Genomic DNA, 72,089 nt, shown 5'->3' with positions numbered 1-72,089 from the left:
CCATACAGGCCAATAGAATTTGGTAGAAAATTTAATTTCTTATACAGTCAGTCTTGCAAAACAAAACCAAAATCCAGATATCTGCCTACACAGCTACCAGCTTTCTGTATTGTTTGAGTATCTGAAAGTGATTTGTTTTAGATTTTTAGGATCCTGGAGAACAGAGCAAAGATGGTTTTTTCTCCTCCATCTTCCTTAACGCTCAGAAAGACCAAGGCATCCTAAAGCATATAATTACACTGGTCCACACTACAAGATATATCAACTAGTAGTATATTTTGGAATACTTTCCTCAACAAAACAGTACGTTTAGGCAAATGAAGGCTGTTACTCTTCTTGGGTGGCACACTGCTTTCATTGCATAATTGACTGTCTATGACTATATTTGGCAACTGTATTTCAATTGTCTTTTTTGACCTTTGACTTTATTTTTAATTTTTAATTCTGGATATGAGCTGACAGAAAGGTCAAGTTCGCCTTCTGGTGTATGTAATTTAGAAACATTATTAAGAAAAAGTTAACAGTGAAAATTCCTATGGCAATAACATAATAGAGGTTAACAATCATAGCACTGAATTGTCACACTTTAAAACTTTCATAACACATGACATCATTTATATAAATGGAAAAAATTCTTTGTAACAATTGGTGCTGAAAAGTTGGAAGTGGATACTCACAGATGTGGCACACAACTTCATGAAAACACACCAAAAAAGCAATAAAAATACCAATTCAATCAATATGCTCTCTCGACTATTATTTAGCTTTTGAAATAAAGAACAAAACAAAGATTAAATTGTAATGGAATTTTTTTTTACAGTATTCACACACTGCTTATGACATGAATATAGTACCTGAACAGTTTATCAACAGAAGATCACAATACTCTAAACAGGCTGAATCAAGACAATCAGACAGGTAAATCTCAGTTAACGTCAGTAAAGTTATGTCAATTTACTCCAAATGAGCATTTGCTCTTTTTAAAGGTATAGTGGGACTCTGAAAATTCAAAACCAGGATGAACTGATTAAGAAGTCTAGATATTCTGTTAAAACCACTGAAATTTTCCTTCAATATGCAATCTCTCAAAATTAAGCACAGTCAGAACGTTAATAGATCAATGCAAAACAATAAATGAAAACTCAGAAAACATGACCATTTTATAGCATTTATAACCGCAAAATCTTCAATAGGGAGTAACAAACACCACTCATCTCCATCACTTCAATCAAAAAACTTTTTGAATACCCGCATTACCTCTGGGTTTTTTTGAAGGAGTTTCCTAGTGTTAGTACTTCAACCTTTAATAGCATACATGCCTTACCTTCCTTCCCTTTTTGGTAAGCTGACTTGTTTTTTTTAAAACGTGTTAATAGACACTGGGAGGTGCTACAGACTATAAAAAGAAGCTGCTCAGACTTGTCCTTGGCCATTTTGATACCTCAGAATTTTGATATTTGTCTAAATAGAAGGTAATGTATTTCAAAACAGAAAAAAAACATGTGCTAACAAGAAGCATGTTTTCATTAATAATCTCTAGAAATTTTATAAGTTTTTATATTTGACATTTAAATTCCAAGAGGGATTTGATATTTCAATCAGATGTAATTATTTACAGAAAAAAAAAAAAAAGTAAATAATGAACTTTATGATTGTTAGAGACAGAAATCATTACATTACCTAGAGCTGAAGAGATAAAGGGGGGAAAAATAATCACAATCAACATCAACTTTTGAAAAGGTTGCAGGTGAATCTGTGTCGAAGTCCCAGAGCTGCTCAGGTGAACTGGCACCACAGTTCTGTGGGCTGTTTATACTCACAGCTGTAATCAATGTAGTGGCAAATGTGATGATTTAGATGCTTGTCAGGTGTGGAAATGCTCATTACATGATCTTTCTGAATTCTTGCATAACACATGCACAACATTGCATTATGATGATAGAGTTGCCATTTGGTGGGTCTACATGAACTCTAAGGGTGGCAACGTTCAGGATCTCCAGCTTGCAACTAAGCAGATGGATTTGGGAGAAAACATGGATCTAGCTAAATCAAGGGAAGAAGGCAGCACAGAGTAGGGAATGAACTGATTGCATGCAGTGCTTGCATAGCTTCTGCAGCAAAGACCTTGTGAAAACAAGAGTTGTACTCCCTGACAGAAACTCTGAAGTAAAATAGAAAGGACGACTGAATCCTAGAGGGTGCAACCAGTATTAGTACAACTGAAAAGTGCAACTTTCACTGGCAAAAGCAACTTCAATTCCACCATGCTTATTTATTTCCTTTGGAATAGCCGATGCAGCTTAAGGATTTCACATTATATGCAAGATAAGACAAAGAAATCCAGGCAGTTACTGAGTGCTTATTGGTGAAATTTCACAAGGATTTAAGGAACTAGCTATGTAAATCCAGCACATAATAGCTCAAATAACAAGACTTGCTTGTTAAGGCCACCTTGCAACAAGAGACAGATTTATACTGTGAGAAAGGCAGGTACAAGATCTTCTTCAGCAATGGTCATTTATGTTTGCTTACCTGGGAAAACTGAAGCTGAGAAGCCTTGAAGTCATCACATCATCACTTTCCAATGCTACAGAAAAAAATTGGAATACTACTTTTACATAAGGACAGTAACAAATTCATCCCAATTGAATTCCCCACCAAGCACTGTTGCATGTATTAGCTTAACACCATCTAAACAATACCATGCTATAACATAGTACAAAACTAAATTTCTGCCAACATATGAACTGCAAGCATGACAAATACTTAAATAGTACTCTGCCTACAAATGTTGTTACTAATAAAAAAATAAATTAGACACAACTTCAAGAGACTATTTTCAAACTAAGTGGTGACAAAAAGTCATCATTCCAATTAAGAGAAGCTCCGTTCTTCTAATAAACCTTTTACATTTTTTATTGAACATAGAGGTCCTGGTCAGTATTTCCAACAAAGACTGAAAACCAAAACCAAAGAAAAAGGTACATCATTTCCAGGGCAAACAAGTTCTTGTTTAGAGCCATCTAAAGCACTGTATACAAGTCAGAAACAAGAAAGAAACTTTCTTATAACTTAAATCCAACTTATGATTACAAAAAGACCATTTACCCACTCAGAAAACAAATACTACCACCTACCTAATCAGGGAAGACACAACATAAGAAACGTGTAGAAAACCACAGTGGGAAGCACACGGAGAGCCTGTAAAGAACCCTCCTTTCTCGTTGCTGGCCAGCTACAAGGGCCTGGCTGGGCCCTCCTTCCTCCTGCTTACTAATGTAATCAACTACACAGGTGTTTTGAGCCTCTTGCTCTCTTTTACATCCTGCCACTCCTCCAGTGCTGGTACTATGTTTCAGAGTGCTAAGCATTCTGTCTGAGCATCTGTTCCAGTGGTTCTGATTGAGGATGTAAAAGACACACAGTCTAGCATGTTTTTCTACCTTACTAACAGTGTAACAGCCATATATTTGGGTGAATTGGTATCGGAGTTTGTAGCTAATATTTATTAGTTCAAAGGAAAGCAAATGTTACATTTATTTTGAGAGTAGCTTTAGGAGAGTCTGCTCAAATTATAAAGTAAATGGCAAGAGTCCAATCCTAGGCCATTTATACTTGTCCCTTCAAATGCCTCTTAAGTTGAGCAATGAAAATAATACACCTATTAATATAAACATTCTTTTAAATTATTATACACTAATTTCAACCAGGACATTCAAATTAGAAAACTGGTGCTCAGGCTACTTTATTATAAATACTACACTAATATTAAGATGCCTTCATTTCTGACTGCATCTTTGTGTGACTTGGGAAATTCAATCTATATTAGTGAACATAACTGTCCTGCAACAAAATTAAAGGAAAAGAAAAAGATTACTACATCTTTCTAGGAAACTATTACCACATATTTCAAGGAAATCATGCTCTGTTAATTTTTTTTAGCTAAATACTCCAGTGTTTTTAATTTGGATTCATCTATTTTAATCTTATCCAACCAGATTATTTAAGAGAATGTGAAGAGAATGTGATATATTATTTAAACAGAAAATGATCTAGTGATAGAAGATATATTTATCACAATTATTGTGAGAAATTATTGGAGAAATTATTCACAACTGTTTAACATTTGGACTGTAATAAATACTTAGCTTTGCCAAGATAACACTAAATATAATCCCACTTTTTCTTCTTATATAACAAAATATTTCATAAACATGAATAGGTATTCTGTACATTGTCCTTTTCAGATAGGCTCTGTAGACATTCTAGAGACAATTTTCTAAAATTTCTGACAAGCACTCAAGGGACATTTCAAGTTACATTTCAAAAAGTAATACTTAAGCCTAAAGTCCATAGCATATATATGGGACTTACATTTCTAAATCACTTTGGATGATATTTTCAAAAATGTGGAAATAGCCACTGTTATGAAACTGTGTGAGACAAAATAAATAACAGAACCATATTTCCTGTCTCTCTCCTAATCACTTGCAAGTGATTATCTTGTATCCATAAGATACACAAATTTTTTTCCCTGCTATGGCTAAATTAAAACATATTACTGCCATTACAAAACTTTCTTTTCCTTTTCTCCTTCTTTGCATTAACTGTTCACTTTTTTCTGTCTCTGATATCATTTTGCTTGGGGTAATCTTATCCATACATGACAGAATTTAACAAATATTAGTTTTATAAAAATTGGACATGAAAGTAATCATGTTTCTTTCCCCAAACAATTAACGACATAAATTCCAAAACTAGAATGTAGTATGAACAGCCCATTGAGGTGGTGCAGGAAAATGCAGGATATTTCTACCTGTATACAGCACTGCAAATATTGGAGATTTTGGATCACAACTTATTATATTGTCTTCTCGTTCATAGTTCAACAATGTAGTTATGGATACTTTCAGTTGAACTCAGCAAATTAAAATTGCTAGTTATAGCTCACGTTTCATGAGTTTACCCTTTTCTGGCTCCAGACCCATCAGAGCGAGATGGGTTTTTTTTCTTTGTTTTCCTCTTATGAGCTATCTGGTAGTTGCATCCCAAACTAGCCTCTGTTAGTGGATCCCTAAAGAATTATATATACATCATCTACTGTAATCACATGTGCTGCAATTTACCTCACAGCTGGCATTGTACAAAAAAGTCTGATTTGAATTCTGTCAGATTATGTCATATTTATTTCATTAATAGATTTCTACATGAAAAAAATATTTCCTTCTCTGTGCGCATGGTATTTGATTGAAATACATTCTCAACCACAGAGAGATGTAATCAACATAAGAAAGTAATCATCGAGAAGTACAGCATTATCTCTCTTTTCAATATACAGTCAAAATATGGCTGTTCTATTCATATTGACTTTCTGATGAACTATAGAGAACTATCGTTGTCTAAATAGTTGTTGTTGAAAGTAAAAAATATTGCACAGCTGTGCAGGAGTTAAGTTACTGACTAGTGGAAAAGCTATCTAACCCTGTGATTCATTAGGAAAAGTTTGCTCAAGAGTTGAAAGACCCATATTAGGAAAGAAATAAATATATGTCATTTGTAAAAGCCTGGCTCTGCTGAAATCAGTAAGAGTTTTGTTACGGATGCCTATCGGAGGCTTGAGGAGTTAATTTAAAAAGATGCCAAATAATAACTATTGCTTCTGCAAATCCATGTGCTTTTACTTTAAGATATAGTTTCATAACATGGGTAATACAGACTAGGCATAAAGAAAAATGAAATTCCTGTTCCACCATTAATCTCTTCCTGACTTTAAAATCAGAGTGACTTATCTGTACTGTATCAGCATCTCTCTAGGAGTAATGTTGCTATCTCTATTTATTCTACTCAAGGTATGGGCTTAAGAGCACAATACACCAGAACATATCAAAGTAGGATATTCAACTTGAAAAATAGTTAGCTATTACTTTTAAAATATATGTACAAATCTATCTTTCTGCATAAAAGATATAAGTGGGAGTTTATTGTATGGTTTTTTGAGCTGTATTAAAACTATAGATCCACATTTCTATACTGAGTAGAAAGTTATTGCATTATTTGTACTGAATAGATATTTAATAGTAGTAATACAATCTATTTTTGTAAAATTTTTATTGCCATATAACATTTGCATTCCCATATGAATCAAGAATACATTGATAGTCATGGAGGAATTAAGGTGGCACAAGATGACCAAGTTAAAAACAGCAGAAGCACTTTGTTTCATTCTGTATTGTAAAAAACAATCATCTTCTCAGTCAACTTTGGTACTTTTTCTCCACCTCCTTGTTGCAATACAGCTGAAATATTTTACACAAAGAACTAAAAGGTTCCATCACCAATTTAAGTGCTTGGAATAGTCATAACTGTTTCAGTCAGAGCAAAAAGCATAGTAAATTATTTACCAAGAACAGGAGTTTTTTATGTATGTTAGAACATTCCACTATGTGTACAGCCAAGCTCTGTGATGTTATAACTTCATGGTCTTCAAGTCAGTTCTAAAATTTCCTGCTGAGTTCAATGTTACACAGTAACTTTTCTTTTATGTTACAAACACTAAGAAAGAACAGTAACATAAGGAGTAGAAATGATCATAAATGCAAAGCAGAATCAAAAAAGACCTGCAAACTGAGTCTGCAAATCACAAAATTATACAAGATTAATGCAAATCCTCTACAAAATAAAAATGTAAGAGCTGCAAACCCTTTATTTGCACATACATCTTCTGCTACCTAGCCCATAGTCTAATATTAAACACCCACTAACTTTTATCTGAGTTTTCTAGTTCTATGAACCTATGGAAGAAATCTCTACCATGTTACTCTGCTTCCTTACAGGGAACATTTTACTTGAACAAGGTCCTTGTGTAAGCCCATTAGCTGAAATGCATGTTTTCAAACATCTACAAATCATAGACCAGCTGTTTTCCAGATTTTAAAGGGAACCATATATTCTGCTACAGATTGCTTATGTATTACTTCTATGGAGCTCATCAAAACTTCATGACACCAATACGTATAAAAGCAAAATAAGAATTATGTGAATCGTTGCAGAGAAATCAAAAAGTGAAGCATTCCCAAAGGCCTCTATCTGAAGCTGTTATCAAATGCTTGAGGGGTATGAAATCTTCCATTTGTCTCAAGATCAAGAGAAAAGTACATTTTTATGCTTATGTCAGTGCACTGCGCTGTAGTCTATCAAACAGGTTGTTTGATTATTGTCAGAGATGTAAATCTGGAATTCTGCCAATATAATAGTACAGCTGCCAGGATAGATCTGAATTTAAGATATTAAATCCTTTAACAGACTGGTCCCAGATAACTTTATTATAAACAGTCACCATATAGTGATATAGTAGTACCTGTGCGCTCTGAGAGCCAAGAAAACAAACCACTGCAGTTTACAGGCACAGGAGAGCTCACATCCTTCCTTATGCAGTTCAGGACCACAGGAAACTTTCCTTAGTTGGTAAAGAAAGTAAACTAGTTTCTATCACATTTTAAATTCTTTCCTCTGGTTAACTGAGACACATCTTTTATGACATACTGATTTTACTAATATATTAATTTAACTGGTTTAGGGCAATTTCTGTCAAAATGTTTACAGAATATATTTAAGAGACTTGCTCTTCTAAGTCACTAAGGGCTAGGTTTTTAGCAATGTTTCAGCAAATAAAGGGGGTGTTAAGCAACATTAGAAAATATTCCTTTTAAACTGGCCCGTAGCTGGAGTTATTGGTGACAATGCAAAGGAATAGTGGATAACAACCCAATGCAGCTTTCTAACTTCATAGTTTCCCTTTTATATGTCCCCTTTATATATCTTTAGCTGATATAAGCAATGATAATTTAATTGAAATGAACATAACTGCACTGATTTACACCTGGGGATATAAAAATGAGAACAAAAGCAATGGAAAACTGGGTTGTGTACAAACCAATAACACATAATAAAAATGTGTTAAAGGTAATGAAAAAGTTAAAAAAACTTTTCATATGATTTGGCTAATCCTATGCTCTGTTAACTGTTCAACACTGTTATCTTTATTCCATGACTTTTTACCTCTTAGCTATGACTGATAACTTCCCCTCAGAAGATAACATCATACTATTCTATCACAACACACTGGAATGTGTGCAGCCCTTAGTTCTAGAGCCCTTTCTACTTTTAGGGTACAAGTAACTTTCACTAAAAAGCTAGAACACTATTTCTATGTAACAAGATAACAAGATAAAAAAGATCAATGACTAATTGACACACATTTTCATCCATACACCGAGCAAGACAGGAGAAACATCAGGTGCAAAAATACTAATTTATTTATCAGAATTTGATTAAATTATTGTTTCTTATTTTGAGGGGTCTTTAATTTTCTCCTTCTATTAATTTATTTTTCAGTGTTTGGTCTAATATAGATTTTGAAAGTTCAACTAAATCTAAATTATTCGTCAGCAGCTAACCTGAACAATTTGAGAGACCATATCATATAAATACATGTCCAGTAGTGTTTTGAAGGCAGAAAGAGTGAGCCAGATGGTTTCTGTCAATTCCCACTCTGTGGTGCAGCAAGGGGTTAGTACGATTTTCTTAGCAACTTCTTGCATTTTGCACCTTGAAAGGAATTACGTACTGCCTGATTGTGTTTTTATAGATGCTGTAGTTGATATATGTAGATGTCTGACTTCAGCTGTTCCTGCACCAAGTAGCAGATCTGATTTGGAAATCCACCTAAAACTTATTCAGTTGGGTAGTGCTTGCCCCACATTTTACATAACTACTTAGAGTGGGAAAAGATGTCTATCTCTTGCAATAGGGATTGCAGTGTTTATTAATAAAATGCTCTCTTAACTCTGTAAAACAAAATTTTACTGTCCAAAATTTCAAACAATTTAAAACTATTTCCTCCTCTGCCAGGGCCCCCCAAATATAGATTTGAACTCTGGAATAGTGCAGCCACCTTCTTTCTTATACATCCACTTTCTGAATTTTACTTCAAATAATTCAGTTAGTAGCTACATCTGGGAACATTTTCACTATTAAAAACACATTTTACTTTATATTTAAACTGATAATACAGTTTTCAGCACCAAGAATGTCATTACGATCATTCTGTGAGCATTTAGTAATAGCTTTTAGTAATGTTTGTCAACAAAGTATAATTCTAAATTATCCTGAAAGAACGGGAAGGCAGTTCTTAGATTCAGTTTGTCCCCAGAAAACAGCTCTGCTATCCCTTCTGGCAAGCCTGTTTCTGGGACCAGAAAAGCTGCCACAGGAATGGCTGGAGACAGTACAACATGCAGAACAAAACTGCTAGACCTTGAGGGTGAGGGAATACTTCATATAAAAAAAGAACAGGTTCTGTCTTAGATGTATTTTTGCCCCCTTCAACTGAGTAAGTCCAGCATACAGTGCCATGATACATTTATGTCATCTTCGCAACTGTCTGCAGGCAGCTTATACAGGTGATAAGCCATAACAGCATGTGAAATGCACCTGGAATTGAAGCTCTTCAGAACACAGTTCAGGTAATGAATCATTCAATTTCTTATACACAGAAAAGGTATGTGAATACGCAGTCTTGTTTTCCTTAGAAAAACAGAAGAAAAAGTCTTCCACAGAAATGACATGACTAATCTTATGTCAACTATGATCACTAAATCTACCCAGGAAAGGGGGAAGGAAATTTAATCAGCAAGGATGCTGGGGCAAGACACCAAAACACCAGCTCTTTACTAGATGAAAATACAAAAAAAGCATAGTAACAAATACCAAAGAACAGATCTTTTAAGTAAAGTAACAGCATTTCTGAACAGTCATTTTAGTTCCCTGTTGTATCATCTCACTTCTGTTTGGTTCTCATCTCCCATTTTTTATACTACCTCCACAGTTATCAAGTCAGCAGTTTCTTACAGAAACCTTTACATGGCTCAAATTCCATAACTAACTTATCTGTCAACTGTTGAATGCCACCAGGAAAATGGTTTATAATAACGTTGTTCTATCTAGCAACACATGTATTAATAAGTTTGTAGGACTGGCAAACAGTGGAGAAATTTATGGATAATGTAATGTCAAGTAAGGAATCTTTAAAATGATCAATAAATTAAAATCCACCAAAGTACAAAAATACTTCGATGAACTTATGTTTAGCAATTAGTTGATTTTTTGTTAATACACCATGCCTACTGGTTTTGTGCCTAATGAATTGCAAAATGTAATTAAACATCAGCTACTTATGCTTAATCAAACGTGCACATGAACTAAATCTTATCAGCAAATTCTGGTAGTTGAGGATGCTTGAACTATAATATGCTGCATCAAGACCTCAAGGAATCTCTCTCTCCCTATCATTATTCATGTTTCCTCAGACAGCTACAATTTTTCCTGATTGGAAATTACACATGGGACAAAACCAGGAGTTTTGAGTGCTTTGAATATTTGTCCATGATATCCAGATGTCTGGCACCTCACTGAAGCAGTAGCTTCAACTGTTCTACTGAAAATCCTTGACAGATCCATTGTTTATGTACAGATCATTTTTACAGTCATATTCATATCTGGAGTGCTTCAGATAGTCTACACATGCACAGCAAACGCACGCATGGATACAGCATAAAGCCACTAAATAAAAGCTTTTTTTTAGCCTTTCATATTGGACTATTATTTTATATGTGTTTATGCCATAAATCCAAATTCTGAGTATCACAAGGAGAAGCAAGTATATGACAGTTAAAGAAAGTGATAGTGAACGTATGTACCAGCTTGCTTTCTGTTACCATAATTAATTGTTTACTAAAGTCATATCCATAGACAGCAAATTCCTGGTGTGGAGACAATCTCATCTCTGCTTTGAAAACCATTACAACGTACACTTGTAGATCTATTTCTACTTACAAAGCTTACAAACGTAAGTTCTATGAGGTGCCACCTGGGAAACTCTTTCACTCTCTTGCTAAGGAAAGTACAAAATACAAATGCAAATTCTACTTTCTATCAATTGTCATATAATAATGGGAAGGGTAAAAAAAAAATCATATTACAATATCTCTTAAACTAATACGTTTAATTGCAGTAAATTTTTTACCATTAGATTTTATATTTGAAAGAAAGAGCACACAAAGTGCTCTACCTAAAAAAGAACTCTAAGATGCATCCATTTAAAAACATTATTAAGAACCAAAATAACTTAAGCACTAATTCACAATATACAGACTATTTCTTAAACAGAGATAGAAAGGGGTAATGTTTCCTTAAACCAATGACTTCTAAAACTATCCAATGAAAGTAGTTGTTTACTTTCAGAAAACAAATACTGATAGAGTCCTGTGGAAAAAACATTTCAAGTGTAATAAACAAGCTAATGGATGTATTTACTGTGCTAGCTCACCAAATGCACACATGCACTAACACCACCACAAAAGTTTTCCAAAATTCTGTATGATTGACTATTGTGATTTGTATTTTCTTGCTTTAAGAAGCACAAAAAATAACTTACTAAATCCCAGAACAAAAGAACAAATTATGTTAAATACCATTAAACACTGTCTTGTAAGCAATGATGAGAGCCTTTTTCTTGGCCTTGAATCATCCATAAAGGTCACTTAAAATCATAAATATGTGGTCCAAATTTAATTAATTAGAAACACAAGTTAGTGAAATCTAGAGGTTTCTTTTTTACTTATTCTCCATCCAAGTCTCTTCTTCCCCCTCTTTCCCTATTTGAGTTTCCACATACTTTATCTTACAGACAATTTTGCCAAGGAATGGGTGTTTCACAAACATGTTCCTCACAAGTGCCTGACTGTCAGTGCCAGCCTCCCTACCCCTAAAAATCAGCAACAGACTGTTTTTTTCAGTTTCAGTGCACAGACAGGCCACAAGAAATAAAGGGCTGTAAATATCACACAAAATTTGAAATATTTGAAATATTTTAAAAATCAGCATTAAATATGTTATCTCTTAGCTATTTTAAAAAAAATAGTTATTTTAAAATAACAACTAGTTTCAGGACATTTGCTTTTGCTTTTCTTTTCTTAAAAAACATACTTTTCCTTTTCTTCTTCTTCCCTTCTTTCCAGCATTTAGAAGACTACAGAAATCTTGTCAGTAGTTTCCATCTTACCCTTAACATTTTCTCATATGTATCTGACAGAACAGAAAAATACTAGGATGAAATTGCTGTCAGCCTTGCTGAAAAATGTAAAGGATACCAGAACTTCTCTTTGAATTAATGTCTACAGAAACTCTGACACTAACAAATTGAGGACCAGTGACCAGAAACATTAAATGATAGATATTGAGGGGATATCAGCAACATATGAAACGTTTGGAAAAAGAGCCAGCTGACGAAGGACTGAATATCATGTGTACTTTAATATCTCTTCCAAAATCTTTCTGCACAATCTTATCACCAACACACTACAGCAATTCCCTAGCGTATCTAGCTCGGTGGCTCTGCTCTCTCTTCTCTTTCAAAGACCCACTGGACAGGCTGTTACCACCTGCTGGACTGTCTGTAATGTGCTGCACTTAAGGGTTTCGTTATGGCTCTCAAAAGCAAGAATTGTAATTGCTCCTTCAGCCTCTTGGCTGCAAAATCATTAAAGACAACATGCCCTGGTTTTGCTAAACCAAAAGGCGCTCACTACCTTGTTATAGATAGGATATTGTTATCTGAGGATATTATGGGCAAACACAAAGAAACTCTGTCTATTAATCCATGGCTGCATACAGTTAAAAATTAGTTTAATATAAACTGTAAACAGATTGTGTAGCAATAAAAGCAAAGATTTGTTAAAACAAATAAAATGTCACAGTATTATTGTGTTGTAAAAGCAAAAAAAGTTTAACAAATAAAAAGGATATTAAAATGTTAATGTGAAAATATTAATTAAATCAGAAAAAGATACTTAATTTCAGGTGATTGAAAACAATTCTCAAATACCACTTTCCAGGAAAGAATTATCTCACATGACAATGCTCAATTTTGTATGAATGATGTAGCTAAATGACAATTCTTCTACATAAATTTCCAGCCCAAGGTACTGTCCTGTCTTCCAGGCCACAGTCATGGAGTAAGTCCAGACATAAAAGTGTCTACTTGTGAAGTATTTAGCAACTGTCATTCTAGACCAGAATGCCAGGAAACTCACCTCATTTATTATGTGAACTACCTCAAAAAAACAATATATATTTCACTGACTAAAACTGTTGTGTCAACTTTAAGAGTTGTGTTCTCCATTTTTTTTCTACTGGATTTTGTATCAACTGTCTGTTATTTAATTTGCACCAAGTGCGTAAAAAGACTGCTGCCAGCATCCAAAGTCATCTTCTAAAGATAAACTACAGCCCATCTCAGCTGAGTGTCTTTTATGTACACCGGACAGAATTTCAGCTCTGTAGTAACTTCATTCACTACAGGAATTTTAAGCTACATTTGATACACCAACCATGCAACCATATAAAATTGTTTGGAATTTCATGCTGATTTTCTAGAAATCACAGTTGTTTTCAATTTTATATGCCCATTTTCAGGTGTTTTGTTTTTTTTTTTTTTCTCTTTCTGGCTTTAATCTGATTTCTTTCATAGTTACTTTGTGGTATATTCAAGTCTTCTCTTAAACCTCTTCTGAACTTTTACATGGATGCTTTAGATAAAGTAACTGAAAAACATAGTTTACATTATTTTTAAACTGAGGATATTTAAGACCTTGCTGAAGCTTTGCCTTCTGAACTTATTGTCAGCATCTTATCAATTTAATTATGTCTTTAAAGTAATTCTGGTTATTAGAGTATTAAAAGAGTATTTAAATGAAAGAATCTACATATAAGAATTTTCTCTTTCCCATTCCAGCTTGGTGACTTCTTTTTCATGAATAGAGACTGAAAGTATTAGAACTCTTTACTTCAAAAGGAAGCATGTAAGAATGAACTTGCTAATGTAAGACAAGGAATGGTATACTATTAGACTGAGAAGAGGCTTTCCTTAGTTGAATTTCTGAGTGTAGATTTTAGTTCCTTATAATTCCTCTGAAGTATCTGGTGCTACATAAACTAACACTTAGAAACTGGCACAAACAAATCTCACATGTGTGCCTGTCCAGCATTTTTCTCTATTTCTGTGTGGGTTTTGTTCTGAAAAGATTTTAGCTGACTATATGTTTCCTGACACACTGAAGAAACTACATTAGGGATAAAATCCTGGCTCTACTGAGTCAGCTGAAATCTTACTATTCACTTCCATGAGGACAGAATTTTTTCATTTATGTATAAAATGGCCTAGAAATATAACACAACACAGTAGGTTTACTTCTATTACAATTTTTCTACGGATACAGATATTTCCCTCCTTCCAATGAATCAGCAAACAAGAATTAGCATGAACACTGAAGCTCAGCAACACTTAGGTTCACAGTAGAGGGGCAATGAAACTATTTTAATTCAGTTCAACTCTTAAAGGCAATCAAAAATGGTATACTAGAAAAGACACACTCTAGCTTTGGTGAGGTTTGCTTAATTCAGGTTATCATCCTTGAAAAGCTAATCTTTAGAGTATATTATTGTTTTGTTGGTGATATTAATACCATCAATTACTCAGAAGCAAAGCTATTCCTGCATTTTTAGAAAAATTAGATTATTGGGTTATTTTCCAATACACCAAATGTTGTTCCTGGCTAGTATACATTGCAGTGATGTAGAATTTCAAAACAAAAGCGAAGAGAAAAAAGAAGAGGTTATTTTTAAAAAAAAAAAAAAAAAACAAAAACAAACTAACTAAAAAGATCACATTCACAGACTTGGCTGGATGTTACAGTAACAACTGTATAAGAAACCATATACACTAAGAGCATAAAGATAACCATATCATCTCAGATCCAAATTTAATTTAGCCCAACATCCTGTTGGCAAGAGTTGCCAGTATCAGATGATTACAGAAAGTATAGAAGAAACAGGAAATATCTGCAGTTGGCCAAAATTCTGGTTGAGTAGTTTTATTACCTCTTGACACCTACTGATGGATTAGTTTCTATCTGCAACAACACATCCTTGCATCTATTTACCAGTACGTAATTTCTCTTACAGTGATTGAGTACAAGGACACATACAAAATGCAGACCGATATGACTATAATGTCATACAATGTAATATAATGTGATACCTTGACTTAATAGAGATACTGAAAGGAAATGAAACAGAGGGAACAATACAACTTTATTTTATGGTTTTATTATTTTATTCTTTGGTATATCCTTTAGGAATTACGTGCGTTGGTGTTATAATTATGATATATAAAAGATCATTTTTATATTTAAACGTTATAAAATTATAATTGGAAGAGACAGTGACTTCCATCATCCATGTCTCTAATTTCAAAGTCTGTGTTGTTTGTAAATCAAGCTGAGTATTAAAATAATAGAAAAGTAGATGTTTTCACAGTGAGATTATGGTTTATAAGCATTAAAGATTCCATTAACTATTTAATCAAAGAACTTGTGCTTTGAGAATTATGCAGTGCATAACAGGTGTGCAGGAAAAAGTTGGTCACCTTATAAATCTTGTATGTTCAGAAGCACATTGAAAAACAGTTAAAGTACTGAAATCTCTGTACTAAATCAAGTATTACTCAAAAATAATTTTTCCTTGTGTATGAGACCTCTGATATTGGATACTAAATTTAAGCATGTTATACACTGTAATGCTGACACTGATAAACTGATAAGTTTTCAGCGTATGACTTTTCAACCTTAATAGTCTATTTCCACAGTTTCTGTACATAAAGGAAGAAATGTTAAATTCATGTATGTACATGACATTTTGTACTTAACAAAGCAAGTTCCATACAAAAGACTACATACTTAACGATAGTAAATCAAATTCTCAGCTAAAATCAGCTATCATAGTTTGAACCACACAGTGAAGTCTTACTTTTCCCAGTTTGCTAGAAATCGTGTTTCCATTTCCTATTTAATTTATTTAAAGAAAAAATATGCAATGAATTGCAGCCAAAATATGTTTCTGAAATGAACAGAAGAATTACTGAAGCACAGACTCCAGAAGAAGGAAAGGAAGCTTACAGTATGCTGTCTTATTGTTTAAGGAATGTGTCTTATGTCTTAAAATGGAGAAACTCAGTGATGAATCACTTGCACATCAAATGCAAAAATGCATGTGAGCTGCTGCCTCAGAGACCTAAATCACAAACATGCTTTGCTGAAAAGGGAAAAATTCATGCTTTGCTTCTCCTTCAGGGATACAGTAAGACATATCAGAACAGATGAAACATGATCTAGAACTGAGAACAGAAAAATAAGCACATGCAGTTTATGATAGGCCATTTAATTCTGAGATAGACATGTTCTGAGCAAAGAATCAAGAATATACAAGCCCTATTTTCACTGAAGTCTCTGTGGTCTTTTTTCTTTCTCTTTAACATTGCTAAAATTACAACAGTTTTAATATGACATAGTTACTGGAGAGTTCATGTGGTGTTCCCTCACTAAACTTTATAGAGAGTTGTACAGACACAGTATCATTAAAAAAGTGCCATTCAAATACCTAAAACATTATTTGGATTTCATTTCACCTGAGTCAGAGTGTCAAATATTATTTATGAGAGAGCTAGCCCCAATTCTGGGGGTACATAACAATTTAAAATTGTAAGAAGTACATAATATAGCACCTAGCACTGAATATTCATAACAATTGATGAATCTCAAATTATCTGTCTTGAATTAAAATGCATTGCTTTTTATGCATAATGGAATTTTAACAAATAAGATGAAAATCCATGTAAAGATCTGAATATATTAAATCTATCACATGTAGTGCTCTTGTAAATTATAAGTAGACTGTAACTTTGATAGATAACATTTCATTTTGCCATTCAAATTTGCTATACAGGAGACTTATAAAATATTTTTACATCCCCAATTTCTATCCTAAATCAAATTCCATATGGATAGTGTAAAGTTTCCACATGAAAGACATTTATGTGTTAACGGAGAATAAAGTGGAAAAACAACTACCCAAAACCAAAATAAAATAATTTCTACAAATTAGTATGAATGTCACCATCTACTTCAGAAAAAAAAAAAAAAAAGCTAAAAAATAACATAAAAAATTCTATTAATAGTATTGCCTTGGACAACAGCTTCTGGCATTTCCTTTTTAAAAGCAGTACTATTTCTTACTACTGTAACTTAAGCCAACATCAGCTTACTGAAGGAAATCTCAATTCATAGTAGCATGATTTAAATAGTAATTTTGAATCTTCCACTTTTAAAATTCTGTGTAAATAGAAAGCTCAAACATAGATTTTTTTAAAAAACCCTCTTCTTAAGTTAATGGCCAGCACAGGCAGAAGAACAAATGGATATAAGCTGTTGCTGAAAAAATGCAGATTGCAAATTACTACAGAGTCTCTAGCCATTAAAATAAATCAAACTCTGGAACAGCCTTCGGCGGAAACACTGGGGGCAAAGAAATAACAACTCCAATTTAGTATTGGCAAAGTTTATAGAAAGAGAATTATCTGATGCAATTCCCAGGCTAGCAGAGCACTGGACTTGATGACCCAGAGATCCCTTCCACTGCTATGTTCTTTGTTTGGCTAGATGCAGATGTTCATCTGTTTTTCAGCTTCACTGTGGTTTTTCTAAAGTGAAATTTAAATGAAAGTTAATATCGTTTTTGTAAATTTCAGTTAGAAATTACCCTTTGTAAGAATTGTTGCTAGGCCTGCAGCAGAGTGGAACTTGTCAAAGAATTATAAAAGCTTTACTGGAAGTTGGTTTAGTGTTACAGAGAAGTACAGAAGTAAAAGTGTTCTGAGATGAATGCCCATCAGAGCACACACCATGAGAAGAGGTAACTGATCTACTGGTAGGGAAAATAGGAAGAAAAAAGTAAGCTATACAGGTTAGGACTGATATATCAGTAGTATCAAGGAAGAAAGCAAAACAGAACCCTAAAGAAAGCAAAGGACATCAGGATAAAAGAAAAGTATATGGAAGGAGAAAGATAATAGATATTTAATGCCTTCCAAAACTAATTAATGAAAAAATATTATCATGTGTGGTGCCTGTGAAGAGTCTATACAAACTTGAAAGAGGAAAAAAAGATGTTTTGTTCAAGAGGAAGGTCATCTTTCAGGTGACATCTAACACAAGCCTCTCTCTCTGCCTCCTCACTTGTCTCCCCCATGCTTAGCCATTGGAATTTGCCCAGAGTTGGCGGGCCTTGAAAGACCCAATTTGGAGAATGAGTCACAGTACAGACGCTACTTAACACAGTTCTGTAGGTGACTCAGTATGGAAGAAAACTGCTCAACCTCAGAGGTACAACTCTAAACTACTACTTAAAAGCACAATAATAATATTTAAGCTTGAAAACAACCCAGTGTTCCTTAATAACTTGTACCATCTTCCTGCTTTTGCTCAGTTGTGGATTTTTTAGTTAACATAAGAATATTTTTCATGTTGCAGGTAACTTAAACGTATCATAGTAACTATAGAAAGCTATTGCAAATACAAATCAGCGAGATGAAAATAAAGTATTTTATAGAAGACAACTCTAAATGCTTTCTGGTTTTGAATAAATACGTTCTCAGCACAGCTTTTAATGATTTTCAAATACACACATGTTTACAGCTCTGATCAGTCATAAAAGCATACAAAGGTCAAGCAAATACTTTATCTTATTTAAGACGCTGTGGTCTGTTTTCTATCACTTGCAAGTTCTAAGGTTTGCACTCTTTCAAGGAGACGATACTGCTACACAAGTCTTCAAAATAAAGGCTTTACACAAATTCTGTGAACTTTGATGGCTATGTATATAATTCATCTAAATTAAATCCTGAGCCTGATAAATTCTAAAATACACTTATTCTCTGAAAATAGAAAAATTACTTATACTAACCACAACTTCAGTATTTACTTTAAAATTATCACCATATAATTTTTTAAGTGGTTGTGTGTGGACATGATCACATACAGACAATTTTTAATGTTTTCTATGAATGATTGCTGCAGATTTTCAGTTCAACTAAGCCTTCTAAGTTGACTGGAGAACAAACAACTATTTTACAGCCCTTACTGTGTGCCTTTGCAGGTATTCTAGAAATCCGAACAGTGGCAGTTGGAATAGTGGCAATCAAAGGAGTGGAAAGTGAATACTTTCTGGCAATGAACAAATCAGGAAGACTTTATGGAAAGGTATGGATGCAAACTTCTCTTCTGTGTAAAAGCATCATGTGCAATCTTCAAAATACATATTTTTAGATGTAGTGTATATATCATTTGTACAAAATAGATTCCTAACAAATTAAAATGTACCCTGTACTTATCCCATACATTGCATACTAGACTTTTATGTCCATTTAATAAATTCAGTGGTTAGAGCTTATATACTTTTTAAAAACGTGGAATAATAAGGGGGAAGAAAAAGCTAAAATGTTCAATACTCATATTTCAGAAGTTAAATTTATTTATTGAAATATTAATATGTGGGGTTTATAATGCATATTCTTCTCTCACTTTCCCAAATCTAAGTATTTAAAAAAATACCTGTACTTGTTTTACTCTATTTTATTATTTACTCTCAACAGAAAGTATGCAATGAGGACTGCAACTTCATAGAACTGATTGAAGAAAACCATTATAATACATATGCTTCTGCAAAATGGACACACAAAGGAAAGGAGATGTTCGTTACATTAAACCACAAAGGGGTCCCCATGAAAGGTAAAAAAACAAAGAAAGAACACAGAGCATCCCACTTCCTTCCCCTGGCAATATCCTAATCACAAATGATCTATAAAGAACTAGTTCCAGCAGGAAGATTATTTTTAAGACGACTATTTGACAAGATATCAAGAGAAGCTGGAATACTACTGAGAAACTGAACAAGCTGGACTTGCGCATTTATGTTTATTTTTAAGAGACTACATGAAAAAGATTTGAAAATATACACAAAACCAGATTTACTAACTAAAAGTTGTAAAAAATTCTAAGGAGTTGTACAATCATTATCTTAGTCATTGTAACTGGGTAGTTTCTTAAATTAATTTACCCTGAAGAATAAGTCATTACTTGATTATCTGATAATATTTTATTTAAAAAAAAAGAAACTATCTGCTTTTTAAATATGGCTGCTATAATAATAATAAGCAGATGATAATGTTGTGTAAAATATGTCAGACTTTAAGGCTGCTGGAATGAGGTGTCAGATTATCAAGTCAATAGTAAATGTGGAGGCTGAGCAGTATTTTAAATACTTCCCCCAAGAAACTGATATCCTATACATAAACTATATGATCAGAAAAAAAAAATATATAATCTTGTAAATGTTTATTGTTGTATTCAGATAAAAGAGTTAGTTTGGAAAAATTAAGTTTACTCTACTACAAAATGAAACAAATACCTAATGCTGCTCTAAAAGATGTTTCAAATAGTGTATGTAAAATAAGAATAGGAATAAATAATGTACTTCATCTCACTTTTCACAAATTAACATTTTATATAACGATGAAGCAAAAATTCAGACATATTAAGGTTTTTTATGTAACATATCCTAACTTTTGTATAATTCCTGTTAGGGCATACAGCTTTCAATATTGTTTTTCCATCCTTATACATGCTTTTTCTGTTGTTACAGCATTAAACTTTATTTTAAGTTGTATTTGAACTTTATTGTTCTAAGTTATTTAAATGTTATTTATAAAAAAACAAAAACAAACAAAAAAAAAAGCCCCCCCAAAAAAAACAAACCCAAAACAAACAACAACTTATTAAGCTGCATCTGTTTCATATGCTTTTAATTCTAAAGGAATAACAAAATGGTCTGGCTGAGATGCATGAATTTTTTTCTGTGACCAGACACAAAGACTAGTACACAACCCTCTTGCCAACATACATTGGATGGCAGACAAAAATGACAGCCTGCAGCAAATCGCACAATGGACATCTCAAGAGAAACAATGCAAAAATGTAAAAAATTTTTGCCACATACTCTTGCTTATTGAATTACTAGAATGCTCAGAGTTACACCAGGTAAAATGTTACAGTTCCAGCAGGTGCTGGAACTAATCCTCAGATGGTAGAACCCAAACTCGGAGATATAGAAATATGTAAGAGCCTACATGACTAGTTCAAAACTTCAGCTAAAAATCAATGTGATCTGATGAGGAAAATACATCTTAATTTTCTAGCTATTAAACTGTTCAACTAAGACCTACGCAACTAATGCATCACCTCATTTCATTCTGTTCAGTTTGCCTACAGGTTTTCTCCATATTGTGATAACTGCACTTAGATGAAGATAACCAAAAATTAGCTAAAACAGCTGCTAGATGACTGAGATGGAGTCAAATTAATTACTAATGGTCTTAAACGCTCTACCTTTCATTACAAGTGTCTAAAGTCAACCATTTTTTTCCTACATGAGACACTTTATAACAGCACTCACACAAAATGGCAACAATTCTCATTAACAAATACTTCTTTTAAAAAATACTTGTTTGACAAATACTATAATTTGGAAAACATCTGTGATTCTTGACTTGCTAATGTCAAACATCAAGTGTAGATACAAATTGGTCTATGCAGAAAATCTTGTCAATACAGCTATATCAGTAAACCTTCACTGTGCTTTTGCGAGTTTATATATTAATTGTTCACTGAACACAACAGACTGTACCACCAAAGAAACTGTTCTGCTGATAACTGTCTGCACTACTTTTTGTGAGTATATAAGCACTGAAAACAAAGTTCACACTCATGATCCAGATCAACATACCCACAAGTTTCTAGATCTAAACCAGGTTAGTTGAAGCTTTGAAATAAAAATTAACAAAGTCTCATTGTTTGTGCTTAAAAGCCTTATTGAAGTTTGAATTAAAATATGAATATGTGTGCTAATATATTCATATATACGCAAAAAGAAGATTAAAATTAAATGTAGATACAGACAAGCTCTTCTAACGATCTTGTGATTATGTAATTCAAGAATATAGGAATACAGTCAAACAATTCCTGAACCCCGTGGTAATTAGCCCTTACTTCTATATGCTTTATTTAATGGATCACTATATTACCATCATTATCGGGTAAGCCAAAGCTGATTTATGTTTTACAGCTGCCCTACCTGAAATGCATCCTATGAGTGAATGGTTCACAAAAAGACACCCGAGTGCAAACGATACAGTTCTTCACTAGCACAGTCATATGGCCTTACATGTGGTAATACATTCCTTATGCCGACTTAGCACAGGACAGGCTGTATTTGAGAAAAAAAAATAACTATTTTGCCTTTTTTTTATGCTTTCTCTGTCATTTCTTGTGGCAATTTAAAACACAGACTGACTTAGAGGTTAGAACACATCCTGGGTTGTTCTATTCCAATACATAATAGAAAAAGGTGAACAGAAAAGCAAGTTCAGATCAATCCAGTTGGGCAATTTTCAATGTATTTTCAACTTAGAAAATCTCTTCTAAAATAAAATGTATTTCCTTTCAGCTGTCTCCAAAAAAATCAGTTTAGTGCTAAAAACACAGAATACTAATGAGAAAATGTATAGTGATCATCTATGGTAGCAAACTTTTAAAAAACAAGGATAAAAAAAAATTATTAGACTTTAACAGATATTATTCATATACGCCAGAAATCCTCACAAAAGTCTTTTATACCAATTACATCCCAATCCAATCATAACATCAATCGTGTAGTATATCGTGGAGGAGGAAAACATGTTCATATGAAAAGAAACAGCTATACCTGTGTGGATATGGCTCATTACTGACCTTCATAATACTAAGGGTTCGAGAAAACCCAAAGTGGGATATAAAAGCTACTCTCAATTGTAATTTCATTGTTTTTCCTTCAGATGCATTTGCTTTCATCTTGTTTTTTCCTTTGTTTACCACAGATACTACAAAGTGTAAATAGGCTGTGGTTTAGAACTGAAATATATGCTCCTGTGGTTTGAAAAGCCATTCTATTTAGCCACCTTCAATAACCATTCACATTTCCCAGAAACTGTTGCACTATGCAGACGCTTTAAATTTAATTAACCAGGTTCTACTTACTTCTATTTTGTGTTAGTGTTGATAAATACTCTGTGACACAGAGATGAGCTAATCTCATTCGGGGAATCTCACAAAAGACTGCAGAATCTCCATTCTCATATGTTTTCAAGACCTGACTGGAAAAAGCCCTAAGCAAATTAATCTAAAATCAGTGTGGGTCCTGCTTTGAGTAGGTGATTGGACAAGAGACCTGCAGCACCCTTCCAACCCAAATAAGTCTATGATTTCATATGAAAGTTATTTTTCTTCAAACAGCCATTTAAAGTGCAGTTCAACCTCTTTGAACAACCAAACAAAACACATTTTCCATGTTATGGGGATAATTACACATTTAACTCATAGTTTTTATGTCATTAAAGGTATGAAAAATGGTGTAAATACATTTCATAGCACAATAAAAAATGTCAATTTGACAATTTCCATGACCGTTAAAGGACATGATATGGTAAAATATGGTCTCACTTGTAGTTCTGTTGCAGGTACTTTAAAACACCACTGTGCATATTATCTGTAATAATCAGATTATTCAATGATTAATCAAGTAATTATTAAAACACACCTCTCTGTTTTAAATTATTTTTTGAAGAAAATACATATATTATTTTTGAATGAGCTGAAGCAAAATATAAGCTAACATTAAATCAATAAAGTAATAAGAGAATAACAGTATTTCACTGCACTCAATGACCAGTATCCAAGAAGTCTAAATACTTCATAAGGCTATGCAATCTAACTCCTCAATATTAACTTCTTAAAAAACACAATAATTTCATAACATTTAACATATGTAGAAAATGAAAGTGACAGGTTAGACTATTTTCCCCAAATTAGGGAAACAGTCAACACCAGAGTTGAGATCCATACTTAGAACAAATAATATACTTTAACTAACATTTAATAACTACAAAAAAAAAAAGGCATTTCAGCTGTATACATTACTGAATGAGTTTTAAAAGGTAACAGTTACTTAAATTATGTTTACTTAAAACAAGGGAGAAGGTGAATTTACTAGCAGAAAAAAAGGCTAGCTTCCCTGTGCTATTAGAATAATTTTGAAGATCAGGTCTGTCTTTAAAGCAGAAACTCAGATGGGAAAATGTTCAAGTAGTTGCATGAGATTTTTGATATGACATTTATATTAATTTTAATGGTATTCACGCAGCAAAATTTCCAAACATTTTAATACCATACATTTAAATTCAGTCTTACATAAAATACAACTGCAGAATTATAAAAATTTGCAAAAATAAGAATTCATATACTATTAAAACTACCAAATGTTAAAACTTGAGCTCTGTAAATAACTTAACAATACCTGGCCGAGAAAAGCTAGCTTGTAAATCTCAAGCATTCCAGACACTGAAATTCTATAACTGCTTACATTTCAGACCTAACAAGGGAGATTTTCTTCAATTCCATTTGAGAGGCAGATCTTAGCTTACCAAGAGTGGTTGTTTCATTAAGAAAACTCTTTTATTTAGAGGCCTGGCACTTGAAAAGATTGACTCTTAATATAGAGGGTAAAAAAAAAGAATTCAGAGGAAATTACTTCCTCATGAGAATAAACTGTTTTCCTTCAGTGCTAACCAGAAAAGGAGAGGAATTAGAATGAAGATGCATAAACTTGTCACATAAAGGTTACAGTGTTTTCAGACTGAAATCCAGTATCAAATAAGAATCCTTACTTTTAAGATATTTTATAAAATAGTGTTTTAGCAAAGATGGTTAAAGATCTGAGCACTGAGCATTCTTCAATGAAGTATACATCTTAAACTATACCAGGTACCTAAAAGGTAGATATTAGTATCTAGTGAGAACTTGAAGGTGTCAGGTTAAGTAGGCTGCCAAAGTTCAACAGATTTCAACAGGAAGTAGATGGCTACTGTGCTTAGCTACATGAGGAAAGTAGGTATCTGCCTTACCTAGTACCCGGATAGCTTTGTGAAACTCATTACAAGTTCACTTTACATATATCAAGAGCTTCCCCATCTTTGAGGAGTTAGACTGGTCAATTTTAAGGGCTCAGTCCTCTGCGGACTAAGCTCTTTCTGGAGCTAGAGTCTGTGAAGTTAGGAATCATTTGTGTCACTTGCATGTTGAGAACTTTGTAAGACTAAAACACACACAAAAGTTCTTTTTCTAGCTTTGTAAGGTAAAATTGGAAACAGCTCAATCTTCAGACCAGTCTTCATTGGTTTGCACCTCTGTTTTCTGACCATGTGCCAACAATGGACTGACATATCTACGGTGTGCTGTTAACTGAACAACTCATGCAAATCTCTATGTAATGTCTTATTTATATATTTCTTTTATACAGCAGCAAAGGCACTACTTCTGGCCTATAACCCTCTTCCTGAAGGGAAGAACCCAACCAGAGATGTTCCACTGTCCCACTTTATTTAAAAGAGTCTCTGCCTCACTTTATTCACAGAATCACAGAATGGTTGAGGTTGGAAGGGACCTCTGGAGGTCACCTGGTCCAACACCCCTGCTCAAGCAGGGCCACCTGGAGCTAGTTGCCCAAGAACATGTCCAGATAGCTTTTTTAGTATCTCCAAGGACAGAGACTCCACAACCTCTTTGTGCAATCTGTGACGGTACTCAGTCACCCTCACTATAAAAAAAGTGTTTCCTGGTGTTCAGAGGGAACCTCCTGTCTTTCAGCTGGTGCCCACTGCCTCTTGTCCTATCACTGGGCACCACTGGAAAGAGCCAGGCTCAGTCCTCTTTGCACCTTCCCTTCAGATATTTACATACATTGATAAGATCCCCCTGAACCTTCTCTTCTCCAGGCTAAAGAGTTTCAGGTCTCTCAGCCTTCCCTCACAGGAGAGATGCACCAGTCCCTTAGTCATCTTCGTGGCCCTTCATTGGACTCTCTCCAGTATGTCCATGTCTCTCTTGGACTAAGGAACCCAGAACTGAACACAGTACTCCAGGTGCGGTGTCACCAGTGCTGAGTAAAGGGGAAGACTCACCCCCTATTCTTCCAACTAATTCAATAATATCTTTATTACCACTAGAAATGTTTTCATAATAATAATGTTGTGTGGTATAATTTTAATCAGAATTCAGGACTGACTCCCCTTACAATTACAACTGGCTGTCTAAACATATACACTATTTTCTATTACCTTGGACAGCACCAGCTTTGATGGACAAGAAACAAGTCATTGACAAGTGACTGCTGAGTTTTCATGGTTCATCTAATGGTCTCTGAAACCTGGCTCTGCTGCAGATTTCTTATATAACTTTAAGCAAGTCACTTTCAATGTCCTATTCGATAAGTAAGAAAATGAAACTTGAGTCTGGTACACACTGCTAAAACATTAAACATATACCTACACTAGCTTTAAATTGCCAGACTAATCACAACAGGGCACAGGTCAGCAGAGGACATGTAGATGTTTCTACTCACACTCATAGCGGCTTCTGTTGCTACACAGAACCCCACACTGTCATTGTTAGATTGTTATCTCTGTTCAAGCTAGCTAACAAGGTCAACTTGTTTATGTGTATACAAGTTGCTGTGATATTATTACACAATGCAGGAACACTGGAGGAGACCTTGAGAGGAAGGGGAACGTTTGGAAGCCATGGACACTCAATTCTTGTATAAGACACTACACATTAATATGACAGCTAACTTGCCTATAGACTCTGTTCCTACCGATTTCACCAAAAACTAGGCACCAAAGCTGATGTAACTTCTCTGTGGTCATAAAAGAGAGCAAGTGATTATTGAACAAAATTGTGAGCATTCTGAAAGCCTAAAGCAACAAGGTAGATCACAGAATAGGATATTAATAGGAAGAGCTAACATAGTAAGGATTCTCTCTCTTATTTTATTGTCACAGGAAAAAACCAAGTCATTATATCTTGGGGAGAAACAGCAAGACAACAATAGCTTTAGTGACTTCAGAAGTTACTGTCTTTAAAACAGACTACCTTCAATCAGAAGTGTTATAATCAACAGCTGAGGTGATTTACTGAACCTGTTTCACAAATAATCACTTTCTACTTGGTTTTGTATTCTTGTTTTCATATACTAGTAAAGTACTACAATGACCAAGATCCAAAAAGGAAATATGATTATACCAGAACAAAACCATTGGAAATTATAAAAATCATGCAAATGTTTCCACTGGTTTTAGGTTTTGTAAAAGCGTATTATTTTTTAAACCCAAATGTTCCTCTGTTCAAAAACACAGATACATTTCTGCTTCTAGAAACTGTACAGCAGAGCAACACACAAAAAATGGATTCTGTAAACAAGAATTTCCTTTCTAAACTGTAATTTGATGAGAGTAACACTGATTTTCAACTTTAAAGAAACCACATTTCATTTTTTTAATTGTACTTGGAAAGAAATGCTAAAGTGAAAAAAGGAAAATTATTCAGGAAAGCTAACAGGCAATACATAAGAACAGGAAGATAGCTCACTTTATTAAGCCACAGATGTGCAAAGCCAATCCATACAAAGACTCTACAAAGCCGTATTTATTTGTAGAGATCAGATCCTTCATCTAGGCCTCAGAAGCCTCTTTGCTCAGATAATCTGTTCCACTGTGAAAAACCCATGCAGTTCTCTTGCATCTATATTACAAGAAAAAGCTTTGTAGAAATCATGGCATATGCCAGAACACTTCTCTTCCTCTGACATGTCTGCAGTACTTCACTAATTCAGGACTTCCTGAGTACCGCATGTTCCAAACTTTCTCTCATTAACATTAACAGATAAAAGAGACCACACTCTGTCTTTTCCTAGGCATTTAAGGTAACTAGAAAAAACGTGTCAGAGTGATATCACTGAAAATGGTATGGGCTGGGGAGTGGGAAGACTGCTATCAACAAAGAAGAGTGAGTAGCCTTGAAATTTGCACAGAGATATCTTTTTTCATTCAGGTAAATACCATCACTGAAGAATTTATAAAATAATTCTTCAGCTTATCTTTTAGACTGACAATTAATATCAATATTTTAGACAGACAATTATATGCTAGGAAAATGGAAAATCAAAGTATCACAGACTTCACTGCCTTACATGACACCTACGATGCAAATTTATGAGCTTTCTCCCAGACGTTTTCTGCAACAAAAATAAGGTTTTCCTACCTTGGTGACTGGAAAATGATCTAAATCCAGAAAAAGCATATGAGCCCATGGGAAAAAGGATGGGAGAAAAAAAAAGCAAGGATGGGGAAAGTTGTTTGGTTATGGATGGGGCAGAAGGAAGATAAAAAGGAGTAATAACAATGGTAGCATAAAGTGATAGCTGTAGTTGTTAGAAAGAAAACAGTAGCTTCAGGCAGGGGGAAGAGAGAAGCTGGCTAGCTTGAAGAAAGAAAATGTTGGATAACATTCAGAAAGGGAGCAGGCTAGAAGGAAATGGAAGTGTCAGTATATTGGGAGAATATGTTTAAAGTCAAAATCCACAATTCATTTTTAATTGCTATAAACATTTTGATTTCGTGCAAAACAAACTGAAAAGTTTACTAATAATTTATGTTGACAATTAGATTTTGCAATGTACTATAAGTTTCATTCCAAAATGCACAAAGTAATATGCATTATGTGTTTAAAAATATTTACAAGACTTACTGGATGCTGTAGAACTGGCAGATGCACTAGGTTGTATGTTAGCACTAGCTTCTTCACTAGTGTGATTTACTGTGGCAACTTCAAAGCTTTCAAGATTGCATTTCTTCCATACACACGGTTTTCCTTGGTTTTAGACCTGGAAATGTAAAATTTAATTTAGAAAAATGTTTATGTTAATTTTGAAAATCAACCTATGAATATTCCCAAATGAAATTAAAATTGCTTTATTTCCTGTCTCCAATGTGCAAATTGTTATGCCCCTGGTCAACTTCAAGCTTGGGATCCAAGCCTGTTAACTGAAATAATCATATTCACATACTTCAAGTGAAAGAGAACAGTTTTTGTTATCTCCCTTCTGCTTGGTTTTGTACATAGGTGAATATCCTTACTTTGTGGTTATTCCAGTTCTGGTAATTTAATACATTTGTGTATATTTTGCTGAGGTTGTGAATCATTCTGGCAGCAATACATAATTTACTTTATTCAGTGGTTTTCAGTAGTCATTCCAGTAGAATTTTGCACAGCTCCTACACTGTAAGTTTCATGCAGATACAGAACCTATGCCATAGCAGTGGTTGCCTAGTTTCTTGGGATATATTTCTGGTCTGACTAAATTTCAGTTAATTCTATCCATTATCTATTTATAGTGGTTACACATTGCAGAGTATACTGTGGGTTTACCCAGACCTTTCAAGTTAAAGGCCCATTTGGAGTTTGGTGCTTATTTAACTTTGAAGTATGTAAACCTTCTCTAAATTAAATTTTTCAGGGTGATATTTTTCTACATACAATTTTCTCCGTCTGTAACTAAAAAGAAAATTCTGCCCAACAAACAGTGACTGCCACAGAAAAAGGTTTTCAGAAAATATTTCTGTATTTCCTATCTATTTCAAAAACATATTTCTATTGCATTTGTCAATTGGCTTCAACATACAAGATAATGAAATCCACATTGTCATGAAATCTAAATAAATAAGCACTAAATCTGCTCTAAATCTAAATTTTGGAACGGATATTAAATGACATATATAATCTAAAAATCATAAACTGTTACTGGTAAAACATGCATATATTTAATGGTAATATAATACTACTTCCATAGAAAGATCTAGGACAGGTACACTCTGAATTTTGTAAGAATATTTATACAAAGTGACCATTTTTTATAGAGATACCTTCAAGGCCACCTAAAAACAGTTACTGGGGATGATCTCCTAATACTCTGTTTTAACAAAAAAAACCCCATCCTCACTATGTTCGGCAGCTTTTCTGGGAATAGGTACAGTTTTGCTTAGGGCTTGAATTTTAAGGCTTCCTTCCTGACTGCATTTAAATGCTTACCATAGATTCTTCTAGAATACTTCTACACAGTAGCACAAAAGGCAATGAAATCTGCATTCATTCATCAGTTCAATTTTAAGTTTTATCTCTAGGTATGATTATATCTTTGCTGGTTAATTCTGCAAAAGTTAAGTACTTTTACAGCTAGAAGAGCTACTACAGAACAGAGTCACTGCAATAAGTCAATGACTGGACTGTATTAGAGCCTACCTGTAACCTTAAAAATACGGTATTTTCTTTTCAGTATCATCCTGAAACCGAGACTAAAGATATTATTAGTTCCCATCCACTCAAAGTCTGTGGCATAGAAGTTTTTAAACACCAAGTGACATCAGTGCTTAATTTCATGGGGGAAAATATTTAATTAAATTCAACTGATAAATGCCAATGTAGCTTCCTCCTCAGTCATTTTACACAAAACAGTTTCAAAACTGGATCTAATATGTATCATGATAGAAAGACAGAAACAGAAGCAGGTTGTCAGAAATGTCCCATATTTGCAGTAAGACTATCATTATTGAACACTGGGAGGTCCAGTCCAGCTAATCTTGCTATACAAATAAATAACCAGAATGCAGTATGCTTTCACTGTGTCAGATGTGGGATACTAAACAGGTTTGCCAGGACAGATTTATACAGCATAGTTTAACAATTAAAGCAGGTTAGATGCTTTGCTTGACATGCTTTTGCCACTGCAACTAAGGCTGTCCTTGAGCTTCACACTCCCCAACAGCACCTCCTTGTTTGTGAGAACAAGGTCCAGCACAGCACCTCTACTTCTTGGCTCCTCTATCCTTCCTTGGAGAAGGAAACTATCAACACATCCCAGGAACCTCCTGGATTGCTTATGCCCTGCTGTGTTGTCCCTCCAACAGGTATCAGGGTGGTTGAAGTCCCCCATGAAGACCAGGGCTTGTGAACGTGAGGCTGCTCCTACCTGTCTACAGAGGGTCTCACCTGCTTGGTCTTCCTGCTTGGGTGGCCTGTAGCAGACCCCCACTTTGACACCTCCTGTCCCTGCCCTCCCTTTAATCCTGCCCATACGCTCCCGGTCAGCTCCTCCTCCAGCCCCAGGCAGAGCTCCAGGCACTCCAGCTGGTCGCTGACATAGAGGGCAACCCCCTCTCCGTCTCCCCTGCCTGTCCTTCCTAGAGAGTCTGTGCCCTTCCATTCCATCACTCCCGTCATAGGAACCGTCCCAGTCCCAGCACGTCTCTGTGTCACCAGTAACATCGTAGCCCTGCAGGCGTGCGCACGTCTCTAGCCCCTCTTGGTTATTCCCCATGCTACGTGCGTTTGCATAGAGGCATTCAAGTTGGTCCCCCAACAAAGCTGACTGTTGGGAAATCCTTTGTGCTGCTTTTCAGGTGGTCTCCTGCTGCCCTGTGACCCACCTCCAGGCTCTGCACATCTATTGCTGGCACTGGCATCAAACTGTTAGGAATCAGATGGATTGAGGTTCCCCTCCCCTAAGAACTTTAGTTTAAAGCCCTCTTCATAAGCTTGGCAAGCCTCTGACCAAAGATGCTCTGCCCCTTCCCTGATGGATGGGCCCCATCAGCCCCCAGTGGGCCAGGCTTCTCAAAGCAAACCCCATGCTCTAAGTAGCCAAACCCCTGGCTGTGGCACCAGTCCCATAACCAACTGGTGATTTGCCCAGGTCCTTTCAAACCATTCTCTTTGACCTGGAGGATGGATGAAAAAACTACCTGTGCTTCAGAGTCCCCTACCACCACCCCCAGGGCTGTGTAGTCCTTCTTGATACTCCTCAGACTGCTCCTGCCTGGAGCATGCCATGGATAGTCACCTCAGATTCCTTGTCTCCTTTCCAGGCTAGTGTTTTAAAATACTTACCCTTATTTATATACCAACAATCAGAATTAATATATCATCATCATTAGTAGTAGTATTATTGAGCAGAGAAAGCCAGCTTTGACAATGGTATTCCTAGTACTGATTTTTCTATGTGTATATATAGATGTATATAATTACTAGGGGGAAAAGCAATAGATTCTCACTGAAATGCAGACCTGGTGGTCTGGACAAAATATGCCTCAGGGAGAAGGGAAAAAACCTACCAGTACCTGATATCCACTGAAAAATTAAGTCTATCAATCCATCCTTAAAATCATCATCAGAACATTTAATAGATTCAGGAAATGCTTCATAGAAAGCGACATAAATGACTTGTGACAATCAGGATATACCTGCCAAAATAAGAATAACACTGTATCTAAAAAGGCTACAAAAGAGATTTCATATTACAATTTTTTTAGTTAATTTAAGAATATTCAATGGAATTGTACTTATTGCAAAGCCATTCTGCTAAAAAAAAAAAAAAAAAAAACAAACCCAAACCAAAACAACCTACCTTTTATTATTTGTGTGAAACATTAGGCAACTGTATCAACAATAAGGGAATTAACTTCTCAAAAATTTTCTTAATCAATGTATAAGTCAAAGTTCCCAGTTAAGGTTGAACTAAAGGATACCAATTTCAACAAATTATGTACTTTGAACAAGTCACTTAGGGTTAAAATAGGATGCAGAATAAAGTATTATTTGTTAATATTGCATAATTATATTTAATGAAAAACAAGACTTTTAAAAAAAATCATACCTTTTAATATTCTCATTAAATTTTACTAGTCACACATTATCAGACAAGAAAATGGACTTCTGATTGCCCATGATAATTTCTAGCTTTTCCTCATCATTTCTGATTGTTCTATCTCTGGTACGTACATTCATGTGCTTCCAGCTCTTCTGGAGCCAAATGCTGCCAATCTGGATACATGTAAATTGATTTATGAGACGTGTTAATACTTTCATGAGCTGAAATGCAGCATCTACCCATATATCACTGAAAATGCTAACCGTATTGTTATCTGAAAAAAAGCATATTTAGCATCCCTGGGAATAAGAAAATGTGCCACAAAATCTGCAATTCTGTCAAACAAGTGGTCTTGCTCTTCTTAGTTAGGCTTCAAGGGGGAAAAAAATCAGGAAAAAGATACCAGCATAACTTCAGATATAGTTGTGTGCTAATATACCAATGCATGACATCTTTAAAGCTCATGTTTACCTATTGTATGTGAGACATTGACAACACAAAAGAATACCACCGAAACACATATTCTTAATTTAGTTCCACCTCTTACTCCAAGATGTTGTTCTGCTAAATGTATTGTTTTTTTCAGAAAAACACTTAAGAACATGCATTATTTAAAGCCTATGTTAAGTCTACCAGCCAACAATTAAGACGGAATCTAAGTGCTGTACTGAATCAAAGCCAGTGTACATAATCACAATCTCCTGCCACATTAATATTTTCCTTCTCTTCTTAATAAAGAACACAGTGATCACCTGAGGTAACAGAAACCATACACTTTTGATTTATGTTCTTAACCTAAATATTCCAAACTCATACCTTTTATAAATCCTTGCACCATTATACAAAGTAAGCAAAGTAAAATAAACAATCAATTTAATCTGAAGGTTTATTTTAAGCTTCATGGTATAAACCTGCTAACTAAATTAGTTCTTCATATGTCCGACTACTGCTCTTTACAGTTACGTGAAAAGTTAGTCTCGGGCCTACATCTGAATGCAGTTGAGCTTAATCAGTAAAACACTTGCATTTTTGTACTTGTGGAATATGCAGCTTGCTTGTTTGATATCAACAGATCTAAGAATGCTTTAAATTAATTTAGTTAGACTTAAAGTCTAAATATATAAAGTTTAAAACACAAAAATGAAGGTATACAAAATTAGTAAAACAGCAAGTCGCATTTGTTGCACTAAGTTTATTACATAATTAAGAAACAGTAAGAAGAGAAATATTGTAAATAACCACAACAAAGCAGATGAAAACACTGGATTAACTTATTTCCTTTTATGTTAGGAGACAAGCATTGATTCTAAACTGTGTGAGAACTGAGTGAAGAAGTGCTAATAGGATTTCCATATTCCTTGCTTCTTGCTTATCTGTGTACATTTGCACATACCTAAGCACAGATAAACAAAATTTAAAAATCAGGCCTCCAAGGTTGTTGTTTTGTTTTGTTTTGTTTTTTTTTTAAACACAGATGTGGCATTTCAGAAAGCTACATCATGTTCTGGCAGTGTATTACAGATGCCTCTAACAGGAATAGCTGTAGATTATAAACTCATAGAACATTTTCATCCAGTGCAAGCAGTAAAGTGTACAGCCATTCTTTGAGTACCAAGACATCAGGTTTTATGCAAAAAAACTATGACTTCTTATATTTTGTAGGACTAGTGATTCCTTCAGTATATTGCTATTTCACCATCAACTTTAACTAGCCTGTTTCTGTTTGTATTTAAACACTTTTTCTCAAAAATGTTACATTTGTGCACACATGCTTTGCAGCAAATACTATCAACAGGTCACTATTTAGACATAGAGTTTATCAAGGCTGCTCAACAATCTGAATTGTAAAACTATCCTTCACTCTGCACAACTTGTTTTTATCAGCTTGACAGTATTTAGATTTGGACAAATGGCAGGAATTAATGGTTTCCTTCATTTATAAATCTGAGGCACTCAAAATTCATTCAGAAAAATGCAGTAAGTGACATAACATTTACAATATTCTTCAGTCTTATCAGCTAGTAACTATTTTAACATAGATTGTGAAACTCAGTCTGTGTAATACTATTTAAAGATAGGTTTCATTAAAAGAAAGAAAAATAAAATTTTTTTTGATTAATGATAGTAACTTAATATTTAAAATCAATCAAAAGTCAGGATTACAAAGTATCTAATACCAGTAACAAATTAGTGATTGTTTTATGTTGATGATGACTATGATCACCTGACTATTAGAAACCTGTAGACTGTATTAGGTACCTGGAGACCTAAGAGCTTCCTTTTGTTGCTGTTGGTCATATGAAAGAAATAAGGAATGTCTTCACTTTTTACACCCTCAGGTGAGAGGCAGGAGTATGTACTTGAGCATGTACATACTTCTGCAGACACTGCTGCTGCAAGATCAGTTTCACAACGTTCAGGTTCGTGCTAACCAGCTGTGGAGTAAAAGGGAATGATCACCCCCAGAAAAAATTGATTTGAAATTCATCTGCATAATAGCATTCAAGTGTTTTATATCCTTGCTGCAAGCTCCTACTTTACTGATACTGCAATTCCTGCAGCAAATCATATATAGGTGTTACAATCACCTCACTGCATAATCTTAAATCACTCCCTCAGCATTGTCAGGTTTGTATACTCAATGCTACATTAAAAAAACCTGATCATGTAATTTAAGATGATGTGTAACATATGCCAAGGGGGACTGCAATAAAATTACATATTCTATATTCTAATTCTGGGTTTATCTTACTTTTGGAATTCTTTTCAAGTTTAATACTAGTTTAACATTATTTATTTCAGCACTTCAGCTATCGGTGAACTCTGGGCCATAAGGACAGGGCAGCAAGAAAAATCCTTCAACGATAATGGCTTCTAATAGTAAATGACTACTAGATTTTTCACTTTTGTAGCTCCAAGAGATGCCAATAGTGATACTAAAAGGAGTATGAAAACAGAACACAAAGACAAATGTGTCAAAATATTTGCAACACCCCATACCAGCAGCTTTAGTTTAGGATACTGGAAGAGAATACATACTTGGAAATGCTGAGTTTTTATAAGTAAGTCTCAAAGTTTTGGAGCTTCCAAATGGCTTGGTAATTCTGAAAGTCGTTTTACCTTGAAGCCAGGGTAGTTATAGCTCTAAAAAGAAAAGAAAAAAGGAACTAAAGCTAATTATTACATTCTCTCTGTTTTAAACAGCTGCTCCAATTAGAAAATGCTATTTCAAATATTCAACCAATTCTTTTTCTAAAGTAAAATTTTAAAAATATTCTAAAAGAGAAGTAGTCACTTGCCGATGACCCTGTTTTATAAAAATTATTTCTTTAGCAGTTGCTTTATTACCCTTAAGAGTCTGTCAATATACATGAAATCACCACTTCAGTCTTTGATTAAGTTTGTTTCTTCTTTCTCAAAAATTTTTTATCAAAAAATACTAAACCCATGTCAAATTTCCAAGATGTCTCAGAAGAATCTAACAATGGTTTTATTTTTACGTATCTCAGTATTTTCTTCAATAAAAACTTTAATTGATCTTTAATAAGCCAAACTAAAAGCATGATATGGCCTTATGCTAAAAATTTTAAATCACAACATATTAACTCAATGGGTTATTAATAATTTAGGGCCCGTTGTTTTCAGTATTCACATTAATATTTCAAATAAAGAACCTGTTCATGCCTGACATTTAACCAACATCCAAGAAATACCAGGATCGACACATTCCAAACTACCAGACACATTTGTTCTCCTTCAAGTCCCTCATCTTGCACAGTGGAAAATCCCAGACACTAGGCACCAAGATTTGCCCATAATATGCCAGATGAATAAAACCATCATATTTACACTGTATTTGAAATTTCCATTACCCAATATATCTATTGTGTAGTCTTATAAAAATTTACTAACTCTTCAATGAATGAATCTCAAAACTTTTCTTTCCCTTGGTTTGGTATCAGAGGTAATTCTCTGAATTCCAATACAAAGCATATTCATAAGACATAATGCTATGTACATTTCTATATGTAGCATAAAAAAAGCTCATCTCTACATTTCTACCCTTTGACTTGTCAACAATGTATTTGGAAACCTGAAAGATGTTGAAATACTTAATTCATAATTAATGCTATTTCACACAATGATATAAACAATATGTTCAGCTAAGTAAATTCATACTATGAACTGTGAATATACTTCAGATAAGGAGCAATGGTCTAAAAATGAGACATTAGGTGACTACAAAATACTTCTGGTGATATAAAGAAAAAAAAAAAAAGTACTTTTTCAAGTTGTTTTTCCCCCCCACAAACATACAGACATAGTTGCAATCCCACTTCTGGATCCGAGGAAGAAACCTGAAAATCTGGTCTTTCTTGTCTAATCCACAAAACAAATTAAAAATATGTAATATACTTCCACTTTCCCCACCTCACTTGTCTGAATCAGAATTTCCTGTGCACCGAGTTGCTCTGTAGCAATGATGTAAAAAATTAGCAAGATTTAGCTAGAAATAGAGGCTGGATTGATGACTTAATTGATTAAAAGTGATAAGTGGGCAAGGACTTTTTATATATCTACATCTACACCTAAATGCGTATGTGCACAGAACTTAACACTGTCTAGTCCTCCTGCCTCACTGGAATGATTGAAAGGCTTAAAAATCACCATTTTTGTCTTTCTACATGTCTTTCTTTTATAATACCAAGATGTGTGGAGAACAAGATGTTTTTGTAGACTTTTGCCTTAACTTCATTTAGTCCTGAAACAAAATGTTCCTAAACCCCAGGCAGAACTGTGAGTTTAGCTTATTAGAATCTTTTAAACTATAAACTTGACACTTCAGAGTTTCAAACAGTAGAAAAGCTGTAAACACTTATCTCGGCCAGTGTCTGACATTTACTCTGTTCAAGGGCAGTAAAATGTTCCTCTAGATATGCTAGTCCACACTGTAATGAAAATATTTTTTCAGCATGTTTCTCTAGTTCAATGGTACATGCACATATTCTCTTCTCCAAATCTGAGAGTGGACTGACATTCAATAGAACATGTTCATACAGATATTTACACGTAGCATTGAAGGAATACTCTTTTCCTAACTTATCTACCAAAGAATAAGGTTTATCGAGAGAGATACAACTTGGCCATTCTGCAATGAGTAACAACTTGACTTCTGCAATGAGTACATAGTAAAAATTGATATTTCTGAAAATTACACAAATGCAAAGATTAAATTAGGTAATCTGTGAACTTTATTTACTATATTTTACACCAGTAAAAATGCATTTTACATATGCCTTCTAAGAATCTCTAATTTTGGCAACATTATTGTTGCCAAACATAGACTCTGATTTCTTCCTCTCCCATGTACCGTATTCAGAGATGATTACATCATCTCAAAAAGATAGAAAAACAAAAATAGGCCAGGAAGGCCCATTACAGCATGCACAGAGTAATTAAAAAGACTATAACTTTTTAGTTAGAGACTGAGATAACTCAAGAAAAAAAGGGATATTATGTTTCTAAAGAGACAAATAAAATCATGTGCAATTTAAGTTCTCGGACAGGACAGTAACGTCTTCCATCTGTTGAGAACAGGCTTGGAAGCATTGGAGGAAACTCTGTTCCTTGGTCTAGCAAAGAATTTAAACTAGTAGTTTAAATATTTGAGCTAATTGTTGAAACCAACGGTAGTCATCTGAAGTTAATCACCAAATTGGTTGCTTCCCTGAAAAAAATTAGTAAGTATTAATACAGAGTAATCAATGTGGTTTTAAAACCTCTAGTAAAACTGAAAGACAATGGCATGTTCTATCTTAATATCACAAAAGCAAGCCAAATTATTTCTTAAAAAAAAAATCAAATTAAATGCAAACTATTAATATACATATGTTAACTTTAGGGCAAACAGGGAAAAGGTGAGTAAAACCAATTAGAAAATTATAACATATTAATATTTTGTTTTGACATCATTCCAAATTAAAATGTTTCTATTTTTATGTCAGACCGCTCCTCTTAAAAATACACCTTTTAAAGAAAAAAATAAATATTATAATTAAAAGTTCTGCCCACCAAAATCCTTTTAAACATTTTTTGTTTCTTTGTTTGCGTGAGAGAAAAAGTTTTGGTTCCAAGCAAAAGAGCAATTTTTCTAGTAGGTCTATAATTAAAGCCTTTGAGTGAATCAATACTTGCAAATGATGTAGGCAGGTCAGGAAGAATGTTCTGTTTCCTCCAAAAATAATGTAATTTTGACAAATCACTGGTAACCACATTATATTAAATTCTTAACAAAATACAAAGGCATATTCAAAAAGGTTTTCCTAGCAGTCTCATCTGTATAAGAAAAGAAATCAAGCTCATTAAAAATCAAAACTAGCTATTCCCCTTCTCATACTCATCAGAACTTTTTGCCTCAGGGTTCAGGACTTTCTGTTATGTTAGTAACGCCATGGACTGATCAAATATTTTAAACAAAGCTTGATTCAGTGTCATCACCCATGCATGCTTCCAACAATAGATTGCTGTACAGCAGACAAAAAGTTTCCTCCATGCTTTAGCTTTGAGAAACAGGGAAGTTAACAACAGAGAAGCTGTTCTCTTAAGCGTTTGCCATTTCTGCAAACCCCGTAGTTTCCAGTGCCCGAGGGTCTTGGAAATACAATCTATGCCCAAACTCTATTCTCAATATTTACATTCACATGACTTTGCTCAGGACTTGACTCCTGCATGTTCACTTCACCATACACATGGGTTGTTAAAATAATAAGCAGTCAGACACACCAAATCTTGAGACTGAAAGAATTCTTACAAAGTCAAAGCAGGCTTTTGCATTTTCTGCTGACATACAGTAAGAATTGTTCTCACCTGAATGATTTAAAAAACCCCTAAGATAACATATATTAGCAAATATTTAAACTTTAGATAAATAAAACTGACAGTCAATGCTACCACTATAGCATATATACAGCATGTTCATTGTATTTTCTTCCAATAAACAGAAGAACAGTACACATTCTTCTATGCTGGAAAACATGCTAAAAATGGGAAAAATATGTTAGGGACATTTAATCATAAACATAGGACTTCCATCTTCTTCTCAGTACCTCCATACAAAATATTTAGATTATTATTTATGTACTTCTAAATACATACTGAAGAAAAAGTGTCGAATCACCTGGCAAACTTGCTCTGTTCTTACATATTCAGGGTTTTTTTAGAAGAAATGTGAGGGTTGCAGATTAGCAGAAGTCTTACTGAAATCAATCAACTGGTATATTCTGAGTTCAGTATAGTTAAAAACTCAAACTTTACACTGTTACATCTGGGCAGAAACAAAGAGTGAGAAATACTGGTTTGAAAAAAATGAACTTTTTAGTAAATTGTGAAATTAAGAACCCCCAATAAAAATTCTACAACAACCATTCCTAAAAATGGTTTTGTTAATATCACAGCTTTTGTGCAAATAACTATATAGAATAAAAGTATACAAAGAAGTAATTAATATTTCAGAGCCTGCTTCTAAATAATGAGCAGGCTCTGTTTGTTCCCAAACATCAAGTTCTGGATTAAACACCCCAAGAATTCACTCCAACAAAGTAAGAGATAGTGCACTTGGTAAAACCTATTATAATTAAGTTTGGCAAGAAAGAAATTTTAAAACTATTCTAAAATTCTTGTGTCCAATAAACATATTTTTATTTTAACACCATTAACTACTCTGCATCAAGAAGTATTGTCAAAGCATAAGGAGATAAAAATTATGGATGGTGAAATGTTGCCATTTTTTCCTAATACTGCAATGTATTACATACTGCTAGCAAGAAAAACAGATCAAGTCAAAATAAACCAAGTAACAACCGAATGCTGGTAGAAATCCTTTGCCACTGAATGTAATACCACTGAAGTCAGTGAGGTTTTTGGGGTGTAATTGAGATCAAAGTTTGGCATAAACTCTGCCTACAATGTCAATTTTTTCCCCCTAAGACTATTACAACTAATATATGACAGACTTTATTTCCTTGAGTCGAGAGAAATATTCTGTATACCAAAATTACTAGTTTAGTTTAGTTACTGCAGCCTAAAAATTCAGTTACTGAACACTGAATATTGGATAAATGCTACTACAGAGCAGTATCCTCAACCAGGCCAAGGAATTCCACTGAAAAGATCCCATGTCCTATTTGGAGAGAGATGCAAAACAGGAAGGAAGGAATACGGCAACACGGTTCTTCCAGCCGTTGGTGTCAACCGTAAGTACACAGCAAGTATACTACTAAGTGGAAAATCAAAAAGAATACAGGTTAAAAAAATCTAATTGACCTAGCTTTCCTGGAGTTAACAAGGGAGTGAAACAAAACCTTATCAGACTCCCATCAGAATGGTTTCCAGGTACTTGCACCGGCGGCCAGGCCCCGCAAGGCAGTACCGCCTCCCACGCGGGAAGCGTCGGCGACATTTCACACGGGCTGGGTAAACCTGGAACGGGACCCAGGCTGGAGAACGGGACCCTGCAGGTAACGGGTTTTAGTGACAGGAAACACGGGAAAGACGGTTGGCGGCGGGAGGCCCTGAGGAAAACACAAAACCCAGTGTCAGGAGCCGCCCTCCTCTCCCGTGGGGTGACCCCGAGCCGCCGCCAGCCGCGAAGCTGCGCGGGGAGGAGAGCACCTCGCCACGGAGAAGGGCCCTCAGGCAATCACCCAGTCTGTCTGTCTGTCTCCAGCCCCGCGCGTGCCGTCACTAAGAGGCCCCTAGCAACCGTGCCCCGCCGAAAAGCGCCCCGCCAGGCACACTCTTCCGGCCCCCCTCCTCCCCGCGGCGGCCGAGCCCGACAGTTTCGTTCCGGGGCCTGTGCGGCGAGCGCCGGCCCGCGGAGGGGCTGGAGCCGAGGGAGCGAGGCTGGAGCGGAGCTCCCTGTCCCGCCGCGAGGGCGTCGAGGCGAGAAGAGGGAGCACGGCCGGGAGGTAGCGCATTCCTGGCAGCCCCGCGGCCCGTGGCGGGCAGGCGGCCACGACGGGGGGGGGGGGGGGGGGGGGGGGGGGGGGTGGCGGGGCCTCGGGGCCGTGCCCGGGGCGGCCTGGCGGTTCTCCCCGCGGTGGCTTGGCTTGGCTTGGCCTGGCCTGGCCCGACCGCGGGAGGAGGCTTCTGCCCGCCCTCAGAGGCCCCGGTGTCCCCGCGGTGACAGGGGCGGCTCAGTCACGCCTCGGGAGCAGAACTGCGTGGTTACTTTCCGTGAGACATCCCAGTAGCGAAGGCCTATGCCCCTCGCAGTTCCGCTGCGCCTCCCCCAGCCTGCTGTGTGCTGCCCTGGCACTGTAGGGCCACAGGAAGCCCCAGGCCCGTAAATGGCCGGGCCGCACTCCCCTGGTTGAGGGTCTCGGCTGCGTCCTCGGAAGCTGTTGCCGCCTCAGCCCGAGCCCCAAACGTGCCGCTTCCACATCGCGCAGCGGCGTTTAGCGAGGAGGGATGAGCAAGCACACGGCAGTGACTGACACGAGCGCGCTTTTTGACACCTCCTGATGTTTACACAGAGCCCCTGTACCCCGACTGAGGTTGTAAATGGTCTCGGAATTGCAGTTGAAGGGTGAAGTGTGGCGGGTACCCTCCAGCGGTGGTGATTTGTCAGGGTTTTGGAGATTAGGAGATTTGGAGTTGCCTATCATTTGTAGATGAAGTTGTTACGTTCTTAAAATTTTATGTCTGAATTGAGATTTGGGTCTTACAAGTTGTGTAAACTCTATTGCTGCCTTTTTTTTTTTTAGAAATATACATGTATATTTCTATAGCATGCATACTGCTGTAACTCTGTGAACAGCTATTGTTTGTGTCCATGAAGGTTTTCCTGTGCTGTTAGAGTAGCATATCTCTTGTCAATATCAATAATGAAAGTGCTACAGGGTGTCATAGTTGAACACAGTGCCGTAAGACATTATACTGAAAAGAATCAGTTTGCAGGCTGGGAATGCATGTCAAATTAACAGGGCCTCTGGCCCTCTTTGCTTCTCGAGGAAACTTGATAATAGTATGGGTTAGTCCGAGATGTAGGGTATATTTGCTTTATCTCAGAGATACTTTAAAGCAAATTGCACTATAAAATTTGTATGCATACTAGATTTTGTGTTTATTGGAATGGGCATCCTTGAACTTTCAAGAGTTACAGCTTGTTGGCAGAGGAGGTGAAAGTATCATAGCATGCATGGGTATTTAATTTTACCAGAAAACAACACCTAATTTTTCTGGGATTAATTTAAAATTTTTATTGGAAAGTTAGCGGGGTGTTTTGTTTTTGTTATTTTTCAATTAAATGACACTTGGTTTTATTTAAACACTTAACTTTGGATCCCATCTCAGGAATTATTGTTTGTTTGTTTTTGTTAAACATGACTGTTTTGTTACATCATTTCACAAGTGTGATCCCTGACATGAGAAAGTAAACCTAAATTAGCTGAAAGTAAATACTGAGAATGACTTTTTTCATTTTAAGTGATGCAGCACGGGGTGCAAAAGGCAGTTTGTAACTACTGCAGGCTCTGCAGACTCCTGATTGTGGGCTGCTTTGAAGATCAGAGGGGACTCTGAGTGACCTAGTCAGAAGGGTTTCACTAAAACAGTGACTATGGACCTCTGCACGCAGCAATACCAACTCTGTCTGGGTTGGGTATGGGCAAACAGTCATGTTTCTGATACATTACTTAGAGTACACACTGAAAATGTTATGGCAGCTGCAGTGGGTGAGACATCTGTCTTGAAGAAAGCCTGAAAAAAAATCCATCAGCGTTAATAAATACGAACTTGCAGAATGAGTCTAGACTGGGTCAGCCCTTACTGTCTGGTACATGGAGTACCAAAGCCGTTTTAGCTCTCGAGACTAATTTTTCAGCCTCAAGCCTTGCTTCTGGAGGATTCCTTTTATCTCACAAAGTTTGTCAACAGGGATTTCATTCAGGTAGTTTGGTTTGCCCACACACAATAAATTTCCGGATAAAGATGTGAATTTGTAAAATTAACATTTCTCTTAAGGATTTCTGTCCTGTAGACATTTAATTAATTGTCAGTAGTCATGCTGAAGACTAATGGGACTGTTCATCCAGGTGAATAGTGTCTACCAGTGTTTTCACAAGCTTTAGACACTGATCGTAAGAATAGTAAAAAATACAATCCTGCACAAGTTAAGTGAGTGGGATAACTCACCTTAGGAAAATTATGAATGTGCATTTATGTGCATTAAAGATACAGATCTCCAGTTCTTTCTAGCTGTTTATCTCATGCTCTCCTGAAGTCTGTTTGGAGTTCTTGGTGCTATAACAACTAAATCAGATTATTTTATTATTATGTAGGAAATACTTTATTTGATTAATATTTTTGGCTAAATAGGATCATACAGAATCATTTCCAATAAATTAGTATATTGGATTTTCTTTAACAGCTATAACATATTGTTTGTTTCAGCTAATCATGTCTTTAAATTCATCTACGCTCTTAAATGAAGAAAACCCTGAAGGACCAAAAAGAAATACTGAATGTTTGGAAAGTCTGGAATTGCAGACTCCGTCCTCATTTCAAGATCACCCACTTCAGCAATTACAGTTAGCATCACAGAAAGTACTTGAAAAGGCAAAAAAGAGTGGCAGATCAAAATGCCCCCGATGCAGTAGTTCAAGGATGTTTTATTGTTACACATGCTTTGTTCCTGTTGAAACTGTGCCTACCAAAGAAATTCCAACTGTGAAGGTTAATATTTCTTCTCAATTTTTTTATAATGTTCTTGTGCTTTTTAGTTACTGGGGACAGAGAACAGATAGTCTGTCTGTGACCATTTCTCTTCTGATTCTTTCTTTATGGACCTTCATCTTTAACACAGTATGAATAAACTACAGTTAGATCAAATTATTGTTCTTATTTGTGCAATTACATGTACAAATACTTGACAGTGTTCCAATACTCACATAAACTGTTATGTATCTACTAGATGAGAATATAAATTGAAGTCACTCAGCTTATTCCTATGTTCTCACTTAGTTCTTAAAAGTTTCTTTACAGTGCTCTTGCCTTCATTCTTCAGTTTCTAAGAACCCTAGCCAGAACAGGGTATATTGTGAACAAAAAATATGATTTGTCCATAACCGTGAGTGAACTTTACATAAGGCATTCCTAGTTGTCATGGTTGTGTGATTCAGGTAACCACTCTCAAAATATAAATAAAGAATAAAAAGTGTAGTGCCTTTCAGCTAATATACTTGAAGAAGGCATCAAAGAGGACTTAGACATTTTGCAGAATCACTTAGGAACTAAAATGCATTTTGAAGATGCTCTGTATTTTGAAAGCATCATGAAAATACTTTAGAAGTACTTTGGAAATTTGACCTAGGTATATTTTCACTGAAGTGGCCATTTTTGCAATAGGGTGAATACTTCAGATAAGTATTTATATTTAGACCATTATACTGCTCAGATTAAGACCACGTCTTATTTACCTTATTGATACTATTTCCGGAGGTTTTACCACACTACTGCTGCAGCATTCCAAATTGAATTCATTGCATACTTACGTATTTACATGAACTGAGAGAATATAACAGGTGCTTCTTGTCACTTGTCTCTAGTTTAGTTCTAAACCTATTAAAACAAAAACATTGTCAAAAGCTGTCAAATATGACTTAATTACATGTCCATAGGGATTTCTCCTAGATGTTGCATAAATTCTTGTACCTGTGATCATAAATATTGCTTATTTCTTTTTTTTTTCTTTCTCACTGTAGTTACCTTTGAAGATTGACATTATTAAACACCCAAATGAAACAGATGGTAAAAGCACCGCTGTGCATGCTAAGCTCCTGGCACCTGATGATGTTACAATTTATAAATACCCTTGCATTCCAGAATATGAAGAAAAAAGACATGAAGTAAGAAATTCTGTATAGATAGCCGGGCTTTGTTCTGGGGAGATGCAGAGGTACCTCCTGTACCTCCTGTGCGCTGGTACTGCGCTCTGCTGGGAGGGAGCAGGAGGGAAGCACTATTCTATTAATCTAGTCCACTCCATCTTGCAGTCTCTCACAGCTTGGGCCTGCAATTAGCACTATCTCAGCACCTTGAATTTTCTATGTTTACCACCTTAGATAATGGATAATTTGATTCATTGTGTACCATAAGAAATACTTTGCCCAAACTTATGAAATTACTCGATTTACAGCCAGTTAAACAGCAGTTAGGTGTTGTGCTCGTCATATTCAGCAGCTGCCGTATTTAAACTTCTGTAAAATTTTTTAACGTTTGCTATTACAGAGAAAACGTACTAAAATGCAACTACTGTCTATCGCAGTCAGCACAGAGCCTGAAAAAAGTGACCTATCAACTTGGATTTATATGCTCATTTAAATGGTGTGATTAATCTGAAATCTAATATTTGCACATTCAATGTCATAATTAACACTTCCATTATTGTTTGACTACCTGCAGAAGAGGATAATAGCCATATCTCATAGAGATGTACCTTTCATCAGGGAATGAGCCATCAAGGAAAGCATAGGTGGCAAAGAGGCAGGAAGCTGAAAAAAAGCAGAAAGAGCACTGGGGAAGGCAGGCAAAAGTGGGAAGGGAGTGAAGTGACTTTGTATTGTCCAGGCTTTTCAAGTCACAGATTCTGAAGGCTGCAATAAGCTACTGAAAAACTACTAAGTGTGACCATCACTGGTCTTTTTCATGCAATATATTTGTGGGACGTGCAGTAGACACGAGGGCAGAAGAGATCATTTCTTCTGATCTAAAATTTGTGAATGAAATTAGAAACTAATCTTTATGGCCTTCCTGCCCCGTATACTGGCATGACAAGTGAAATCTGAACTTCCTCAGGGCTGATGCCAGTCTCTTGGCTGAAAAAGTTTTTTTACAAAAGTATTACAGTTTATAGTGTAGTATTGAGGTGACATTTAATTAAAGGTCTCAGATATCTTTATTCATTATTTTAACATAATATTTTATCATTTTAGATTGTAGAATATCTTTTAAGAGATACTTTGTCTTGTCCTGACTTGAATGTTTGTGGGAGGGAATAGAAAATTTCTGTTCTTTAATGAACCAGTTCCTGGTGTTTTATTGGATTTTGTCGGTGCTCACATTTCTTTCTTTTCTTCATTTAGATAGCACTTATATTTCCTGGCCCAAATTCAGTTTCAGTAAAAGATATCACTTTCCATCTCCAAAAGTACACTAAGAAAAGTATTTGTGATAATGACGATGACTATTCCAGAGAGCCATTTCTTAAGCAAGCAAAAATGGAACCTAAAGAAGAAGAAAATAATCTAAATAAATGCATCTCGAGCAACAGGAGTGAAGGCACTAGACTAAAGAAAATAATATTTATTGACAGTACCTGGAATCAGACTAACAAAATAATAACTGATGAACGACTTCAAGGTAAAAAAAAAAAAAGTTGCTATTGAGGTGTTATTGCTACAGAAATAATTAAGGCAAATATATGTCCCTATAATAGACCTGAGCATGATATAAGTGTATATCTAATCCTATATCTGAGTATACATGAAAAATTTAACAGCCTATTTCAGTACTGTAGAAGATTTCCTGAGCCGAAGACTCCGTTACTTTCTATGTCATATAATTTGTTTTGCAAAAGAATGACTATTACAAAAGCATTTATATTTATTTCTCTCATTTCTTTACTGGAACAAATTTCCTCAGTCTCACAGAATGGAAGCTGTCATCTTAGATAGTAGAACAGTAGTTTGAATGACCTCTGAAGGAAGCCAGAAAGATTTCCTTTGCAGGTGGCTGGCTGCTTTTTCAGGAGACCCAGGGGAGCATTTTTGTACAGGCTAGTGGCAGACAGGCCACTAAAAGGGGAACGCGGGATCTAGGAGGTAGAACGCAAGTATGTCATGGCTTGGTTCCTTTTGCTAGTGAAGGTCTTTGTTTCATGGTCCTTTCAATGATCTCACTACTTTGCAGGCAAAAGGGGAATGCTTGCTTGCACTCTGCACCCTCACCCTCCCATCTCTGAAAGCAAAAACTTGTAATTATGCAAAGGTTTTTTGTCTTAGGTTCATTAAAAGAAGTTTACATTTAAGTATTCTAAATAAAACCACAAAAAATAAAACAATTTAGCAATAGCATTCCATTTCCTTTGAGATAAACAGGAGCTTGAAAATACTTTTATTAGTGAAAAGTGCACTTAGCTGGGAGGCAGGCTATCAATTTTATACAAGTTTATATATAAAATATATAACTACTTACTAGCATCTGCTTTGCACTGGGAATTTCACAGACTTCTTACATTCAAGATGAATGTTGCTTTGATGTCTAGTCAGTTTATTAAAGAATCCCACGTTAGTATAATGTATTGACTAATTAAAATCCTGTTTCTGAGTATTTTGTTTAACACAAACCATACTCTATCAAATAAACTGAAGTATTACTATAAAGATTAGAGTAATTGCATGTTGCAAATTACTGTAAAGGATTTGGAACTTATTTTGAAAGGATCAATTTAAGAAAAGTAACAGGCAGCCAGGGGAATGGAAGATTTCTGTGGAAGCTTATGCAGTGTATCAGTCAAAAATTCATGACTGGTGTTACTTTGGAGCTCTTAAAGAATGTTTTCCAGTTACCCCATGTGAATGCTGATCAGGTGGACTCTTCCCTCCTCTCTAGAACTTCATCTCCAATTCCAGTTGCATTCCAGTCCTCTCTTTCCCTGGGCACCTTTCAGGATTGCTGTAAGGTGTGACTGGCATCATGCAAGTCCACGCTCAGGGGAGAATTTTACCCTCCATACAGCAGGTATAACTGTGCACAACCTGTGTATTCATTGCTTTCCTTAGTGCTTGTCATAAAGGACATAAGTTGCATCAATACTCCTTTTAGAGACTGCAGTTTTTGCTTCCAAGATGAATGGGGCAAAGTTTCCTTAGGCATAAACTGACGAAGTTTTTATGTTGCACACACATGAAAAGTAGAGAACTGTTGTCATTTTTCAGTTCAACTGCAAAGGAAGTTACTATCCAACAAAATATTCCTCATATATTAGAGTTCAAAAAAGGAGTGTTCCTAATTCCAAATAAAAAGTAATTGCAGTACTTATTCAGATGGATTAAGTTATAAGAAATATTGGATGAAAACATTAATGAAGCCAAGAAAATGTAAAAAAAAACCCTTGTGTTTTATAAGCCTGCATCTATATAGAGAGTAAATCTAGCTAATTGTACTGCAAGTGAAAGCAAATGAGTACATCAATCTTTAATAATAATAAAAAAAAAAGCCTAGAAAACTTGGACAAAAGAATACTCTATATCTTCTTGGAAAAGTGGTATAATATATCATTAGAAAGCAAAACTAAATCAGTTGCGTCAAAGACAGGAAATAATTGAAAGTTGGCAATGTCTAGGATTGATAACATCATTAAAAGTGATCACTAGGTCAGAAAGGAAACAGTTGCATCTAACGATATTTATTACTTTCTCATATGAGTGATGAAGCTTATTGGCAACATCAAGATAGTTGTTAAACAGATTGGGATTTTTTACTGTAAGTTCGATCCACTTGGTATTACCCAAATGTCTTATTTTATTAGCGTACACATTCTCTTGTACAAGGCTGAATCATATATCTGCTCTGGTTGGGGTTTCTTTGGTTGGTTGGTTGGTTTGTTTGTAGGTTTTTTTTAAATTTTCTGTGCTTCCTTTAATTTCTGCAAGAAAACAGTAGCCTTTGCCTATGCACAGCTAGGATATATTTGAGAGCAGAAGGTTGATGTTCTCTGAGGCAAACTCCCCTCATCCTTCTTTTCTGACAGATCTCTTGGCGTCTTCTATTTTCAACTTTCTTCTTCCCACAAAATCACAGAGATGTGATGCAAAGAAAAAGTAGGAGTTCTGGCATGAGTTTCCACTTTCTTTCTAAAATAATATATGCTGACATCATTCAGGGGGCCATAGCAGAGGCAAGGTGAATCCAAAGCATGTAAACCCCTTCTTCCTCAGCTTAAATCATCAAGTTACTTATAAACCATGGGAATCTAAAAGATTAGAAAAGGATCAGAATTCCTGCCTGAAATAGCATTTTTGAACTGCTGCCTCTTTAGGAAATGAACTGTCATTAAAATAAAATAGGCACTTTAGCAAGATCTTAGACTCTTAATAGCTACCATAGGTGCAAACCATAATTTACTCAGCACTAGTATTTATTGTAGTGGATCTCCCAGTTGACTATGTGAACTATAGGAATGAAGAGGTTCTGTTGCAGAGTAAGCAACTGGCTTCTGTATGTGTGTGAACTTTATAGCTTACGTACATCTTGATATAAGAACTTAGAATCTCACTTAGATGTAATATCAGTGACCAAACATGATTAGTATAGGATCCTACAGGTTTGAACATTCAGTTATTGTAGTGGAGGAAACATAGGGACTGTGCTGTGATAATAGGATGTAGCATATAAGAAAAAAAAAGATTTACGGGAAGGCGGGAGATCTCTCTGAAGGGTACTGTCTGCCATAAGACACATATACAGGAGAATAACTTTTGTGTGGGAAATTTGGTTACATTACCAAAGCAGATTTAAAGGTAGCTCTATTTCCATTTTGCTTGATCTCAGTTTCATAGAAATGTTTATTTCTAATAAGCTGAAAGTAAGCTGGTGCTAAAAAGGCAAAATCAACATGTTGATTTCCTTAGTATTGTAAGCTTTTATATGCACAATCAGTATTGTCATTGTCTTTGTCTGTATAGAAACAGAGAGAGTACAGGTGATAGAAACATGCTCAGTAAACTGTAACTCTTAACCACTTCTAATATTTTTTTGTTGAAAAATTTCCTAAAATTCTATGTTTGAAATCAGCTGTTCCTGCATTTGTGATAAGCTCAGTAGTATCAGTGATGATGCCTTCAGTGAACTTTTCTTTGTATTCAAACCACAGATAGGTGGGAGTTTACACTGGAGGAATTGTCCCCTAAATTTAGTTCACTGCTGTTAAGGTGGAAACATCGCTGAATTTGATCAAAGTTTTTACTTTGACTGAGGCTGAGAATTCAAGTATTAAAACCTCTTGAGAGAAAGAAGCTTAATACAGTTTCCTATTATTATTCTGAATACACATGGATAGGATTATTAGAGGTATTAGACTACATGTTTTTGAATTTTTGGTTCCGAAATGCCAACAATAACACTTAGATTCTGTGATGAAATCTCCTGTTCTTCAGTTTTTTTAAAAATGCTGTAGGAGAGGTTTCTTCTACTATGCAAGATATATATTACCAACTGCAAAGCAAACAACTCAATCCATCTTGCAATTACACTAGAAAGAATTAAATGTAGTTTGAAGGTAAAAAGTATAGAATTACAAGTGCTGGGTTGCACCAGTTGGTGCTCCTGGATTTGGACCTTACTAAAGCTTATCTGCCCAAACTTCTCTGTCCATAACTTCCAAGCAATTCTTAAACCATATTGGTATTTATACTATTACTTGTACTAAACCATCCCATGACACACTTGTAGTATCCCGATTTTAACTTTTAGAAAAATAAAATATTTCAACCTGATCCTGGTATTATTGACAGGCATATATGCTATTCTTTATAATCCAACTGTCCCTCCTGTTTACAAAGTGATTACACATTAAGGTGGTTTTAATTTTGAATAATTTGTGCCTCTTAAGTAACATGAAAACCAAGATACATGTTTAAAAATCATCTGAGTAATAAAACAGTTACAGAGACTATAGTAAATACAAGATTTTCATGTGCCATACAGAGGCTGAACTTACTTATTTCATCTCAAGTGAGAATGTTTTAGTTTCTAATAAAATTAAAGACCATAATTACTCCTGAGTAATGCTGAGATTTCAGTTACTTAACAAGCATAAATGAAAAATGTCTGGCTCTTAGCAAATATTCATCAGTTCAGCAAAACTAACAGTCTGAAGGATTCTGGTTTACACTTGAAAGGTACTAGATTTGCAAAAGATTAAGTTTATTAATCATTTTGTGAACACTGGTGAGTCTCTGTAAGTGTGCGTTTCATTCTTCCCATCTGAAGAGACCCTGCAGTTTACTGGGGGCTGTGAGGCTATATAAATAAAAGATAACTTACAGGTTTTAATTGGAAATATGAGAATTGTAACCTAGAATTTACAGCACTTTTTCATCAGATTTCAAAGTGGTCCACAAAGGAGGATAAAATTATTGCCTCCGTTCTGTAAATGAAAAATGGAGGTCCAGGAAGAGAAATTATTTGCATGCAGGCATGTAGCAGGTTAGCAGCAAAGTCAGAAAACAAAACTAAGGACCTGTTTGTCACCCCATCCACCAATCCACATTGTCTAATGTATATCATCTTTTTTTCTTGACAGGGTTGCTGCAAATTGAATTGAAGACAAGGAAAACTTGCTTTTGGCGTCATCAGAAGGGAAAGCCAGATACATACCTTTCCACAATAGAAGCAATTTATTATTTCCTTGTGGACTATCATCAGGAGATTTTGAAAGAGAACTACAAAGGACAATATGATAATCTGCTTTTTTTCTTTTCATTTATGTACACATTGATTAAAAATGCCAAGTGTTGTGCAGGAAAATAAGATGTCTGTCTATAGGTAAGTAACACTACATTTTATTTTGTTTCTTTCGTAATGATAAACTGCACATGTGTACCTTTTTATCTAACTGAAATCTGGAAATAGATTGTAGTCTTAATAATGGCTGCTGTATTTGTTCAAAACTAAGCTGCAAACTTCATGTCCAGCATACTTGATGTAGAACTACTCAGATGAGCACTCTGAATAGAATTGCTTATTTGAAAACAGTCCTGCTTTGCTAAATATTGCTGCGTTTGAACCTACAGACCTGATACGCTCATCACAGTGAGATTGTTTCCTGAGGTAGGGATAAGAGGATTTGGCTCCTCTTGTTGTAGATCTCTCTAACTGTAAAAAGGAATTAGCATGCTAGCTTTTTATTAATACGTTCGTTTGGGTGTTTTGCTCAGTAATACTGATTTCATTTTTACGACATCAAAAGTATACTGAAATTAGGATGGTATTTAATTGGGGGTGGGGGGGGCGGAAATAGAAAATTAAAGACCACATTAAGTGAATAGAATATAAATTACGTACTTCCAAGATAAATTCTGGAAAATTGTCCTAGTAATAGATAAGATTGATCTCATTAGACGTCATTATACAGTGCATGATTTCTATCGTACCATTCACATTCTGTTACGTTAAGATTATTCTCAACTCCTTGGATAATTTTAGACTACTTCAAACATTAATTTAGTTAAGTGTTTATTATCATTATATAATATAATTATTATTTTGGGGAACACTAACTTAACAAATGTCACTATGGCATATCATAGACAATAAAGTTTTATAGATGTCACATGCTTATTTTCTAAGCAGCAGAAAGGGCTCATTGCACTGTAGGAGTTGTCTGAAAACGTAGATCTTCTTGCAGGACCTAAGACAAAGTAATCTGCAGAGAGAAGAAACAGGGAAGATGGTGGTTGCAACAACATTTCTGACAAGACTTTCTTAAATTAGGCAGACTATGAATCTGCTGTTTTTCCTTTTGCAGTAATACTGCAAATTTGAGCAGCATAAATAAGACTGCCTATGCTGATGAAATTTTTGCTGTAAGTGTAGCACTGCTCACAGTCATCACACGTGAATGTAATTGTACAGGTGTGACTTTGCCAAGCTATACCAGTGCAGCTAATGCTGGCAGAGGTAATAGAATAGACCTAAGCTATATCTTTACAAGCAGAGTTGTATTAATATATTTTTATCATGATGCAGTGTTCTGACAGAAAAATTCACGATGGTAAAAGTTAAAGTCTTAAGGTAGAAAAGAAATGTTTCATTAGAGATACAGTATAAGATGGATAAATATTTCTGAATATTCCCAGAAGTATGAAGTATGTTACTGGAGAAAAAAATAAATCTTGTCAAGGTGACACAGACTGAAAAATTATAATAGATTATTTTTAAAACAAAAATTCCAAAATTTTTGTTGTAGATTTTCCTCAGAAAATCTGCCCAAATTGTCACTTGCAGCATACTCTCCAAGAAGTAACTCTCACACCCTGGTAAATATAGTGTCATGAAAAATACTTTAAGAAAATCTTTATACGCTTACACAGCAATCCATACAGGTTCAAACAACTGATTCGTACTATATTTTTTAATGCATCAGAATATTGAAATCAAAGTTAACATTGCTTAAAACACAAGATACAAATACACTCTGCAAGTCATACTTCAGATTTGTATGCTTCTCTGCACAAGTGAATGCGTATAAAAATGTATTTCAGTAGACAACCAAGACACATCTCCTGAATTTGCAAAGAGAAGTGCTAGTTAAGTTACATGAGTGCACATAAAGTGTGTATGAACTATAGCAGCACTGTAAGAAACACAGGCTTGAAGTCAGAATGAGAAAGACTGTTTTTAAATATACATCTATATTGAGTTCATGTGCCAGGCAATGAGAAAAATCAACAGCCATGTCTCAGTGCTATTGAAACAACACGTTTCTTAATAATTTGGTTCTTACTGCTATTGAGAGGTTATTCTGGCTTTTTACAATGATTAATGCTATTTCCTTTGGTATGGATTTTGATAAGTCTTTTTACATTTCCATCTGTTCTTGTATTTCTTAAACAAAGATTCTTGTAATATTTTTAAAAAATCACACAAGTATAATAGCTTGAGAAGGAAACTTTCACCCACTTTAGACAAAAATAAAATGAACCCACTGACCTAATGTTTTACAGGAAACAGAGAGAAGAATCTGGGGGGGAGTGGGGGGAGGGAGGGGGAGTTACTTCCAAGACACATTTCCCTGAAAACATGTTTTTTTATTTAAGAAGCAGAGGTCAGATAAAAGCTTATATAAGCTGTTCTTTGTTACTTTTGGAAAATAGTTTCATAAGGTTAAAAATGGTTTCCAAATTTAAGTTTTGTGTACCTCACTTTATTTGAACAAGGGGAATTTAGAATCTATTCCAAAAGTAAATTAATTTTAATTCTCAGGTGAAATCAATGTACAGAAAAGATTTTAAATCTGGAATACTGTGTCCAGGGATTGGGTTCAGATTCTTTTTCTTCCCGTGCAACCTCAGTGTAATACAAAAGTCATTCTAATACCAAGTGACAAAGGCACATCTAATATCTGTAATTAATTATGATCTGTTGATATTCCTGTGATAACTCTGTATGAGGGCAGGAAGGAGGTTATTGTCACTTCTGCTGCAAATCTGTTTTGTCTGAGCAGCAGATGTAATTCCCCCCTTTCTTCCATCTCCTGCTCTCCCCTCTCTAAAAATATTTAAATCCTCTATTTAATTTCAGTACTGGTATAAGAAGCCAAACCAACAAAGTCATCCACCTCACACTGAAAATGTCTCAATATCGCTGATATATCTTTCGAGCTTTGAAACTAAAGAATAATTTTGTTCCACTGAATGAAAGCGATCAAGTGGTTAATCCTTTCAAGTTCAATTAGCAGCACTGACCTTCCTGTTCTTTAAAATGAAGGTCAGGGAGAGGTAAAGGCCACTTCTGGGCCTTTTCTTTCATATCAGAATACCCCTTCACTACCTATCTCTTCTGTTTCCAAAAACATTAGAGAGCAAGGAGGAAAACAGGCTTCTACTTCCATTAGCAGTAACTTAAACAGCCATAAGTTAAAGGGGGAGGAAAAGGAAGAGCATCTCTATCTTTCTCCTTTCACAACAGAAGACATCTGGCCTCCTGTGGGGAGGCCCCAGATAACAAAGAACCTGTCATTACAAACCTCCACGATGTGTCCAGAGAACCATTTTACCTGCGGTCTGGCTCATTCATTTCCTGCCACTGAAGCCATCTGCTTTTGCTTACTGTGGGTATTTTTGTTCTTTGTTTAGCCAGGAGCATGAAGTGGCTTCACTTCAGCATGCCTGTATGCTTGGTCAGAGGGAGTGTTTAATCCTTTTCTCAAAATGAGTAAGAGAGGGAGCTGCAAAAAAACAATTCCTTTTCTGGAAGGTAGCACAAATGTCATCCAAGCCTAGGTTGAATAAAGGGTCATGTCACTGCATGGGTTAAAGATACATTGAGATTGAAAAGAAATGTCAACTTGGAATCTACAGCAGAACTTCCCAAAGCACTTGTAATCTCACCTGATTTAAATCCTTTGTCACTGCTTCTTGCAATTCTTTTTCAGTTTGAGTCCAGCTGGTTTTCCACATAGGCTTCCTTCAGGCCCAATTGCAGAGTAACATAGTGATCTGTTCTTGTTTTTCTCTTGCAATGAGTTTCAGTATTTTGCCTGAATGCTTTAAAAATCAGTCTGCCCTTATAAAAGATGGTCATAGCATACTTATATAAAATGTAATGTGATGTATAAATGCGTTCCACCTATTCCTATCCTTGAAAATACCAAAGTAAGGAGAGGGGAAAACTTACTATTTTCCCATCATTTACTATAATGCAGTTAATATACTCCCAGGTAGCACTGACTTGTGTCTCAAAAGTACTCCAAAAAGCTGCTCATCAGCTGAGTTCAAACTTGTTTTGCGACACAAAACTTAATGGTAACTGCAGCAAGGTTAGAACAGGAAAGCTTTCCCACTAAGATGAAAAGATTGTGTGGCAGTAAGACACCAATCTATTGATACCAGAAAATGAGGTCACCCATTAAGGTACCAAACAATGTAACATAATTCTCGAACTGTTACCCCTTGTCTTGAGACATTATTTTAGTAAAATTCCAATGCTGTCATTAGTAAGAATGCTGATTTTGACTGGGGACACTTAGTAATAAATACTGACATTCAAAGTAATTGTTTATATGAATAATTTACAACATTTTTCCTGTTCGCTTGGTGGGAAAGTTAACACATTGCTGCCATTTTATGGATTCTGAAGATAAATCAGATGCTGTAGAATTTTGAAAGTAGTGTATCACATTAAACTTTAAAAACATTCAATAGCAGTGTGGTTTCTTCATTACTACCTGACAGAAAAAAATTCAAATGGTTGAATCCCACAGAAAGAGATGGGAACTACTTCTCTAATGCAAAACAGACTTCGTAATTTCACCTTACTGAAAATGGAAATTTTTGTCTAACTTCAGCAATACTGGTGCTGTTATAACATTCAAATCAACTATGATGTTACTGCTGACTTTTCAGACCAGTGGTGTTGCAATAGGATGTTTAGAAACATACCACAGAAGAATGAACGGAAGAGAATACTCCACACCAATATACCCAAGATTGAGCCCAACTCAGCCTGCAGTCCTGTGCGCTTCACTTCCCTTACCTGTAAAGTTAACTTCTGCCTCTGAGTAACATGTCTCTACGTATGAAGCTGGGCCCATAAAGCAGTTGAACTCAGCATGAAATCTAAAGGCTGAGTATTTTTAATTCAGAGGTTCTGATGATAAAATTTTCCAGCAGGGATAGAAGAGTTATACAGAAGTGTGTGTGTGTGTAATATCAATAAGTATATACCTCCCTCCTCGAAATAAATGCATTAGGACATGAGCCAAAGATTTTCTCCTATGCTGTTTCTGTCTTAGGGAACATAGAGACAAGGAAAATCAAAGTGTGGTATCAGAGCTTACAGAATTAAATAATAAACTGTTACATGTATGTAGCAAATGTATACTTCAATTAGATACAGACATATAGCTGACCCTGTTAATGTACACAGATGAGTAGTTTGACTAGAAGTTCATTTGTTAAGTTCAGATGCGCTATCCAGGACAAGTGCTGTATTATCCCTCCAAACAATGCACTGGAAAAACAAGTATTTCATACCTTTTCACCATTCTGAATATCGCTGTTAATGACCCTAGTATAGTTCCTACTTGTCTCATAAAGTACCATGTTTTCTTTGCATCTCCAAGTGAAGTATTAAGATTTGTTAAAAAAAAAAAAAAAAAAGGACATCCATCCAGGCTTAACAGGGCATGCCAAAAGAGGCCAACAGGGTAAACAGATTATTCCAAAACAATAAAAAGACTAAAACTGCAGAGAAATTTTAGTGTTGAACTACACAGAAATTGACTCACCTGCATAGAGGAAATGCCATGGATCATGCTCTGCCATTTGTTAAGCAGAGAAGAGGAGGAAGGAGCAAGAGCACACCCACTCTGGTACTAAGGAAAATGTGTTTGCCTCAAGTAATTGTGCACGTGAACACCTATAGTGAACATGCGTATATATGAGCCTTTGTGGAAAATTTGTATTATATATAGTGCAAGATAGTGTTTTCCTTGTTGTCTTTTCCTTATTGTCTTTTGATTACTTACTGGAGAATAAAATAATCAAACCAGAGTTAGTGTTTTTCTGATGTTTTAGCTTTTTATTAATAATACACATTTAGTTCATGAATTCCTCAGTTTCTGCTAGTATTTATTTCAGTGTAATTTTATTACAAACAATGGCATGTAAACCTATTAGTGTAACTGTAAATTTTGTAATATACCTTCTGTCCTACCAAAGTGAAATAAGACCTAGCCTTTACTCTGTGACAATACATTTTTGTACTTATGATCTGGAATAACATGTAACTTTTAATAAAACAAGTTGTCTGTGAGGCAAATAACATGGACTCTTTTTTTGTGACATTTTATGTCTCAGTATCATCTTCAACAGACATGCTATCAACAATAATTGGATATAATCTTTAGTCATATTATTGTCTATATCTGTTAATGTCAGCAAGTCCTGGTTTTAAACATAAGCATAAACATTTAGGACTTCTGAGGCTTTCGTCATAATGAGTTAGGCTGGTTTCCATATGGCAAACCTTACTTCTACTCAATTAAAAAGTGAATTATAAAAAACATTGCTAGGATGCACTCTATTTTGAAGTATCTCATATAATCAGTGAGTCTTTTTTTTAAACCAGACTTAAATGCCACCCTCACAGCTTAAAGGTCTGCTTTAGTACAATTTCTCAACCTATTTGCTTTGGAGACAGATGCTAATGAATTGAACAGAATAAGACTCTTTGTAAGTCTAAAAAAAGTATCCTTAGTGTCTTTTCTACAGAAGAACAACACTTTGCGTTACAGCAAAAAAGTTTGCTCAAGCTGAAACTACAGAATGAGTTTCAAATGTTGCTGCTAATACTGAATAAATTTCAAGAACATCATAAATGGTTTATTTCTTTCAAAAACTATTTTTGGGGCTTCAGTGTCATGACTAAATTGTTTGTCAAATGCATCATGAATTCCAGCTGACCTGAACCTGCATTTCCTCGTGATTAGTCTACACAGCTGAAACATTCTTTCTGTCTCTGTTCACAGCCTTCCTTTGGGTCAGGTTAATGCTGCAGAGTCATTTTTTTTCATATTTACAGCAGACAAGGAAGCAACCCGATACAGCTTAAATTTTCAGAAACATCATGTAAAGCACCTCAGTCTACTTGAAGCAGTTGGATCACACTACTTCCCCTTTTAACCTCACACATGTCTATGTGTTTAGAATATTGGCTTCAACCTGCATACCTGTCACTTAAGAGTACAAAAATGCATTCTTTTATATCATGACTGTATTGGCAAAAAATGTAACATAGAAACCTTTACACTGCCAAAAGCTTCCCCTTTTCCTTGAGTATGGCTTACTTTATCTGGGGAACTGGTGCAAAATCAATGCGTGAAGCAGCTGCCAGGGAGTTTGCCAACAAAACTACACTGCTAAACCCTTAAAGGCAGAATAATCTCTAACATAGGCATAGCCTAACTGATTTTGCTCATTTTAAAAGGAGAATCCATTGATAACATATAATGGGATAAGAAACAAGAAATCTTGAATCTTTTGAAGCCCATGAAAACTAACACGGTAGATTCAAGCAAACAAGGTAACGTGCAATACTGTAGCTGTTCCAACATATGGATAACCCTATGGAAATGGCCAGGATTTCTTTTTCTAGGGCCCTGCAAAGTTCTGCTCTCTCTGTATAGACAGTGGCCACTTTCAGTTAAATGTGACTACATACATTCATCTTGCAAGGCACCAGTTTAGGAAAGTCATTTATTTCTGTATGTTGGCACTTCTCTTACGAGAAATTAACTTACCGTAATGAGCACTGTACTGAACTCCGTCACTGGTTTTTAGTATCTTTTTTTGCTTTCCAGAGTTCCAGTATTGGCATGCTAGTGATAACAGAATCGGGATCTTCCTGTGCTGCTGACTTTACTGTGTCATTTACACCAATGGCCAGAGCCAAGTCTGTATCTGAGACAAAAAGGAAATATATTACAGTATGTGTTATTATGAAAGGAAAAGCCACTGCTTTAAGTTATCAAGACAACACCAAAGCACGTTAATCAAGCATACAATAAATGATGACAGTTTGTTGCTTCATCTGAACGAAAAAATTAAGTCCATCTGTTGGTGTTCAAACCTAGAATCGAATCTTGGCACTTACATGTGCTAATGAAATCTATTTAAAAAAATTTGTGCATTCTCTCTGTAAGATATCATAAAAATAAATACTACTAAGATTTAAGAGACAGTCTTACACAAGGCCCTCCCGAGGTTGCTAAATAGAGCACATATGTGGAAACTGAGGATGACGTCCATTATATTATACCGTGTAGTTTATTTCAACACTACTCACAGTCCAAACCTGCAATCTCTGTTCTGTTCAGTCCCATGGCTCTGCATTCAAGAAGCACTTGATTTATGCACAAACCATTGTAGGTCCAGGAATTAATATTTTAGTAGTCTAAGAGATTCCACAACTTGGGTTAAGATGGTAAAACACAGATCTAAAAATTGCTAGTAATTCCTAAAACCTCTAGCCACAGTGCTAATGAACATTGTATTTCTAGAGTAACTCTGCCGATACAGAAATGGGGCTTAGTTTAGAGCTGTAGGACCTGCAGTATCAACTAGATCACCTTTACCCCCATGCTATGGAATCCTTTCAGGGTCGTTTAATGGGTTTGTGAAATGTGACATCTGCAAAAGCAGCAGTGATTTCTTTGCCAAATGTATTTACCCATGTGCCTACCAATCATTTTCTTTTTATTAAAAAAAAAAATAAAAAGTTGTTCGCAGTTTGCCCAGTAAAGTCAAGCTTAATGGTCTGTACATCTGTTCAGTCTCCTAGAGTCCTTATTAAAATCAGCATCGCATTCCAGCTTCCATTCCTCTTAACCTTTTTAACCACAGGGCTGGCTATGCCTCCCAGGAGCCTGGCAACCAGAGACGGCAAGGATGTTCTGGCTGTACAATTTTTATACCTTCTGCTACAGCCCTCCAAGTGGCTGAGATGAGTGAGCCAAAGGAATTTAGCGTATTGTTACACAGAGAACAGCCTCCAGCTATAAGACAACCATAGGTCTTCTTTGAGCAAAGAGGGGAATAAAAACAGTCTGATACAGAAATATCTGTTTTCCCTGCTGTTTCTAAGTTCCTAAAATGCATGCAAAAAATAATATTGACAAACTTACAACACCAGCTACAACAATGCAAGCAATTTAGCCCCACTTACAGCAATGAAGCTCCACCCATTTCCGACATTTCTGAAAAGTAGATACATCATCTTGCCTTTCCAGAATGAGTTTATAGGGTGGACAGAAAGTCAGAAACATTTTAAGATTGTCATCTGAAAAGATTTGCCACGGAGTCTTCTCAGATGCGGTAAATTCAAGATCACATGGTACTAAATTTAGCTCATAAACCCACCCTCATGGGCTATCACCTGCATATTTGCTTGGAACAAAATGATACAGTTTGAATCCCATCCATTAAGCTGGGTCCAGTGATGCAAAGCAGCTCTAAAACAGATAAAGGAGTGAAGAATTCTTATGTGAAGGAAATATGGTCAGTGGAAGGTGATAGAAAGATCTGAGAAGGTGCTGTTGAAACTACCAGATCCCGACCTGTCAGTGGCCCATGTAGTCTCTGGTTTAATATTTGGCAGCCTCAGAAGCAAAGGGAAGGCCGAGGAGCAATGTAGGCCCATTTTTGCCTTTCTGATACTACAGATCATATGCATCTCCAGAGAAACGATCACAGCTGTTATGGCCTTCCTTACTTACGCAGTGTATAATATATTGGGAAAGATTTACATCCTCACAAGCTTAGGCCTTACACAGAAAAAAAAATAATCCAAAAGAGACAATTCAGTGAGTGAAAATTAAAACCACAAATCATTAACGCCCTGAATATTGATGTGTGTGTGTGCGTGTGCGGTGTTCTTAACACTGCAACGTTCTATTTGGAATTCATTATTTTATTGCAACTAAAGCCTCTGACCCTTCTAAAAATGATTTCTTTAATCTTCAGGGGAAGAGTATATAAACTTCTTGACTAATAACAAATTTCTAGGAATGTGAGTGTTTTCTGTTGGATTTTTTAATGTGACTATACAAAAACAACAGCACTTAACATTACTCTCTACAGCAGCCTGCTTTGCTGGGGGAGGCACTTTGGCAGTCCTCTTCCTTTTTTTCCATATCCCTCTCCTTTCAGAGGCCCCTCATCATGATGACCCATCCATTTGGCTAAGGGCTGCATGCAGCTGCATCTGAAAGAAGCCAACTGTATTCTTGGGTCAGCTGGAGAGGCCTGCTTGATTACAACTTTAGGTATATACAGTGCTTCTAATGCCCGTAACTTACGGGAGAGAAGACTTAGGGCTCACCTCAGGTTTCAGCAGAGGTGCAAAATGGATCAACCAGATACAAAGCAAGTGTTCACCAGTTTCAGGCAATCCAGTGCATAAAAACTAATTTATTTAAGGATTTTCTCCTACATTCTTGGAACCATAGTCTTTTGTTCACATGCATTCATAAAATACTATAACTTTTTGCAATTTGTTATAATGAAAGAAGAATGATTAGCTGGCACATTTCATCTCAGTGGCTATTCTGTCCTGTAGATGGGATGTGTGAAAACTGAATGCTTCCTGATCTCTGATAATATTTTCCATGTATAGTTATCCTACAAAATTAAACTCTCCTAAAATATCATGGCACAAACCTTTTTGTTACTGTTGCAAATTGAAAATGAATGTTGACCAAAGCTTGCCATTCTTAGGGAAATCTCAGACTGAATAGCTGATTACTCTGTATAAATCTTGGCAATGCTGGGTTACCCATTTTTAGGAAAAGAAAGATTTTTTTATTTGTTTATTTTATGTGAACTAACATGAAGAGGGAGGCCCAGTGAAGTAACTTCAGTGACTTCATTTCATATTTCTCTGCTATAAACCAGTACTGTTCAAAGGGTATTGGAAAAAAAAAAAATCCATTTAAGGTTTGTTCCCAAATTCTTTGTATTTCTGCTATCCCCAGCTCAGTAATTGTGGCCTTCATTATTTAAGATGACAAAAACTCCTAGCAGAGTTCACAGATACGAAGTGGGGCGTTGTTTATAAAGGTCTAATCATAAAGGACAGGTCTGACTTATGTCATAGTTGGAATATACATCAATAGTAAAACCTCAGCATTCCAGGAAATGACAAATGGCATAAATGTGATGAAATTAAGATTAGCGTAGTCTTTGGTCTAGGGCCCTGATGAACCCTTCTTTCCTATGCTGTATCATTACAAAAGGAAGAGGACTGTAGTACTGCCGAGATGTATGCCATATTATCAAGTGTGATACTTCTAGTTAACCAATGTTTTTCATTAGAACTATAACGTTAGTTAGAGTTGTAACTCACTACATCAGGAAGCATTCAGCTTTCACTAATGTCACATACATCCAGGACACTGTATTAGATGGGTTTCCTGGTGACAAGTAGGCACCAACTCTCAAAAATGTACTTTTTGAATACAGCAGAACAAAAGGTTTCACTGCAAACATAGGCAAGAAGAAATTCATTCTTGTATTTTGTGACCAAACATTTGTTATAACCTCCTTCTTGGCTTGTATTTTTAATGTCTATAATGCAAATTCTCAAGTCTCTTGAATATTTGTACATCACTAAAATAGTTAATACTCAGGCACTAGTCTGCAACAGACAAGAAAGCAAAAACTGTACCCTGAAATACTTAAGGATAAAAGCTAGCAAAGACAGAAAAGTAGACTTTTCAAGGTGAAGCTGGGCAATGCTTTAATAGTGTGCACTCAGGTAGTCTGCACTGACTTGGTAGGATTAGGCTTTCAGAACAGATTTCAAGATCAAGAAAAATGGTACTCTGTTGGAAAGCTCAGGACACTCCAGCTTGGCGTATACATAGGAGCATGGCATATACATAGGAAGCATGGCATATACATAGGAACAGAGATGATTAGGCATGAAGTTGACTAATGATTGTAGAGGTCTGTATTTATAGGCAAAGCCCAGGCAGGAATGGCTGCTAACATCAGGTAAGACACAGATGGCATATAAGGAGACAACAGATATTTAACAATTTTAATATTTGGATAACAACCATTAATTGGATAGATTCAAAAGAAATGCAACCAAGAGTCTGACACGATTAAAGTGAAAGAGAACAGTGAAATACACCACAATGTATGGTGTATGGCATATAGCTACGCAAGACCTGAAGTAGCTTGAAAAGTCTACTATTGAGTAATTGAACAACAAATATATGAACTCTCACCCTGGTAATGACAGAACTAGACTCCTTTGTCATTTCAATAGCTTGGTCTAATCCAGCTTCATTGCAAGTTCTAACAATTTCCATAGGTTTTCTTCCTGCTGTAGATGCTGTTCCATATACATCCCCAAATGACATTTGGCAAAGATCTGATCATGGCCTAAATGTGAACATATTACATGAGCATATTGGTCAAAACAGCAGTTCCAAGTCCATTAAAAGAATCCCAAAATAAATAGTTCATTTGCTGTAAATTCCCATGTAGTTTGTTTGGGAAGGCAGACTGCATTATTCTTCAGCTCATTAAAGTTTACTTTAACAAGCTGTGAAGCTGATACTGAACTGTTGAACCATTGCTATATTGCATTGCTTTTTTTTTTTTTTTTTTTTTGAAAGCTTCAACATCCCACTTGGCATGAAAATCACACATTTCAAACAGATTTTCAGATACACCTTTGAGAAAACCTTGTTTTTCAGACATTTTTAAATCATTTTTCTTCTCCTCCCTAAACTATCTTAACATTTTTCCCTAGGAGAACCAAGATCTTCTTTGTTTAAACAACATCTCCCATCCTGCTTGTTATGAAACAGCACATTTCCCATTTCCTCAAAGTCAGTTGCTGGGTAAGATCCTTCAGTGAAGGCCATTTAGCATTTTATAAAATATCAACTTACATTGTTGGTATATGAGTAAATCACATTGCTGTTATTGCTTTTCCTAGTAATTTTTAAAGTTCAATTGCCAGATTTAGTGTACTAGGAACTGTTTACATACAGAATGGCTAGAACTTGAGCAAAGCTATGCAAGTTCTCTTATGGTATAAGACCACCACTCTGACTAGAAGTAATCAACTGTCTCAAGGCTAGCAGTTTAATCTCCATGCCAGTGTGTGAGTGCCAGTCAGTGCCCAGCCCACCAAGCCTGTGATCACCCGGAACTGAATTGTTAGCATGCTTACACTGTTCAATGAAGTGCCACATGGAAACACTTGAGTTATGGATGAAGAAGCTACTAAAGAGCAGGGTAAAAATGAGGAAGGGTTCTCCTAGCACATATATACTGCTTGCAATTGTTGAGTTGGCTGGATATCTCTGTAACTACACATTATGCAACCCAGACATATTCTGATTCCTTTTCTGTCCTTGGCATTTAAGGAGTTCATTTGCCAAATCCAAATTCTAGAAAACCCACCAGTCACTTATCCAATTGTTGTTACTTTTCATTATTTACTAACATTATGAGCAAAATTCTGTCAGAAAGCCAGTCCAGTCATCCGATCTCCTGCAACATCTTATTTCTAAAAGTTTTTGAAGTAGATGCCCTCATTTTGTTTCACAGAGAAAACGGGACAAACTAGTGGCATTTCCTTACTGCAGTCACAACACATGACAGGATAGCTCCACCCAGGGGAACCAGTCAAGGCACCTACAGTTGTCAAGGCTGTTGTCAAGATGAAATCCTTCACACAAGGCTCAGACAGAGTAACTGTTTGGCATTTTAGTAACAGGAGTATCTGCTCCACCTACAGTTGTCAGCATCAGTCCCTGCAATTTAGTAAACACCACATAAGGGAAAGAGAAAGTAAATTCAAATGTCAATAAATTATATGATTCCTAAAATATTAAATAAGGGAAACAAAGGCAAATAAAAGTTTATTCAAGCATCTAGTTCGCAGTAGTTTGTTACCTATGATCATTATTGGGTTAGATCATGTAAGAAGATATACCCTTAGAATTTTGGCTGAAAGATTTTACAGGCATAATAGGAGCTGAAATAATTTGTTGTTTTTCAGGACAAGACCCTTAATCTCTCATTTCTTTCCAAAATTAGTCGACAATCGCAGCAATGGCTAGGATTATGTATACATCTGACTAGATAAACATCCACAGCTTATTTTACAGCACTGCTGCTGCCTAAAAAGTTTTGGATCTCTGCAGTGTGGTTTGTGGAATCCTGCAGGGTCTTGCAGACTTGTGGAATTTCTATAGGCCTAGATAAACATTTTGCAGAGTGCTTTGTTGATTCCTCATAATTTATGCCAAACTTTTCAGCTAACATGCAAGCCTGAGCTGTGGCTAGCATTCAGCAAGTGCTGGATGTGCATGCAAAAACCTTACGTTTATTTGCCATAAAGAAGTTCAAAAATTGCTCTCTAGATACAATTAACATAACTGAGGAGTGTCCTGCAACACCAATACTGCACACTAATCCAGGGGTGTAGCTTGGATCCAATGTGAAAATTATCATACTAGCCATGGATGCTGTCAGCAAGCCAGCATTCAACTAGTGGTGCCTAAGTAGAAATGGTGCTGAGTTCAGCAAACCTGGAAGCAAGCATGGCTGCTCTAATACTGTATTGACTTTAGCACTAAAACAGTTTAATGCTAGAGTCCTAGCCATTAAGACAGGCTACAGATAAAGAAAAAAAATACCAAAGACATTGGTCTCCTTGGAAATTAGCTTAGCTGGAAGAAAGATCCACCTATTGCAGATATAAGACAAAAACTTCGGAGTATTTTTGGAAGGAATTCTCAGAAATGGAAGTGCTCCAGCTCCTGTCATACTCTGTGACTCCTCCTATTTCAGCCTTGTTAATTATGGGGAAACAAAAGCAGTTTGATATATGATTGCTTTGTAGTAACAAATAGGACACTGTAATTATTCAAAACACAAAGCTTCAGTATCTGTATATTATTGCTGTAGGAAATAATTGATACATAGGGACCTAAAAGATCACTTACTACAATTCCTCTATCCACTAGTTGTTCACATCAGAATCTTAGGAGTAGAGGTCTATGGAATCTGAGGCAGACTCTTAGTTAAACAAACATTCTAGCAAGTCCAGCAAAAGAAATCCTTGAGACCAACATCACCATCTCTCCTAATCAAAACAAAAGCCAGTGTCACTAATCTCTTCCTCCTTGTGTTCCAGTCCTACCAAATCTGTTAAGATAAACTGTATAAGGCTAATTCCCTCCCCTCACAAATTAGCCAAGAGAATTAGCCCCTAATTCATCCTAGGATTCAACTGTATTTTGAGGAAACCAAGAAAGGACCTCTAGTGAACTTCATCCTAAATTTCTTATGACAGACTAAAGTAACGAGTACCCAGCAGTTTTCCTTAAGTCACTAATGAACCACTGAAAGCTACATCCTAATATAGTGCCCAGATATGCCACAGTTTTGAGAACCTTGGCAGAAGGGTGAACATCAAGGTGTGAATATTCAATTACATACTCAGCAATACATGTAAGAGCTGCTGCTGCCAAACCAACTAGTCTGTGAAATGCAGCTACAAGCTGAGGAAGGTCAGATATTCCAATTCATTTTGCAATGGTAAGACCTGCAAAATTAAATGATTAAGATCCGAAATGAAGTATTACATTGTGTTTCATACTGAAAGCATAAACAGACCATTGAGCAAGAAAGGACTGGTTACTTTTTAATGTTGTTTTCCTTTTCATACAATGAAATAGAAATATAATAGTTATAGGAAATTTTAACCTAATTTAAGTCTTTTCCAAAAACACATTGCTAGAACATTTGGGGCTGACAGCTTGTAAGAAACAGAGCCAGAACAGCTCTTATGAAGCCACCGTTTCTTATGTATGGGAGAGAGTTGTGTGGATGCACCCGCCAGTTTCCAAACACATTTTGCCTACAGAGAATCAAGGGAGGAAAAATGGCTCTGGGAATATTAGAAGACCACCAGAACCTAAGTGCCAAACTGGCAAAGAAGTAGTACCTTCCCCTCTTCTCTTTTACCAAATTTCAACCTCAACCTTCAAGAGTTTCTATTGGCCTCCACAGTATCAGATACAAAATCCTCCTTAGAGAATCAGAATTAAAACTACATTAAATTTTTCACATAGTTCTTTTCCTGCAAATTAATAAATTCTAATTCAGATCAACTGAGGCAGTTGGTAGATTCATAACAAGAAAATTGTTTCAGTTGAGAAGATAAATGGGAAGTTCCAAAACGTCTAAGGATTTCAGTGCTTTTTGAAACATCAGTTTTGCATTTCAGAACAACATTCAACTTTGACAAAACTTAAACTTTTTATCAGCAATTAAGGTCTTTCACCCCAATTATACTCCCCCCTCAGTTAAGAATACCACCTTTAGGAATTAATATACTTTCATTATATATTTTCCTATCTTCTCAAAGAATAGTAAATTAATTAATAACACTTAACAAGGATGCTGTGAATTGAGCACATATACTGTATAAGAAGTGCACATACCCACTGTGCCACCCAAAGCCATGGCTATAGACATCTGTGCAAGCACTTCTGGTGAAGATTTCAGTGCTCCTATTGCTGCTTGCTCCTAAAGCTCTGACACTCCAATCCTACCAAGGTCATTCCCAAATCCAGAAGTGTTCTGACTAGACAATCCTGCCAACACTCCTGCACAGCACACAACTGAGCTGAAATACATCATCTAAAAAACAAAGGAAATAATGAACATGTAGCATTGCTGTACTTCAAGCTTTACTCTTTGTAAAGGAATATGAAGACAATGAAAGGCTTTTAAAATCTCCAGGATGACTGAGAATCAATAGTCTATCTTTAAAGATGAGAAAAAATGTCTTCTTTGTTTATTAATGCAAGTGAATATCTATTTCTGATAATAAGACTTCTGCCCTTCCTCCCTTCACATTTTCTGGTTTCAGTATTTCTTTATGACACCAATCCACCAAGCAACCATGAAACTAATTAGGAACCCAGCAACTCAGTTCCAGGATCCATTGACATATATTTGAGTACGTGTTTTCAATTATCATCAATACTGACATATTGTTTTCTAATATTAGCCTACAATGCCTCAATTACTGCCTTATTCTTTATTGTTTTCAGGCTTATTTCTTAATACTCTGTCCCAAGAGAAAAATACTTACTACATTAGTTCAAGCTGAAAGCTATTACACCTTTGCTAGAGTTGTCCTGCCCTGGACAAATTTAAAACTGTTTTAGACATTATATTCCTAATGGGTAAGAGTAATATATTTTATCAATCTAAATATGAAATTCTGATTCTCTTATATTTTGATTTTAGATGTTTTGATATAACAAATTCTCTGAAATTCCTACATGACCTCATTTAGTAAATGTGGTCTTTAAAGAGCACATTGTGACTTACTTTTAAATAGTAAGTTGTCTTTTAACCTGCATCACTGAATGAGTTGAAAGTATGATACAAGATAATATAGTCATAAAAATCAATGATATCAAATCATAACTAACACATAAATATAACCATGCAACAACATTCCTAGAACATTCAGAAAGGCCAGAGACCATGTGTTGTCTGGTATCTTCAAGAAATATTTATGGGCTTTTCAGAAGTCTAAGCTCAAAGACTTAAGTCTGACAGAATAGAAAATGTCATATAAAGGTATTAACAGTGCTAAGATGGAGCAAGTTTACAGGTACTGTATCGTAAGGAGATTTGGGGTTTAAACAGAATAGCTGTATGACTGAATTGATGTGGCATGTACTATGGCCTGTGGAAAAGAGGCAACATAACAAACTTCTCAGAACACGTCAGGTACTCAAGTAACTCCTCTGTAAGGCAACAGGGAGAAAATATTATCTTCAGTGATTTTCCACCTTATCTTTAAGAAGCAACAATGCAGCATATAATTTTGATCCAGTGCTTATCTAATTATTAACGTGGTCCTCACAATTAATCAGGTCAAAATCTAAGTTTAAGTAGAGTCTCCTTTACTTGTATGCAGAATATAAACTGAAATTGTCTGCTACTGCTTCCAATTCAGTCTGAGCTCTCTCAGTCTTCGAAACGTTTATTACTTTTAGGATTGTATTGATCCATTCCTTCCATGTATTATAACACAGAGGGAAATGTTTTACTTTATTCTTTTAATACATATATGAGCTATTCTAGTATGGTAATACAATATGATTTCAAAGAATGGGCTTCCAATGTAAAACTAGCTGTTAAACGACCATTTGGAAAATAAGCTTTGTTACTATGTATGTTGATTGCCGTGTAACCTCTGATAAGTTCCAGGACATCCATCAGATTTCTCTCCAGTGATGGTATTGTTTGCAAAACTTTAAAGAATTAATGAAATCTGACACCTCATTTCTTCCAGATTTAGTGCTGAGCAGTTTTCTAGGATGTAGGAAGCCTTAAGGGCAGGTAAGAGAACCAGTTCAGGTCTGATTACTATCAGATTGTTTTCTTCCCCAAATACTTCCTTTCTCTGTCTTTAAAGATAATTGCCAATTTGACTCTACCTCTAATAAGAAATAGCACAATTTTAATAATTTTGAATAACACATGCATATGGAGGTGGATAAAAAAAATAATAAATAAAAGTAAATATGATCTCTCTCCTGATGTACTTACACTAAACTAGATGCAGATTGGTACTTCTGCAAATTAAGTTCTTTGGTGAATGTGTTGCTGCTTTGTGGCTGACTGAACATTATGGAACTGGAAACAAAACTGTTTTCTCTTGAATGAAACAAAACACAGTCAAATGAATATGCTCAAATAAGGACAGTAGAATATAAAAAGGCTACAAAATTGTTTCCCTGGCCCTAGGGATAACAGATTCCATGATCTAATGAAGAAGGATGGCAAATATTTGCCCATATAAGTGAATGGTTTTCCTGGAGGGCCTGATTCTGCACATACCCATCATTCCTCACTGCTTGTAACATTAATATTTCAGGCAGAATCAAGCTTGTTGCTGGCTCATGTGACTAGCTTTGCTGGCCAAGACCACCCTCCTAGTTCTGGATTACTTAACTATTGAACAGAATATAACTTAATGTTGAATAACCTGTTCAACGTTATGTCCAATAACATGGAGAGGTACCATATCCTCAAATAAACACTGCCTTACGGAGAAGGCAGAAGTAAGAGAAAGCCAAAGATATTCTGGAATAGGTCATCTGAACATATCCAGCATTCTGTGTAATTAAGAAACTACCTGGTCAGAAATATAAACTTTTAAGTACTCCAAAAAATTGACAGTTGACTCAGTAAAGATTCTGCTCAGATTGTAAAATGCACATAGTATCGCAATCAGGTAAAGTAACCTAGCTACTTCTGTATCAATGATCTTTAGAAAATTTAACATAGTAGATCCATAAACTGAAGAAACTCTCCTTTTTTGAAGTCATCTTCCTTTTTGGACAAGACCATGCAGAAAGAAGCTAGGCCTACGCAGATGAAAAAGCAAAGCATATAGACATACATACCAGAGGTGACATCAACGTTTTTTCACCACGTCTTCTAACTATTCCCATTAATTCTGCTAAACATTTTCTTCTTTGGTCATCATATCACTCACAGAAATGCCTATATTTACTGTAGAGACAATGGGTATAAATATAAAGCTGATGCTTGTGTTGGCATTCCTATGTTTACAAGCAGTGATAATTTATACCATCCTTTGGTTGCCAGTAAAATGTCTGTGCATGAATATGCATCATGGATCTAAGTAAAGATGAAAACAGCATTGTTTAGTGCCTGGAGTAGAAGTGTTGAGGCAGGAACTCATAAATTCTAATCTCAATTGTAATTCACTTTGAGTAAATCATTAACCTTGTTTTGACTTCCTATAGGTCCCTCCTAATGAAATTGGACTCAAATCTGTGACAATGAAGCATACAAGAGAAGAAAGCAGTCAACAGTATATTTAGCAATAATAAATACAGTTTCTGGTATGAGAGGCAAACTGAGACAAGGTGAGACTCCCTGGGTAGTATGATAACCACTACTCCAAGCAAGAACAAATCTGGTCACTATTTGAATAAAAGAAGGATTAGGAGAAAGAAGCATCAGTCCTAAAATACCTGCCAAACCTATAAAGAAGTTTTCTTTATTATTTGTAAAATAAAAACA

General features: G+C 35.6%; 2 protein-coding genes and 1 pseudogene across 3 annotated transcripts in view; 2 read left to right on the top strand and 1 right to left on the bottom strand.

Moving 5' to 3' along the window:
• Positions 1-20,616, top strand: part of FGF7 (fibroblast growth factor 7) — a 27,928-nt gene extending 7,312 nt beyond the window's left edge. For both annotated transcript variants that reach the window (XM_032982923.2, XM_009971305.3), the window contains exons 3-4: positions 19,108-19,211; positions 19,604-20,616. In XM_032982923.2, coding sequence (XP_032838814.1) covers positions 19,108-19,211; positions 19,604-19,798 — 299 coding nt within the window. In that variant the 3' untranslated portion in view covers positions 19,799-20,616. The remainder of the gene's footprint in view (positions 1-19,107; positions 19,212-19,603) is intronic.
• Positions 20,617-41,493: 20,877 nt separating this feature from the next.
• On the top strand, positions 41,494-58,242 carry DTWD1 (DTW domain containing 1). The gene is made up of 7 exons (XM_042804194.1): positions 41,494-41,603; positions 43,124-43,585; positions 44,089-44,370; positions 45,399-45,542; positions 46,779-47,055; positions 52,001-52,242; positions 56,823-58,242. The coding sequence occupies exons 3-6, from the start codon at positions 44,095-44,097 to the stop codon at positions 52,225-52,227; spliced, it is 924 nt and encodes a 307-aa protein (XP_042660128.1). The 5' UTR covers positions 41,494-41,603; positions 43,124-43,585; positions 44,089-44,094; the 3' UTR covers positions 52,228-52,242; positions 56,823-58,242.
• Positions 58,243-59,745: 1,503 nt separating this feature from the next.
• The window catches only part of LOC104365081, a 21,770-nt pseudogene continuing 9,426 nt past the window's right edge, over positions 59,746-72,089 (bottom strand).

This window comes from Tyto alba, unplaced genomic scaffold, assembly GCF_018691265.1.
Source record: "Tyto alba isolate M040663 unplaced genomic scaffold, T.alba_DEE_v4.0 Super-Scaffold_41, whole genome shotgun sequence".
In the NCBI taxonomy this organism is placed as follows: domain Eukaryota; kingdom Metazoa; phylum Chordata; class Aves; order Strigiformes; family Tytonidae; genus Tyto; species Tyto alba.
This window is presented reverse-complemented; position numbering and strand designations above follow the sequence as displayed.

Excerpts from the sequence above, each read along its gene's own strand:
- DTWD1 (XM_042804194.1), top strand. The coding sequence starts at position 44,095 with ATGTCTTTAAATTCATCTACGCTCTTAAATGAAGAAAACCCTGAAGGA. Across the intron at positions 44,371-45,398 it reads AAGAAATTCCAACTGTGAAG|TTACCTTTGAAGATTGACAT; the intron begins GTTAATATTTCT and ends TTCTCACTGTAG. Across the intron at positions 45,543-46,778 it reads ATGAAGAAAAAAGACATGAA|ATAGCACTTATATTTCCTGG; the intron begins GTAAGAAATTCT and ends TTCTTCATTTAG.